Genomic DNA, 69,082 nt, shown 5'->3' with positions numbered 1-69,082 from the left:
TCCTAGGGAAAGGCACAACATAGTCTGATGTGCCCCTAGAGACCCCTGTGCAGATTGCCTATCCCTGAGGGAAAGGCGCCCCTACAGACCCTTGTCATGTGCTGTTTGACTGTGCCTGAGGGAAAGGCACATCATATTCAGTAGCCTGAACTTTAACATAGTTGTTTGGAAAGCAAGAATAACATGCGGCTAAGCTGGTGCATATTACCGGGCTTTTGTCAGCGCAGCATGAGGGTATACAGTAGGATAGAACTTAAAAAAACAGCAGTTGCTAACACTGGGCCGCGGTCCGCGGCGTCTTGTATTACTCCGCTGGCCAATCGCAACTGTAAACAAAATCAGCTGTTTAATGTTTGACTACATCAGACAATCCCTGTATCAGAATTCTAGAGCCCATAATTTTTTTGTTGTGGTAAAATTTCTTGTTTACGTAACAAGAAACGTTCACGCAGCGGACTATGTTTTCGTCGTGGAGGAATTCTGTGCCCGGAGGCTGATTGTGGGCGGAGCTTCACTGCAGAGTTAAGTTGTGTCCGACTATAGAGATCGAAACAGGGCGAGCAATGCGGAAAGGCTTTTGCACAGTGCACTTGAAAAACGAAAATAGCTACATTTAGCTGAAAGCCCAAATCCAGGCGCGCGCATAAGAAAGAACATCATTTGGGACACAGTGATTGTCTGTGATTCTGCGCGCTGTGCTCTGTCTCATAATATATATTCTGAACATGTCTAGCTCATGGCTGTGAACTGCATAATGCTACCAAACCAACTGGTCCGCCTGAATCTGTATATGTAATAAACAACGTACGAATATAATGAAAAGGATTCGACTTCTCTCCACCCATCGTGACCAAATAGTGAGAACAATAGTCCTGGCATCCTTAGTGACCAAACCCCCTGTCAATTCCCGCCCCTTCCGACCAAAGTATTTTCCGGGATATCACAATATCCTGCAGGTACTCCGTCGGGTGGCAGTGAGGAACAGCGAGAGTTCCTCGTCGAGTACCGAGGTTCTCGGCAGCCCTGATCTGTTCGTGGCCAGCAACACGATTCCGAGCCCCGATTCGGGCAGCCCCACCTCACCACGCAATCAGGCGGGCAATGCCGGCCCCAGCGGAGTCCCCGACTCTGGCACTGTCCACGTGTCGCGACGGTTGAGCTCCATCAGGCGTTCCATGATGCGCCCCAAGCAACCCATCGCTGATAACGTCGCATCGGAGACGACGAAGAGCTCAAGACCCGCGGCAGCCTCCATGGAAGCATCGGGTAACGAACCGCCCGACCATCGGCCTCCCGAGGCAGGCTCAGACCGGGGAAATGTGCCAGCCCAGGGCCCATACCTCCCCGAAGCGGTAGCTCCAGTCGACCACGCGATGGACATTGCAACCATACCGGCGCCTGGTCATCAATCGGAACCAATTGCTTCAGGCATTCCTGAGGAAAAGCTTCAAAACGAAAAGCGCCCAGGAAAAATACAAGATGTAGCCGTTGTATTGCAGATCGATGAACAGGATAAACGGCAATCGAAGAAGACACCTCGAAGAAGCGTGGCGGAGGATGGCGTTAAGCGCGATCAGAAGGTGGGCGCCTTGTCACAAGGCAGCGGCGCTTCCGTAAAGAATGTGGAAGGCGCACAGGAGCAGCGCCTGGTGGGACATAAAATAAGAACTGCAGAAGACGTCCCTGCTAAGCCTAATGCAGAGAAGGCTGCGGCCTGTTTACAGGAGGAGCCAAAGGAAGCGTTAAAACGCTTGAAGGTAAACTTGTTTGTTTGCATATGTTCGGCCGAAATGTATTTAGATGCGTTGTTAGAGACGCTTTTTTTTTTAAAGTTTTGTACGCTCAAGTTGTATAAGCACTGCGCAGTTGATTTACTGAATTTAACAGTTTTCAATCGATAAGGACTCAGCAGACATTTCTTTCGCGCGTACAAAATGACTGCGTGGGATGAAAGTAACATTTGCCGCGGGAAGGCTTTGTTATGGTACGTCCACATTTGGACATTCACCGTAAAGAGCGAGCGAAACTCGCTACCGCCAAAATTTCTCGCTCTCGACTCTGAATGGCCGAGTGAGAACGTACCATTCGTGGTGCCTGTCGAGGGTTCTGTCGCACGAGACTTCTCTTACGCTTCTTGTCACGTGAGGCACAGGAGTGCCCTCCTATTTCTTCATCGCGTGACCTCGGATGTCGCGAAAATACTAGTTCCTAAAAATACTTGCCCCGCGACGCACTACGCAGGAAGGAGTCGTACTAAGGCGGAAGCGTCGGAAGCACAGGAAGGCGGCCTCACTTCCGGCTGCTGTCAGCGCTGGGCCGCAAGACGTCGCCAGAGCGCCGGGCGCAGCTAGTGTCGACAGCGATTCTGTCTGTCACCCTGCCATTGTCCGCGTTCCTTCAATGTCCACCATCGACAAGACCACCGCGTTTCGCTCTTTACTGCGAAATCTGCTCTTAAGATCCGAAGAGCGCGCCAATGCGTTGCAAAGAGTCAAAAGGACTCCTTCTAGTGACGCTGCACCCAAGGAGCGCATCGCAGCGCTTTCACCCTGGTTTTCGCTGGACAGCGTGCGGACAGCTCCTCCCACCGGGTCCGCACCTCAGGCGGGTACCGCTACCACTATTGCGTCTGGGGGAAGGCTTAGCATTCCAGAAGCAAAGGGTGGTCCTTCTGGAGGTGGTGGTGCATTGGGTGTGACCAGGGGCAGTGCTCCGCTCGGCTCCCGACGACCGACTGTGGCCGAGCATCAGGCGAATGCTCCTGCGCCATTGCAAGACGTCAAAGGTCAAACGAAAAGAAAGATAAAGGCTGATGACGCGAAACGTAAGGTCTCCATCGTCGGGTCGGTCCAGGAACGTGAACGGCGGAAATCATCGATGCCCTCCATGCCAGGCAGTTCTGGTCTCAAGAAAGCTTCCGGAAGCCAGGCTGCTCGTGCTTCCCGCGCGCAAAGGCCTGGAGCGGATGCAAGAGAAACGCGTCCACAGTCGCCGATGGTTGTGACGACGCGCTCGAAGCACTCCGAGCGCGCAGGTGTTGCTGGGAATACTAGCCGTGAACTGAAGAAAGCAAATAAGGGCCAGCAGGACAAGAACAAGGAAGTGTCGAGAAAACCCAGCCGCGCGGAAACATGATCATCCGAGACGCGCGTGCACCGCTAACGAAGTCTGTGGCGCTCCTGAGTGGGATCAGGTTAGCATGACAATCCGGCGCGCTATCTTAATGCTGCTGACTTAGAGTTCCACAACTTTGCGTTATTATTTTGCTCCCGCGATGAGCCGCGCAGCGTTCCGAGATTAGCGCTAGGTGGGTGAAACACTGCCTTGGAGGGTAAAGTAAACTTGGCGCGAGAAGAGTGCACTGCACGCTACCATGACGGGAATTGAGTCCTTTCAAAATGCGAGTGCCTTCAAAATTTTCTTTGGGCAGAAGTTAGTGGCGTGTGAAACGCTCACCTAGATGTTCTATAGGGGTTACAGAACGCAAGGATGCACGTATTAAAGAGCATATCACTGCATTTTACTTCTTTTGAGTGTTGGCTGTAATTCATTACATTGACGTTATGTACTGCATAGGAGTGGCTCAGCTGGGGTTTGTAAAGGAACACAGGCCTCCTGGTAGGCTCGGCTTCTGAAATCCACTCTGTTGCCTTAAGGGATCATCTTGCTTTCGCATTACATGCCGTGCCCATGCCCATTTATTACAGCAAGGATAAGTGTTTTCTTACCCACTATGCCCTCTTGTGGTCCCCCCTAACGAAACCCTATGATCTTTCTTTTCAAGGCTCGCTGCGGTGTCCGCTAATTTCAAGCCTTTTCATTGGGCAGAGAATGGCAAATCGCTGTTGTAAATTGTAAGGATTAACGGCACCTCATTCACTCAGTTGCCCCCTGTCAATAAACACGGACTTCATGGATGCCGTTCGCTCACTTCAAAGCCACAATTCGTTCAGACGACAACGACTGCTTGACTGAAGCATTTCTTACCCCCTCTCCGCCGCGGTCACATTTAGGTGGACCTCTGGCGATGCTGGGATCAAGGGCAATAAACTTTTTTTCGAACTGTCACGCACCGCTGACCAAAACAACCACCGGCGCCGGAAGTCATTCTGATTTTGTCACCTACAATGTCTTTCAGACTGGAAAAGACATTTTGGCGCCAACATTGCTAACTCGGGTTTGATTTTGTGGCAACGCCCATACACCTGGAGTCTCTTAAAGGTGCACTGAAGAGGAATCTGAACTCGTCTTTTTGCCGCGGGAACTCAATCTACACGTTCCAAGCATTCTTAGAAACTTCGATTCATTGCCCTGTGTGGCCGATTTCCGTAATTAAATCGAATTAACGTCCGGCTCCCGCCTTTTTGAATTCTCCCCCATAGGGTGGGCGGAGTCGACCAACGCGCGGAGTGCCTTTCACCCAGTCCCGTGGCGGCTTGCCGCTCTGCCATCGGCGGAGTAATACGTAGTAGTCCGTAGAAGCAAATAGTCGGCACGTATTTTTATTTCTGCGGGCTTATTTTGCGGCTATATTATCTGCGAATGAAACTATTTATTCACGGAAACCTAAAAAACAACATAAAACGAAAGCAAAGCCTCCACGGAGCTGGCTGAAAGGCACTCCACGCGTTGGTCGACTCCACCCATCGTACGGGGGAGAATTTGAAAAATAAAGGCGGAAGCCGGACGTTAATTCGATTTAATTAGGGAAATCGGCCACACAGGGCAATAGGTCCAAGTTTCTGAGAATGCTCGGAACGTGTAGATCGAGTTCCCGCGGCAAAAAGGCGAGTTCAGATTCCTCTTCAGTGCACCTTTAATGCAAGAAGCCCCACCCAAGCATCAACTATCAAGGGCCTATCGATGGCAAGCGCGCTCGACCCGGTCTCTCGCGGCTGCCGCAGTCTACGGAGCCACGAATTTCAGTTCCGAAACTTAATGTGCATAAACTTTTGACGCGGAAGCTGCACTGGCATTTCAAAAGTCGTGCTTTAGATTTTAAAATCGGGAACTTCAATAAATTAGTATTGTAAATTAGATACAATAAATTAGTATTTTAACGTAACACCAGCGTCACAGCCTTAAAGAAACGCGCAGGTCTCCAGGATTTATGTCTCCGCCGTAAAATTGCACGACTATCACTTTTTCATAAACTTTATCATCACCCATCACTTCATAACGACTTTTTTTCTTTGCCTCCTTCAATTTTTGACCGCCGCGACCGTCCCTTTAAAGTTAGATGTTTCACCTGCAGAACATTTATCTATGCGCATTCATTCTTACCACGCACAATATCTGACTGGAACACTCTGCCTTCACATATCGCAACCACCACTGATCCTGATAAATATTTTAAACTTATATCTTCAATAACTACTGCTTAACTCTTCGCATACATTGTTATTTTATTTGTTCATGGCTTCCTTTTTTGCAGGGTTTGTTACTAAAAAGATTCATTGTATTAGTGTTCTGTTTGTATAATTTTAATAATGCAGTAATCTTCGTTCTTTGCCGCGCTGCCATTCTTTTGATTCTTTTGCTTACTTATATGTCATGCTAAGTGTCTTATTTGTGTTTTTGTTGTTTGTTCTATATTTGTGTTTTTTTTATTCTGTTCAATTGCCTGTGCCCCCCCCCCCCCCCCCCCCCTATGTAATACCCTCTCGAGGGCCTTTAGGGGTATTCTGTATAAATAAATAAATAAACTTTTGAGCCAAAGGTGCACTGACATTTTTAATCTCGTACATCGGACCATACAAAGAAACAATCCAAATCAACACACCTTCAGACAAGTTAACAAAGCACGCGGCGAGGTCTGATGAGACGGAGCGCTGTGGGGAGTCATTTCTGCCGTCAGGCCACAGAAGAGCATAGTAGCCGTTTTACCTTCGCACTTCTAATGTATATTTTGCAGAATTCCTCGTTTATGCATGCGCTCGCTGTTGCGACCAAAATTTCGGTGCAATTACTCGCAACACATGACCGGTGACAGCTGCTGCTGCGCAGTACACTGGAACGAAGGACAGCGTCATTGAGATTTTACCCTGGCCGTTGCATATGTACAAAAATGTAAAGGTTCTTGAGCGACAAAGATTCATTAAAATATTTGTTCTCTACTTGCTCATTTCATGGCCTTTGTGTTTTTCACATCGGCGGCATGCACTGCTTTGCTGGTTTCGGACTGACATAGCTCTAGACTTCGTGTGATGTTTTTTTTTACTGATTAAATACGCAAAAACATGGAAGCATTGGTAACAGTTATGTCGGCCGTGATTTTTAAGACATACGAATACATGCTTTTATTTAAAAAATACATATTTCACTGGTCTAGACATTGCGCAGCGTTATCTAATACACACTGGAATTGTCAATGGCAATGCAGTTATTATTCTTACATTTGATCCCTCCACAAATTCTATGAGGAGGCCGCGCTGCAACATGAGCCCCCCTCCCCGAACAAAATTCCTGGCTAGGCCGCTGCTTTATACTAGCACTCGTAAAATATGCTTTGTTACGGACTAGAAGACGAAGCGGGCAATGGCGCTGGCCGCAGCCCGTGGGCGCGCGTTGGGCCCGCAGCCATTAAATCATGCTATCACCATCGGTCATGTCGCTCTGTCTGCATCGGCTTGCCGTCATGCATCAATATTTAAACTAACACTACGACTGTTTGAATGTACGTCGTGCCACGCAAGCGCTCACTCAAGAGCATATTACGTGGTTTCGAGAGCGCCGATCCACCGTAGTCTAGGTAGCGGCACTGCCTCATCATGGCGTCGATTTGGTAAAAATGGTCAATATCATGTCCACACGACAACCGCACAATAGGAAAGAGGCTCATCAAAGGCACCCTACCTAACAGGATTCATTGCACTTCTCTTCATAGTCCTGGTGTGAAGGTGTAAGGAGATAGCGCCACCCAGCGGCGTTCGTGAGGAGAAGAAGACAAAGCACGAGGAGCGCGTGTGGAGGGGTACGCCGGGACAGGTAGAATAGGATTACGTGGCAGAGAAAAGAAGAGCGCGGTGGACGACGGACGTGGACGAGTTCTGCTGGCTCCCCGAGTTCCGGGCTTGGGCCTTAGCCGCAGACGTCCGGGCCACCAGACCTGGACATCCATCGTCGAGAGCCTCAACCACCCAGGCCCAGGCGCCACTCTTCTCCGTCCATCCGTCAGCTGCTCCACACAGGCCGCTTCTGGCGCCTACGTGACTTTTCCGGGATACCAGACCTGGGAACCGTGCTGGGAGCCCACGGACGCTGACGCTGCGGTAGCGTTGCATCGACATTGGAACGCCAAGAGACTCCCTAACTGCCCGACACCCAGCCAGTCCTCCCCGCACGTTGCTCGAACAAGAGACAAGTAGTGTGACTTTCCTCTTTGACTTTCTTTTTCCTGTATTTTTCGTAAGCATTTTGTTCTGTTCCCCCGTGTGTTTTTCCCGTGTGTTGTTGCGTTGCTCTCTTGTTCCTTTCCTTTTTTCTCGCTCATATTGAAATTGGTTTCCTTTCCGATAAAAGCCGCCTCGTTTATTGTTTGTACTTTTGTGTTTGTTTAAAATAAGACCTGCAATCTCACAGATCCTCACAGAAGGCCACAGGTATCTTGCATACGTTGGTAATCAGGGTGCTCCAGCTGATGAGGTGGGTGGCGTTGGGAAAGCGTCGGTGGCGCCTTCTGTGTGTACGTCGTTCGAGACACCTTTTTTTTTTCTTTCAGTGCTTGTTGATGGTTTGGTTTGGTTTATGGGGTTTAACGTCCCGAAGCGACTAAGGCTATGAGAGACGCCGTAGTGGAGGGCTCCGGAAATTTCGACCACCTGGGGTTCTTTAACGTGCACTGACATCGCACAGTACACGGGCCTCTAGAATTTCTCCTCCAAAGAAATTCAACCGCCACGGCCGGGATCGAACCTGCGTCTTTCGGGTCAGCAGCCGAGCACCATAGCCACTGATGCTCGGCTGCTGACCCGAAAGACGCGGGTTCGATCCCGGCCGTGGCGGTTGAATTTCTTTGGAGGAGAAATTCTAGAGACCCGTGTACTGTGCGATGTCAGTGCACGTTAAAGAACCCCAGGTGGTCGAAATTTCCGGAGCCCTCCACTACGGCGTCTCTCATAGCCTTAGTCGCTTCGGGACGTTAAACCCCATAAACCAAACCAAACCATCAACAAGCACTGAAAGAAAAAAAAAGGTGTCTCGACGACGTACACACAGAAGGCGCCACCGACGCTTTCCCAACGCCACCCACCTCATCAGCTGGAGCACCCTGATTACCAACGTATGCAAGATACCTGTGGCCTTCACACCAGGACTATGAAGAGAAGTGCAATGAATCCTGTGCTTGTTGAATCAGCCGATTTAGTGCATCGCGTCCTTCTGGTTGCCAGTTCTTTTGCACTCCGAGGGGCTACTGTGGAAGCGGAGTGGTTTTGGGGCTCGGGAAGTGATGTTTTCGAGCCAGAGGGGGTTTGAGTAACGCTCGAGGTTATAATTTTTTCTGCTCAAAACAAATTTATTTCAGCTTCACACGATACATTGAAACGCTGCGAGTGCAGGCAAAAAGCCTTCTGGAGGCTTGACGAGACCTACACCCTACTAACAAACACTTGGCAGGAGCGGCAGGGATGATCACTATAATATTAATGAACACAAAACAATAGGAAACATCGGGAGAACACGAAGGAAACAAAAAAAAACAAATGACTTGCGCAATCTGCTTCCACAATGACGAGATACGTTCCGAGTTAAGAGTGGTTGGCCAACAGCATTTTAACATTTTCGTACATGCATACCTTTCGCAAGGAAAATTTGGGCTTGTTTAATACAGGTTCACATTCGTGTTCGCCATCAAGCTAGCCGTGGTTTACGGAGGAGTTTGTTTAAAACTAGCGGCGAATGGGAGGCAAATGATTTCTTCATTGCTTAATATCGCTTTGCCGCACGTTCCTCTGCCTCTAACGAAGACCGAGGGCTGCATAGGGCGTTAGCCATAACTGCCATAGGCTCCGCGTCGGGTCCTGCTCGTAATGCGCAGAAGCTTTTATCTCTCTATATAAAAGCTCGTAGTCTCCTTGAGCGCCTGGCCTCAGTATTAAATAGACTTTCAAGCTGCTCCTTCTCGGTATTTGTGCCGCAAGTGTGAATCCGGGCAGCTGTTTCTTCACTTATGGTCGCCATTCTTCCTTCCTTATTTCTTATGCGCCGCGACCGCTATGACAACTGGCGGGCCCTGTGTGTGTCAGAGTAGGCCAGTTTCCTTCACTGTCTTCCTTCTGCCGTGCCAGTTCCCGTCCAGACGGCCGATGTTTGTGGTCAAGGAGTGGGGATGACACAGCTTTGTAAAAACGCGAACGGTTAACATATTAAACAAAACAAAAGCTCCGCTTGTTAAAGAGCTGCAAACAAGTGGCAAGTTCTACTTGACTTTTCTCCAAAGAATAAGTGTGTTGAAGTAGTCATATCTGTACCCTGGTATTTCGTATCGCAAGCATTGCATGCAAAATCAGATTAAGATGAATTGCAGAAAAAAATGATAAATTCACTTGAAAGCAACTTCATATAATGCGCAATGCCAGGAAATACTACACTCTTCTAGGCACACCTATGCTTAGTTCATAATTAAAGCTCCGACAGCATGAAGCTGCTTAATTACAGCTGGAAATTTCACGCAGAACGCGATAAGCCAGATTAAATTGCATGTGGTAACTGCAAGAGGCAGCAACCGACCGGCCAGAAAAGAATATGTAGTAACTAGGGCCCGGAAATTTAGGCATTTGCCTAAACATGCCTATAAATGCCTAAACGGGCGGTTTTTGCACTTGCCTGCCTTTTTGTCATTTTTTAGGAAATACTACCTATTTAACCGCACTTTTTGCCTATAAATGCCTAAATCTGGCACTTCGGTCCTCGGTGCCGTTTTTTAATTTTGAAACATCTATGTATGGTGAAAGGCGCGCCGATGCACGCACAAAAGGCGCAGGTCTCGCCGAATGTTTTTCTCGAATTGTAACTTGAACGTAGTGTAACGAAGTGTTTATCTCGAAGTGTAGCAAGAGGCGAGTTTGGAAAGAGACCTGACATATATTAGTGCAAACTTCTCAACAATGCCGGAAAGGACGACATAGTTGGAAAAGGCTGTACTCTCAATAGATGAATCGTTGAAGGGGACTGGATGGAAAGAGCGCTACTGCTTCTACGAAGATGCAACAATGGGGAGAAAAAATAGATGCCTAGAAACAATTTCCCAAATCGGAGACTTTCTACGCGGAGACGACACGGCCACATCATCTGAAGGCCTAAGCCTTTATCAACTCTCATGCTTTAGGTTCGCGCCACTAAGTTCATGTGATGTCAAAAGAACCCTTTTAAAGTACAAAGCTAAGCTTAGCGAAAACCGAAGGAGCTTCAAGTTCGAAAACCTGAGAATGCGCTTTACTGCTTCTGTTGAGGACTGCGTACGCTCCGTGCTTAACTTATAAATCTTGTACTTATGACTGAAGCGTATTATTCAAAGCGCCTATTTTTGCTTTATAGCGCCTATTTCAATAATTTTTAGAGCCTAGATGCCTGCCTATTTCGGGGTTCTTTAGAGCCTAAATTTCCGGGCCCGAGTAATAACTGACCTTGAGACATCATTTAACAAAATGTATTCTGTAACTCTAATGTTGTTTTCTCACATGAAACTCTTCATCAATTTCTGTGCAGATATGAACCTCGAAAACTCGAAAATTACTCGGTTGCTTTTGCGGCATGGTTTTAAGGGATGAAAAAAGGAGTCTTGATCACTGCTAACGCGTGACCTTTTCCAGCTCCTTGCAAACCAGTCAGCATAGTACTTGATAGAGAGACATTACAAACTGAAATGTATTTCTGCGAAAATTGCTGAATGCCAGAAAATAAGAGAGCATGAAATTTTTCTTAAGGTATATTCACAGAAGCGCTCATTAGTTACGAAATGATTGGATATGTCATTAAATTAAAAGCAGAATGGTAAATACGTCTCAAACGTCTCATACGTCTCAAAAATATGTCATTAAATTAAAAGCAGAATGGTAAATACGTCTCAAACTTCATCTAATATGAGTGTATGAGGGCTGGGGCATGTATGTTCAGATGATTAATCTGAAGCGAAGTGCCAGCGCAAGTACGATTATTAGACGGTTAGAAGAAATCGAACTAGCAGCAAATATTCCACAGGATTGTTAACATGCATCTGCTACTCCCTGTGTCATCATTCGAGCAGCCGACAGCCGCTACAGCTTGGTGTGGTTAGCTAAACTGTTCCAGTGATGGGCTTGGTCATATCATGGGCACCGCTGTATACATTTGCATTGCCATAAAAGAAATCGACAGGCAAAATTATGTTTCATTAACACACAGTTGGGGAATGTTTTTAAATGTTCTTAGTGATTTGGAAAGTAATTTAACTACAGTGAAGTAATAGCATATGCAGGAGGATATCCACTGCTCACACTTCTTGCTAAAGGAAAACAAAGAATAAAAACACTGAAAAAGTCTGGCTTCTTTGATTTAAAAAAATAAAACTCCGCTCAGCTTGACCTTTTTTCCGAAAGTAAAACAGAAGTCTATTGTAGCGACATCACCGAAAAGAACTGATCTCAATCGAAATGATCTTGCGGGTGCTTAAATTATTCGACGCCGATTTTCCTTTTTGAAAGCTGCGAGAGATAAGTCGGTACCGTTTTTGTAGGTTGATTGTAGTCCCGTGCGGATATGGTTTATAAAATGGAGATCAATTTAACTAAGGTTGACTGACTAGAGCTAAAATATAGGCCTTTCAAATTTTGCTCCTCTTCAAAAGGTTATATTACGAAATGGAGAGTCGCGAACGTCGAAAATGAGCGCGTTTAAATATTCGGAATCGTCATTCTTGTTTCTGATTCTGAACGGGAAAAAGTAGTCTTCGAGCACTGTTTCAGTTGGCTTTTCCACATCGCGCATTCATCCAATGGCGTGGCCCCACTTGGTGTCGTCACAGACACAACGCCGAGAGCTTCTACGTCCTAAAACACATTAGCCAGAGGAGTATTCCCTGACAGAAGCATTCTGTAGTAGGATACAACTTAAAAAAAAAGAAAACAGGAATTGGTAACACTGGACCACGGTCCGAGCCGTCCAGTATTACTCCACTGGCCAATCGCAACAGTAAACGAAATCGTCATTGTAATGTTTCGCTACATTAAACAAGTCAGGCATGAAAACTCTAGAGTTTATTATTTTTTTTCTTGTGATAAGCTTCTTGTTTAGGCAAAAAAGAAAAGTTTCAACAACGGACTACTTATTCGCAGCTTCACTGCAGACTTCAGTTGTATCCAACTGTAGCGACGCCGTTTGATCCATGTGCAACTTCAAAAAGCCAGAGCAAAAAGTTAGTAGTTTAGTTCATGGGGTTTAACGTCCCGAAGCGACTCAGGCTATGAGAGACGCCGTAGTGAAGGGCTCCGGATATTTCGACCACCTGGGGTTCTTTAACCTGCACCAACATCGTACAGTACACGGGCCTCTAAAATTTGCCTCCGTCGAATTTCGATGGAGGCGAATTCTAGAGGCCCGTGTACTGTGCGATGTCACGGAGGAGAAATTCTAGAGGCGCCTGTACTGCGCGACGTCAGTGCACGTTAAAGAACCCCAGGTGGTCGAAATTTCCGGAGCCCTCCACTACGGCGTCCCTCATAGCCTGAGTCGCTTTGGGACGTTAAAGGGATGCTGAAAGGTTTCCCAAAAAAATTGAGTGAAGAGATGCACTTTACATTTTTCCACCCTCGGAATTCGAATTTCTCATCGAAATTCGGCAGACAAAAGCGTAAACCTATTTTATTTTGGCGAAAAGTGCAGCAGCAGCCTCGGGCCAGCTCGCGCGCCTCGTTGCCGCCTGTGATTGGTTGGGCGCCTCGTGACGTGAACACTGGCGTTGGCTTGGTGAGCCCGGCTCGGTCGCCGCCGATGTAGTACATGAAGCGCGTCGCGCGGTGGTTCGGGCTGTTGGTTTGATGCTTGTATCACAATGGAACACATCGAAGATTACCAGGAGGATCTTGGCGTCATCCCCTACATGTACGAACCAATCGCAAAGAGCAAACCGCTCCAAGGAAGCAACGATGCTGGCGCAAGCGGTGCTTTTGGCTTGAACGAAAGCGAAGTGTCAGCATCTCCACGTGTTGGAAATGTCCTTTCGTAAGCATACTTTTCTAGCCAAACTTCATTCAGAGATACAATAAATTAATTTTGAAGCGAGCAAATGTTGTATAGCACTGCTCCACGAAATTTTCCTAATGCAATGTAAGCGGGATGCGATCGTCGGCACTGTTGTCATGCCGCTTGTCGGTGCTGCCGCAAATCTGCTTGTAATCCACACAGACCACTGACATGCGCAAGAAGTTATCAGGCTCTTTTTGCACGGAAATTTTATGCTGGCATCGCTTCACGGTCGCTGGGTGCCGGCTCGGTTCATAACACACGCGTAAAACAGAAGTTCGCGGCGCTTTGCGGGAGAACTCGTCGAGGTGACAAACGTGCGCCTTCCGTTCTGCGTGCCAAGATGGTATCTGGCAGTAAATTAAAATCCTTGTTTAGGCGAGTTGCTTCATACTGCAAGCCCTTGTAGGAATATCTCCATCCGTTTGCGGCCGCCTTTATCGTGCTATTCTCAGATCAAGCGACAAGTGATTTTTTTCACTAACTCGATGGCCTCGGGCTGCAACCGAGCAGGCCGAATCGCAAGGCTGGCTGTAGCACACGTGGCGCACAATTATATATTATTATTAATGTATGAAGCCATGCTGCAGTCGTCAATTTTTTACGACTGCATGTGTTATTATAAATGTATTCCTGGCAGAACACTTTACTGGTATTGGCTGCATTAGAACTTGAACAGACTTGTCAGCACTTTTACAAAAGTTCAGTGCAGGGTCCTCATCAGCATCTGCCAGTGGCATTCGACTTGTTGCACAGTCCTGATTTGTATTGCTGCTTGGTGTGCATTCTTGACTGGCTGGTGTGCAGCCTCCAGGTGTGATGTCATTTTCCATGCACTCTTGATTTGCACTATCATCTGGTGTGCAGTCTTGATCTTGCAGCAGTTCGGCAAGAACCTGAAAGGCATAAGCCATATGATGTTATTGTTGCAAACAGAACAAAAGTGTGCTTCAGTATGAGTAAAATCTTCTGGTTTATTTCATAAACCATTTTGTTGATTGGCGAGCTCCGTGCAAAGTGAGGTCATTTATTATATACCAGGTGTTTCTTTAGAAGGTCCAAAATTTATTTTAAAAAATGGGTAACTAACCTTGTATTAATTTTATCCCTGGGGTTATATTGGGGGATATGGAAGACACCAGTAATAGGCAGAAGGCTTCCATTAGCTCACTAAACTGCATATCTTAATTAAATTTTTATTTTCATATTATGTTGTATTTGCAGATTTGGAGCACCTCCTGCAAATACTATAGCCAAGTAAAAAATATCTCTTTAAAAACTTCCACCCTGGCAGGCAACTTCACGCGCTAACACAGCGCCAGCGGGCGCGTCCAACGTAGATCGCTAAAAAAAAAAGTGTACGCTTTGGGGCCGGACTGCAAGCGCCATGACTGCGCACATTGGGCGCTGACGAGGCGGCTATCAGCCAGGCCCCAGGCGAAACCAAATTGAAAACGAACCGCCGCGCGCCCGTATACCAGAAACATCTGCAAAGAGTTTTCTCGGCGCTCCGAGCACGAAGAAAAATGTGCCACGTATTACTTACTCTCTATGTTCTCGCCACTGATGGCTACGCATGAATCCTAGAATATGTGAGCTCCAACATAATTGAGTAAAGAGGCTGCATATAACGTCTTTTCACATGCTCGCATACCGAACGAAGTTCTCTGCTCACGCGCGGTGCGCAGTCTCCGATTGTGAGGCGCACTTCGCGTCGCTCCAGCTCTTGCAGTATTAGTAGCAGTTTAAGATTTTCATTCAGCCAAAAAATTTAGGGCCGAGCTCTGATATGAGTAATGCTGTACGAGATGCATGATGCATGCCTGCAAGCATAAAAGCTAAGCACTTATTTTGTAAGCTGCAGTTTGCTGCCGTCCTGACGTTCTCATTCCAGCGCCGTTCACCTCACTACTAACGAAAGTCTTGCATCCACGAAATAACGCGCCATACACTACACAGAACACCGGTTCGCGCAGTCAAATTCTCATAGAGTTAATACACGAATTCTTACCTCGAGCTTCCTCCTTTTCGCGAAAGCTGGCCTCGATGGCGGTGACGAGCTCTTGTGCGCGAAGACAGACTGTATTGCGCCGGGTTTCAGTCGAGTTGACAGGCCCAATGAACGCATTATCGACAGGCTCTGGTTATAGTCTTCATCACGAAAGTGGTCAGAGCATAGCACTGTAGTCTTTGAGGGCTTTAGATTCCTTCGCTTCACAGCAACGACCCACCTCGCGGAAAGCTTCTTATTTTGCGGGCAATAATGAAAGACCACATCGTCGCGGCCGCTGGTGTTAGTGCAGCCGAAGGCTGCGCAGAACGCCGACATGATGGTTCACCGCTTCACTCGATGCTGCACACGTTTCTGTACGTCACCACAAACATAAAAACGCACACATAAAGAAACACACGGCAGCTCGAAGCAGCTTACGATGGCACGCACGCAGAAACAAGCACGGTCGCGGAGGCTGCGAGGCGACGGAACACCAACGTTTACGTCACCACGCCACGGTTTCCGGTTTCGGCTCGCATCGTCAGTGTCATCAGCAGCGCTCGGCGGACAGCGGGGGGCGGAGCTACCGCGCACTTTTAAACGGCGATTACGTCGCTCCTAAGTGATTAATCTGCAAAAAAATTTCACCCGCATGATTTTTAAGGTTCCCACATCCATACGTGAGCATCTTAATGAATTCGAAAATCTCTTCAGCTTCCCTTTAAACCCCATGAACTATACTACTGACTTTTTTGCTCTAGCTTTTTAACGTTGTACACAAAACCAAAAAGTTCAACGTGTCGGTACTGGTTCATGAATGGTCCGGCAGAGCACATAAAACGAGGCGCGAATGCACTTGTCGAGAGTACGATCGTCACATATTTATCGTTTCCCTTGCTTTGCTGGACCCGTCATGAATAGGAAAAGAAACCGAACCGCACAGGTTGGTCTACGGACGCGTGGAAAACTTATCTCCCAACATTCGTACCCCTTCCCGTGTGTAGGGTAGGGGCGTCGCCTGCTTAACCTCCATGTCTTTTATTCTGTTTCTCTCTTTCTAGAAACATATTGACGATAGTATATAGTAGATTGTAGAAGTATAGTAGATAGATATATAGTAGAAGTATTCATGGCGATAACAGCAATAACATAACCTCCGTCTGCTTGTTCGAAAACCAATTTGTTTTTTCGAACCGTTCTAGCTGGCTAAGGTTTCGACTTTCCTGCAATGAAAGCTGCTCGAGTTGCCGATATTCACTAGGCAGGAAAGTGTGCTATATTAAATAATTATTGGCCGATTCCAGGCCCTTCTCTTTTTTTCTAAGGTTACAGAACGTGTTATATATAGACGTTTGTATAGCCTTTTGATTATCGCAACCAATGGTTAAAATCCATAATATGAATCCCAAATAAGGAGATCACCAGAATCCGTGCTATTACTCAAGTTACGTTTCTTTAATCGAAAGATCGGCACATGGCATTTTGTGACGCTTAATCCACAAGGAATACATTAAAATACTCAGTTCCGCAGGAGCTCATATCAGGACCTTAACTCTTTATCATTAACATAAATGACATATCTAGTTTTACTTTCACCTATAAAATAATATGGCGATTTCTTTCTAGAAGCTAACTTAACTTGAAGGCTTATCTATCTTTTGCCCACAGAAACTAAGTACCTGGCTGTGCCTCAAATGAATTAAGTATGAAACGCAAAAATGAGTTTCTGAGGAAAAACAACCTGTATTTTGCGATGTGAAACTCTCGTGCAGAAGTTCAGAGATTGTACTTAAGAAAAAACCAGCCAAAAAGACGGGGACAAAGGAGAGACGAGGCACACACATCGACGACGCACACACAACAGTCGTTGTGTGTGCCTCGTCTCTCCTTTGTCCCCGTCTTTTTGGCTGGTTTTTTCATAAGTATAATGTACCAACTAACCCAGATTTCAACTCTTCTTCAGAGATTGACCCGATTGGAAATCAGACGTTTTTAGGTGCCACATAAATGATAACATAGTTAAATTTATCATGTATACAACAGTAGCATATAGCAAAAGCAGATGGTATAGTGTATTGACTTCGTAACCTGCTGCCTATTTGGGTGAATAGGCGATAGCACTTTTCTCTGATTCAGTCGCATATCAGCTATTGCCTAATGGTGCGGGGCACTTCCACAAATATCGATGTTAAAAAGTTATATGTGTTCCTAAGGCCGGCAGCACTGTTGTAGTTTCAGCCCTCACGTGGACAAGCAAATTCCAAAGCCCTTACGTGCCAATACAACTTTCCGGGGGTTACAGATTCTTAATGCCTTAAACTAAGTTTTTATATAAATAATGGAAGAACCCAATAAAACAAAAAGACAGAATCACGTCAAAAAAAAATATATCTTGTAGTTCTGTTTTAACGACAGATATTTCTGGTGGTTTGTAGGATTTCTCTGTAGTACTGTTTTTTTTCTGTAGTACTTTTTTGCAGTCTCTAGTTCTGTACTACCTTTTCTGTTCTATAACTAGATAAAATTCTGTTTTCACTGCAAACATTTCTGTTGATACCTCAAGTTTTATGCGAAGCATATTACTAGAGCTACACTACAGCCCGTCGAGCGCGGCGGTGGAGCTACCATTGACCTTTAGCGTGACCACGTGACACCACGTGACAACATGACGTCACAGCAGAGGAGGGATGGGCTGCCGGCTCGCGCGGTCGGCCGCGGCGGTGGAGGCTCCACATCAGAGGCGCTGCAGCTGACCACGTGACGCTACAGCAGCGGTATAAAGCTGAGCTTGCCTCGCTCTCCGGGCAGAGAAAGAATGTATCTGTTCTCGCTTCGGCGAGCGCGGCTTCGGCCGCTTATCTGTTTTTTGAGCAGCGTCCGCTCCGGCGGACGCAGTTGTTGCTGCGACGCGCGTCTTTCCTTTCCTTTCTCTGCTTCCTCTGATCTTTTAACTCTCCTCTATCTGCACGTGGCAGCGGTGGTGGCTTGGCTCGAGCCAGTAGCAGGCCCGTGCAATTTCCTTTTCATCCTTCTCTCAGTCACAACAACAACAACAACTCCGGGCAGAGGGTATCTGTTCTCGCTTCGGCGAGCGCGGCTTCGGCCGCTTATCGGTTTTTTGAGCCGCGTCCGTTCCGGCAGTGGCAGTGATGGAGACATAGAGAACACCCTACAGTCCGCGGCTATCCTCACCCAAACGCATGCGCGGAGTATCGGACTCTCCTGCTCACCGGAGAAGTCGGAGCTCCTCATAATCCGCCCCACAACACGAAACTGTCCCACAGCCCCCATCACCGTGACACTGGAAAACCGGCCCATCCCGGAGGTAAACACTCTCCGGGTACTTGGCCTCCACATCCAGAACAACGGGAAAAACACACTCACCATACGGAAACTCAAGCAGACAACTGTGTCGATATCACACCTAATCCGCCGCGTTTCTGCACACCACCGGGGCATGAAGGAGCATGACCTATGTCGTCTCATTCATGCCTTCGTCCTCAGCCGCTTTATTTTCACGCTCCCCTACCTGAAACTCCAGGCTAGGGAAATCTCCACACTGGATGCCATGATTCGAACAGCATTTAAGACAGCATTACACCTACCCCAAAATACCTCAACCGAAAAACTCTTTCAACTAGGCCTGCACAATACGATAGGGGAGCTTATTGAGGCCCACCGACAGACACAATACATACGTCTCGCGAGAACCACCACCGGGAGACACATCCTACACACCCTCGGTATACGCCTACCAGTTACCGATCCCACACAGCTCCAGGTACCCCGCCTCATTCACCGCGATTTATTTATTAAACCTCCCCCCAAAAACATGCATCCCACCTACCACGAACCCCGCCGCAGAGCTCGCGCACGGGCACTCCACAAATACTATGGCACGGAACCGTATGCCGTTTGGGTGGATGCCGCATGCACGGGCGAGGACGCGGTTGTCGCCATCACGAACCCCTCCCTCCAACCCATTGCCACACTTCACATAACCCCTACTGCCACTTCGGAGGAGGCCGAAGAGGCCGCCATTGCCCTGGCCATCACCCGCACGGAGGCGCGATATATACTGTCAGATTCCAAAACTGCCATACTAAATTTTGCTCGCGGGAGAGTTCACGTCCCTGCATTTCGCATACTGGACTCCCTCGCCGCGCACCCGCCCCGCCATGTGGAGCTGATATGGGTGCCTGCCCACTCCGGGAATCCCGGAAACGAGGCCGCCAACGCTTTAGCCCGAGCTTCTCTCAACCGGGCACCGGCGGCCTCCGACCTGGGGTTCTCGCGGGAGCGCATGCACTCATTCAGTGAAATGACGCAGGCCTACAAAGCCGAGCGTCGGCTCTACCCCCCACCTCATCCTTCCCTCGACAATTACCATCAGACACTTTGGAGGCGGCTCCAAACACGCACTTTGCCCTCCCCTTATATACGCTCGCGATATCACCCAGTCCACACGAACCCTTCCTGTACCCTCTGCCACCACCCCAAAGCCACCCTCGACCATATTCTTTTCCTCTGCCCGGCGGATCCTCCCCCGCGGGGCCTGGAGCACCTTACCTCATGGGAGGCTTGGGAGACCCTACTGCGCTCCGAGGACCCGGCCAAGCAAGCCATCGCCACCGGCCGGGCTGCCAGCGTCATGAGCCTCCGGGACATGAACGTTTGAGTGCAGTGGGGCCGTGCGGGGGCCCAAGGACCGACGTGTCCAAAACTCCCTTGTTATAAATAAAGTTTTCATCATCATCATCCGTTCCGGCGGACGCAGTTGTTGCTGCGACTCGCGTCTTTTCTTTCCTTTTCTCTTTCCTCTGATCTTTTGACTCTCCTCTATCTGCACGAGGCAGCGGTGGGGGCTTGGCTCGAGCCAGTAGCAGGCCCGTGCAATTTCCTTTTCATCCTTCTCTCAGTCACAACAACAACAACAACAACTCCGGGCACTTACGAGGCGGCCAGGTGTTGGGATGTCGCCTAGAAGCAGGGCTGATTTGAACGAGAAGCGAAAGCTTCAGCGTGCCACAGAGACCGATGAAGAGCGGGATGAATGTCAACCAAGGAAAGCCATGTATTGCCAAGCCTAGCCATCAATATGCTTCGCATCTGACTAGGCTTAACCTTAGCTAAGCCTCAGCCATTTTTTGGTCAGAAACATTACAGAAATTTTGTTGTGACGACAAAATTTTTTCTCTTGTGCTTTCTGATTGGGAACAAGTAATTTTACAGTTTCATAATGGCTGCCTTGACTGAGATAGTGATTATCTTACGAAAGACTTGCAAGGTTAAAAAGGGACCCCGAACAAATTACGGCATGCAGACAGCCGAATGTTAAACAGTGCTGTACACTGCCTTTCCAGATATACTGAATACAGCAAGGAACGCTAAAAGAGTGCACAGCTTTAGGCACACAACGAGGGAACTATTGCAACATGGAGATGGATCATGATGTAATCAGCTGGAATGATCTCGCCTTTTTGTCCTTACGTTTTGATGCCAGCAGTTGCTTGGATTTGCTGGACCTTAATTCTTGTTGAGTTTGTATTCAAGTTTCTGTGTATGCATAAAATTTTGCTCTTTCTACGAAACCTCCAAAAATGCGATAAATGTGCGGTGTTCTGTTTTTCTTTAAAACTTAATGCTTTGGTGATGTAATAGCATATAAATTATAATTTAATTTAAGCGCGACATAGGCACTTCATGTTCCTGTAACTTTGCAGACTTTTTTGTGGTGTTTTCTTTCTAGTGTTCGAGCTCACGTTTGTGGCCTCTTCGCACGTGATTTGAAGTGTTTGCGGTTAATTTAATTGTGTCCATTTTGTTTTCTCGTCTCGTTCATAAAATGTTCGTGCTTGTGCAAACGGCGTTTTCTCAATTTATCTGCCTGAACGGTGTGAGTTGGAACGCTGACATTTTTATCAAAGTATATTTTCACAAATGATCACTAACTTTAAGATATCTCACTGAATGAAAGCCAGGATGGTAAAAACATCTCAAACTTCAGGTAATAGGGCTGAATGATGGCTGGAGCTTGTCTTGTGAGATGGCGAATCTGAAGTAAAATGCCAACACGAGGAGGATAATTAGTTTGAAGAAAGCGGCATTGTTGCAAGGGTCGTACAGAGTTGTTAACATGCATCTACTGGGCTTTGTGACAAGACTTGACTTCCTGTCGGCCGCTGAAGTTTGGTGTGCTTAACTAAGCGGTTGTAATAAAGGGCTTGATGAGAGCAATGTTAACACGGTACGCATTTGCATTGCCGTGTAGAAAATGCCATACTAATTTATGTGTCAATAACGCACAGTAAGCGGAAAATTTTACTTGATATGAAGGATAAAGTAAGTACCATCAATGCAATACAATAGAATATCATAAGATGAAGTATGTGCACTGCTGTGCTTTCTTAGCTAGAAGAAAAAAATTTGCTGGGAGCAGTCTGCCTGCGTTTTGAATAAAATAAAACTACAGCCGTCTCATGCACATGAAATGAACCGTGAAACATTGGTCTAAAGGAGTCAGATTGAAGAAATCAATTGTTCTTGACAGAAGTGATCAATCACGACTAAACCCGAACAGGGAGAGAGGAGAAGGTGAGTTTGGAAGGGTAAATGAAACTAAAAGCCGGTTTGCTATTGTGCATTGGGGAAAGAGATGAGGGGACGTAAATATAAAGAAGAAAAAATGAGCTTAGAAGAAAATGAAGTCTTTAAGCAATTGGAATGCGGCGAAGTCATAATTTATCGTGCAGGCCTGACGTCCTCAAAAAATTGAGCAGAGTCTAGCAGGCCTTCGACGCCAATGGCTGTCGCGAGCGCTGTCTGAGAATTGATCGTCGTCGGAGGGCTTAGGTATTCGAAGGCAAACGCATATGCTACACGCTGGAGCTTTGACGTTGTACCTTGCGGAGTACCGAGAACTTACTCATAGGCCTTAGTGCCATTTTCAGGCTTAACTGTGAGATTACAAAGATGCACGTAATAAAGAACATTCAGAACTAAAGTGAAGTAAACTAATGGAACAGAAAAGAGTCCAGAAGCCATGTTGTGATGATGATAACTTAATTTGAGTCTGTGTATGCTTTTACCTTAAAAAAAAACGAAGAAAAATTGAAGTTCAAAGATAGGGACATTTTTATTTGCCCTACAAACCTTTCTTTCTGATCAACCATAAGACAATTAGAGGAATTGAATTATACTGCTGTATTTACCTGTTTTTCAATGCACGAATCGATTTAACAGATATATTTTCACCTCACCTTGCCAGCAGATTTTGTCTGCTGGTCCGTCTGTCCTTACATGCATACTACTGTTGCGCCCGAAAAGTATGAGGCCGGCACGAGGAAGGAAATGATTGATTTACTGGCCGGAGTGCTAGGATGTAAGATGGTGTGCAGCCGAACGGTGCATCTCGCCGGCACGAGAGTCGAGCTCCATTCGGAGGAACTTCGGCGGCTGGTGCTGCTCCTGCTGCGTAAGGCCAATGCTACTACTACACTACGAGAAAACTGGAGAAAACAAAGAAACACAGGGAAGGGTATAGGTTTCAGTGACGTCCTAAACCTTGCCTCACAAGTGCCGATCGGTGCTTCTACCCACTTGGTGTGTCACTCCTCCTGTCCCACTGCCTCTCTTTCTCTCCCCTCTCTCGCAAACACACACACACGCGCACAGAAGTACTACGTTGCTGACGAAGTAAATTTTATCCCTAGGTAAGATGGATGAAGGCGAATGAAATGGGATCGCGTGGAGGAACACAATAGCGTTTTTAAGCATGAAATGCTTTTAGCTCCCGTTGTCGGCAGTGTGGTGACGTCACGCCGAGACCGAGAGCGAGAGCCAACATCTGGGCACTGAAACGAGAACATCCAGGCACCGTACGAGATTTAACGAGATTCAACGAGACTCTCTAAGCCCTCCTACGGGACCGGCATACAAGCGCCGGTTGCTCTCCAAACGAGTCACAAAAAAATTCAGGGCCACTTTGACTCTCTAAAGTGCGTAGAGGCGAAAGCGTTTTCCGCACCACTTTGACTGCTTCGGTGGCACTGGTGGCGTCACATTAATTGAGTACTAATTACTGAGTGATGACAAATCACTAATTAATGGTTAATTACTGATTAATGCCTGAATACTATTTAAATGCTAATTAATGACGCTTAAGCTTCGCCTTTAGGAGTGGAACGCGACAGCGTGTTGTAGCGCTGCCAGGGAGTCCACGGAACACCACCACCCGTTCGGCGCGATGCCTTGCCGTTTGAACGCAACGCTTTTTGAGGAAAGGAAATGGCGCAGTAATTCTCTGTCATCTGGGTGGACACCTGAACCGCACCGTAGAGGGAGGAAGTAGGAGTGAAAGAAGAAAGACAAAAATGGCCCGTAATGAAGAAAGTGAAAATTGTATTTGAGGAAAGGAAATTACGCAGTAACTGTCTCACATATCCCGGTGGACACCCGTCAAAATTCAGGGGGGGGGGGGGGGGTGAACTTTTTTGACCTAAAGTGTGGTCACTGATGTGTGGTTAAGATGTTGAGCTTCGCCTCTAAGAGTGGAACGCGACAGCGTCTTGCAACGCTGCCAGGGAGTCCATAGAACGCCATCTCCCATTCGGTTCTACGCCTCCCTCGTCGGTAAATTGGTTTTTGAGGAAAGGAAATGTATCTGTCTCTCATATCTCGGTGGACACCTAAACCTCGCCAGAAGGGAAGGGAGGAGGATGGCAGTGAGCGAAGACACCGTGCCTTTGTTCATTACAAACCATCGAGCTGGCATGGTGGAGTGGACAGCGTGCTGGTCTCGCACTCCGAAGACCGGGGTTCGATTCCCGAGCTCGACCAATTTCCTACTCGGTTTTATTTATTTATATGACCTGACTAGAAAAGTTAATTAGGCTAATTTGGTAATTACACAATTAACTAAGCTCAGTCCCACTTACTTGGATCATCACTCTATGATCCCTTCAATTGGTTGCATGGTTACTAGCCAAAGTACAATTGGCCCCGTTTGAAATTGGCGCACTGTGACGTCACGACCGTTTCGACTAACTGAAAAGCGTGACATTTCTGTCGACAACTGCTGCTTACAACAATGAGACATTAAAGGCTTTCGCCTTAAAATAACTGCTGCAAGTGTCTTCTCAATGTTCACCAAGATATCACTCGAGCTGTGCATTTGGTAATGCATGGAATTATAATTTCCGATTTCTAATAACGCGTGGAAAAAGCACATACATGCCACGATACACTTCGTTGTCATACGTGATCTGTTAGGGGCTTTGAGAGAAGGCCGCTTAGAGAAAGAGGGGAGCTCCAGGGCGAGAAGGGCTTTCGGCAGAAAACTGCTTTCGCGCCCTCTCCAGGCGCTACGGTACAAGACCGGCCGCTGGGCCTTCAAGCCCTTTCCCCCTCTGGCAGGCAGATGTATACCGTATTTTCCGGTGTATAAGACGCGGTTTTTTTTCAAAAATCTTGCTGGTGCGTCCTATACAAGGGTGCGTCTTATATGCGAATTTTTCATTTTTTTTTGCGAGTTCAGAAATTACTCAGGTTCATGTTCAAGCTTTTTTCACCGAAAAAATATTACTACCAATAACGCGGTTGTAACATGGTTAATACTTCATTACGGGGACCGCCGTGCGCAACTTTTTTAGGTGAACTTTATCATGAAACGGCGGGGTTGACCCCTTCCGGGATCTTAAACACGCGGCCGTTTCGGAGGCTCCAAGAAAAGGTAATGTGAAATGCCAAAAGATGGCGACAGTCGCGCTTCTCGCCATTGTCAAGACAAGCCAAGAGAAGCCGACGTTTTTTTTTAGTCACCCTTTGCAAGTACGTAGTGCGAAGAGAATGCTTCAGCCGCGTTGCCTTTTCGATAGCGCATTCGAAGATGAAGACTTTGAAGGTTTTATGTAAAAATAAATTGTTATGGACATAAAGAGAGTTCTTTCGCTTTTTTTTCTTTTGTGCTAAAACGTGGGCGGGTATGGCGTGAGTGTTGCCTTTTTCGATCACTTAGCGTTGCTTAAGAACTTCTCACACGTACGGTGCATTTTGCGATGGTCGCATAAGCATGTTTAATTAAGCCTCACTGGCCTAACTGGGTAAATTGGGGTGCGTCTTATACACGGGTGCGTCTTATATACCAATTTTTTCAATGACAGCCTGCATATATGGCGGGTGCGTCTTATACATCGGAAAATACGGTACACGCTCGCGGAGTATTCGAACGCGCTGCATATACATTCTTGTCAGGCCTGCGTCTCGTCGTGTCCGCGTACGCTTCTGCATCGTCCTGCATTTCAATGCCGCCACCGTCGCAGCTGTTTAAGCCGAGCAATGGAGCCTGATGAAGGGGAGGGAGGAAGCGCCTTGCGGAAAGCGATCGCTTTGCGAGTGATACGCCACACAAGAAGACTGCTCGTCCCTGCCCTGCCGACAACGAACACTAGATCCATTTCAAGATTTTGACTAGTACCATCTACAAGCAATGTGTTATGCACGTAAACATTTCATGCTTACTCTACTCTCGGTTACGGGAGAGGCAGAGATTTTTTTATGAATTGTGACTGTCAGCGAAATCATGCAGGGTTGGTGTGGGCCGCCCCCTTCTTCGCGCCTCACTTAGTTTTGTTCTTTTCCGCCTTTAATTCCGCGCTTTGAATTATACACCACATGCTTCTTGTGATGGATAAAGCCTCCAGTCGTGTGTGCGTGTGTCTTCCTTCTTTTTGCTGCTGCTTCCGTGTCTTGTTTGGTGAATTTTGTGTGGTGAATAACACGTTCCATTTATTTATGCAGCCACATCCCTTAGAATAAGGAGCTTCCGAAGAGGTATAAAAGCTGGACCTCAGACACTCTAGAACATGCTTTTGAGCAGTCTCTAAGCTGATCAACGCTCTTGCTTACGGAAAAAATGAAGACAGCTTTGTTCTTCTCGCTCGTCATGCTGGGCAATCTCCGTGTTAGCCAGTGAGTACAAATCTAATTTAAAGCCTTGCTTGTAAGGATGCCTTTCTGATAATAATGATAACAAAAAGGTATAGAACAAATGTTATTCTGACTGCAGAATCTCTCGATACTAAGTGCAATTTCTGTTCACCTTTTATTGAGGATATTGCTTCTAGAGGAGAGGAGGAGTGGCGCACCGCTTAACCGCTGCACCATTGCGCCAGGAGTAATATGAGGACTCCCAGGGATCTATGAATGTAAAGTAGACAATGACCATTTCCTGCATATGTGGGAATTGACCCATTATAATATCGCGTCGTACCTTTAAGACGAAGCTTAAGTGCCCCCTCCATTTTTTTAGGCCTTTAACATGTCTTCCAGCGCAGTCAGTTGTCGGCCACTCAACTAATGCACAAAACAAATCACCTAATAGAGGAACTAGTTCAAGGTGAAGAAATTTTTACTTGAGATTGCAAAAGCTTTCGACAAGGTACCGCGCGGTAACGCAGTATTAAAGCTGCATTGCCATATGAAGCACCTTAATGCAGCTGAATCGACAGATCCATACATTGCACAACATGAGGGATATGTTCACATTTAACTCACATCTCGCTTGAGCTGTTTTTCGGGGACAACGATGATCGTCAGTTTAGTTTACCATTTCACTGTGTTTTTCACTTGCGATTGAATAGTGTTTAAAGTCCTGTCAGCCGCAAACCCACACTAGGTGACTTAGAAAAATTTAATCACTGGTGGTCTTCGTGCAACTCGAAACACGAAACTTTTAGATCTCAGTCGACAAACACAACAGGAAATTTTCTGTCTTCACGCCATATTTTTTGCTGTATTTTGGTACAACAGCTTGCAGTAACAACAGAAAATCTTGTCGTAGTGACAGAACTACATAAAAATGCTACAGTATTAATGAAAAAATTGTACTTTCGACTGGACAAAACATTCTGTTGTATTTTGGGCTTATTTGGCAGTTTTTTACTGCTGCGATGGTTACTAGATTTCCATAGTTTGCACAAAGAACTATGTATAGTTGGAGATTAAACAGTAGAACACGCCTCAATTGAAACTGTAACTGAATTGAAATACCTGAGACACTTATCAGCGCCAAGATGAACCGCAAGAGTCATATAAAGCGCGCAGTCGTTAGCGGCACCAAAAGTGCTTTCGCCTGTAATACGTTTTTTAAAATATAAGACTGAACAACAGAAACTAAGTTTGTGGCATACACTTCAGTAGAGAGGCCGCGGTTGGATATGCTCATATAATTTTGGAACACCTCACAAAATCATACATCATGCCGACAAAAGTGTACAAGAAAAACTACACGAGGAATATAAGAGAAGCCAACAGCCACAGAAACCAAGGAGCACAGGGGATTTTTTTTTGTGGTGTTGATCAAGTAAGAGTATTACTGAATATGTTGTCGCTTAAAGCTAATTGATTAGAAAAGCAGAAGAAAAAACAACCACATGCCGCCGGTGGGATCCGAACCCACGACCTCCGAATTACGCGTCCGGTGTTCTACCTCTGAGCAACGGCGACGGCTGTCAAACCTTCTGCTTTCTGGGGTATTTATGTTTACAAGTAACCTAACCTTGAGAGTGTTTATCAGCGCCACCCACGTTCGTAAGCGGCGGACGTGGAACGTCCTGAGTTACCGCTGGTGTGACGTAGAACGCCATCGAACGGCGAGGGTGGAAGCTGTGTGAGAACCCTCTTATGCTTCTATGGCGTCAAGGCTGCCAGAACCGAGGCCCTCGCTGAGCAATTAAGCAAACAAGGGAAGAGGAATGAGGGGCTCGTTATAAATATGAGAGAAGCCAACAGCCACAGAAACCAAGGAGCACAGGGGATTTTTTTTAATTTATATGTTATTTTTTTGTGGTGTTGAACCAAGGAGCACAGGGGATATTTTTTTAATTTGTATTTTATTTTTTTTGTGGTGTTGATCAAGTAAGAATATTACTGTATATGTTGTCGCTTAAAGCTAATTGATTAGAAAAGCAGAAGAAAAAACAACCACATGCCGCCGGTGGGATCCGAACCCACGACCTCCGAATTACGCGTCCGGTGCTCTACCTCTGAGCTACGGCGACGGCTGTCAAACCTTCTGCTTTCTGGGGTATTTATGTTTACAAGTAACCTAACCTTGAGAGTGTTCATCAGCGCCACCCACGTTCGTAAGCGGCGGACTTGGAACGTCCTGAGTTACCGCTGGTGTGACATAGAACGCCATCGAACGGCGAGGGTGATAGCTGTGTGAGAACCCTCTTATGCTTCTATGGCGTCAAGGCTGCCAGAACCGAGGCCCTCGCTGAGCAATTAAGCAAACAAGGGAAGGGGAATGAGGGGCTCGTTATAAATATGAGAGAAGCCAACAGCCACAGAAACCAAGGAGCACAGGGGATTTTTTTTTAATTTATTTTTTATTTTGCGTAGAGTGCGTATGGTAGACGTTTATTGGCGAGTAACGTTAAGATTTGATTTATATATTTGAAACTCGACTAAAGATGCATCAATTGCACATTCTATTGAATACTGTTAGAAATAGATTAGCTTTAACACACGCATTAAAACGTGGAACTCGACAGGACCACACTCACTAGATGGAAACATCACAAAGCAATTGTGATGCTTCAGACTGGAACAATTAACTGCATATCTACACTTGTCTTTGGCGAAGAGTTGCCAAGGCTGAGGCTGTGACAGACTCCCATCAGAGAGAGTGACCACAGCAACAACTCGCCTGTTGTTAACTATTCTGATAGAGCCTGCACGGAAATATATCTCAATACATTCCTTACCTGTTTGCTGAAGCGTGTTTTGGCTGACGTCAGCTAATGTTAAAAAATTGACGCAACCGGTGTACTGAAGTACGTAGAGAATTAATTTCCCTTTCTTTTCTCCTTTTCAGAGGCTCTGAGAGTTTGTAAGTACCTTAATTTTATTCTTGTTGCTCAATAAAGCGAAATTGTGTGGCTACAATGCTGCATAAGTTGCTTTTACTGAATTAGGAGTTTATTCATTGTTCTAAGAGTATATATAAGTCCAAGATCGTTTTTGTATCTATGTGTGTGGGTGTGTGCGTATTTGTGTCTATGCATGTGTGTGTAAAGCCTCTACTGTAGCGCCCTCCGTGCGCCATTTGTGTCCAGATGGTGCCTTATGCGGAGCGTCCGATGATGGGTCCACCTTCGGGCACTCACCGGCGACAATGCCTCTCCCATATTCGAGCCTTCCTCCACTCACCTCCCCCATCCACAATTTCCACACACCACACACTCATCTCTGTCTCATACCCTGCAGAAAGCTGCACCCTCTGGAAAACCACGCAACAGCGGAACTAAATGCTCCCGCCATTCTCTCCTCTTTCAATTTCTTCCGAGAGGTCTCTTCGTTATGGCCGTCTTTGATCCTCCGTCCTATGTGCTCTTCATTCGCATTCATCGCTACTGCCGTACTTTGATTCGCCGCTTTGCTCATCGTTCGCTATGCCAGCTAGGCCGACACCGCTCACCGCGGAAGGGCACGCAAGAGCTGCGCTCTAGAAACGACTGCCGAATCCATTTCAAAGACAGAGTTCAAGGATGGATTGAAAAGACTATCAAAGTGGAAGCGAAATGTAAAATACTGCTGCAACGAGGATTTCAATCCGCGTAAGCTGTGCAGGACGAACAACAATTTTATTTTAAGAAAAGAACAGAAGGTCTTCAAGGGTGCGCTCCTACTTGTATAAGATTCCATGGGCCTGGAATTCACAGAGAGCTCTGCCCTTTGTAGCCATGTTTGGCCTGCTGGTTGAGTTACTTGCACAGCGGCCTCCCATGAGGAGGGATCCCGGACGGGTTGGGTATGGTGGAACTGCCATTGGTTGGGGCACTCCCACAGGTAGTGCATCACGGTGGCTTTGGCCGCGTAACATGTTGAGCAAAATGGGAGGGTCTAGGGTGGTAACGATGAAGGAGGTAAGGTGAGATATAGCAGCTTGTCTGCACTAGCCGCCAGACTACGCTGTATTTTGAATCTAGTGTACGATGAGGTGGTGAAAGGGTGAACCGGCTGTTTTTGAAATGAGCGCTGCTTTGCTGGTATGTCGGTAGATCTCGCGAGGTTTCCTGCTTGGGTTTGGGTGCCGAACATCCGAGGCCCGGGGGGGAATCGGGCAGCGTCAAAAGGGTCATGCTTAGTGTCTATTGTGCAGCAGAGCCTTGTGCCTCGTCATCGTCGGCTCCAAATCCAACCGTGTGTGTTCGCGTTTCCAAAGCACAATATCCACCACCTCCCTCCTCCGTCAAAAAAGGAGGCATCCTGCCGGTATAGGGAACAGGTGCAATCAGCGGGTTGTTGTAAGGCGCGAGGAGGTCGATAAGCATAATTTAACGCCCTACATTACGCAGAACTAGGGACGGCGCAACCGGTTTAAGAACACATTTCATAAGAGAAGCATGACGGTCAACATGACATGGGCCGTGGCACTTGATGTTTCGTTGTAAGCCCCTAACCTGGTAGGAGAGACCCGAGGCTACTCGAGGGAACCGGGTGAATAGGATGGACAAGGTTCGGAGGTGCGCAATGACGTTTCGTACAACACTTGCCGTGTGTTCCAACGGATCGGGCCTGGCCTCTAGGCAGCATTCTTCTGCGTATGTGGCAGCTTGCGAAAGGGTCGTCGATTCGGAGACGGCAGACTGACAGGAATGACGGTGTCCTTAACGCAGGTGGGCGATCTCCCTTAGAGGCTAAATAAATCAGAAGATTCGGTTGTGGCCTACGTGGCGGTGTTATAGCGTATGTCACAAATGGGAGAATCCGGTTCCAGTTAGAATGGTTGGAGGTGATGTAACAGACGTCAATAATGTCAGGGTAGAAAGTTTTCGCACAAAATTGCAAATTTCTGTGTTATTTCTGCTCTATTTAGAATGCCTTTTGCATATAATATGCGAAGGAGAAAAATTAGTTAAAAAAAAAAACTGCGCTTGTCACTCATAAACTGTGCTCGTCACTCTCTGTGCCCTCGTTCGTGTCTTTTTGTGCTGCTCAGATTTGTGTCCGATATTGACTTGTGAAACCCGCCTATACGGCGTTCTTAGCAATCTATGCTTTGCAAGCGCTGAGACAAGATACAGCAACTTATGCTTGTTTCTTCTGCGTTTCAGTCCACTTGAACCGGAAGCTAAACGCCCTTACCAAGGATGTATCGGAACTGTGAGTGATTACAGCTCTTACTTATCGCCTAACACCAGAAAGACACGATGCTGTGAACGTGCCATTCTGCGTAAATAGCGATGGTAACCAACATTAGGCCATCCCCTTAGAATGAGTGAGATTTCTACGGCTTTGACTGGAAAAGTGACTCGTTAAAAGGCTTTTCATGCCTCAAAGTCTCACAAGCAAGCAACTTTATTAAGGATGATATCACTGAGTTTACCTAATTATGTTCATTACGAACGCCAAGAAAAACATTCGCCAGTAAACATCGCTAGAGTCTGCCGTTAACACTAGATGGCGTCATCTATTCAGCCAGCAAAGAAGAGGCTACTAATTGCTGTGTTTTTTTTGTGCAACTTAAATTATACTAGTGGCTGCCTTTAAGGAAGGAACCTATTCTATGGGAATCATAAAGTCCAGACACTTTAATGCTTGGTCTTGGTAGACCTCTATGACGGGCGTTGTAGACCTTTAGCAAGACGTTCAACTTGGCTAGTTGGTAAAGATTCATGGTGACACACAGCGCAAAATACGAGGAACCAGAGTAAGAAAGACACAGGACAGGCGCTGACTCGCAACTAAAGGCTTTATTTGCTAAAACCTTCTGATATGAAGGAAACAGGCAGAAAGATACACCACAAACCACACAAAAAACAAAACTAAAAACTAGAAACACGTTTGAAAATGCGCATGGCCGTCAAGCGTTATGAAGAAAATCCATCTCCTTATCAATTAAGGAAACTGATGGTTGGCTGACGCAATTTTGCTTGGCATTTTAAATGTGGAAAGCCTCAACCACTTCCCTTGCATTGAAAGGCTTTCTAGACAGTATAACGTTTAAGGTGACACGTCTTCCATTTGAAGGCAGTCAAGTGGCCACCTTACTGGCACTTTTCTCAGTTTCAGCACACCATGTGTCATGTTCGGAACGTCATGAACGGTGGTAAGCTTCGATGCGCAGCCAATCAAATTACTGTTTCGCAATGGAACTGGCGTATCAGCAATGCGAGGCAGAAGCCATCCACTGTGAGCTGCCGCTTCATTCAACGTGAGCTTTCTCAAATGCGGCTCAAGTGCCCTTGGTGTAGCTAAAGTAGAAAAGAGTGGCTGGGCGCCCTGGCTGAGGCTTCAGAAAAAGAGCCAAGAGCATTTCCTGTCACTGAAGCACCAGCTTATGTGGATATTCCACTGTTCTCATTCACAGAGTATCATCCTGATAGTGTTTGGTTTTGATTGCCTGGCTGAAGTTTGAAACTTTAAGCAGCGCGAAAACAGCGAGGAAGGCGAAGATGATGATGGTGATGATGGATTTCTGTGGCGCAAGGGCATCTGCGGCCAAAGAGGGCCATGCCACAAGGTATTCTCGCTTGCTCAAGGTGAGATCAGAGACCAATTGCCCAAGCATTTCACTAAGCCGAGCACCAGGCCAGGGGAAAGCTTGCACCCATTGTATCACTGGCGGGTGACGACAGGAAACGCACTGATTTATTGGCTTCCTTTCTTTCGCAAGAAGCTGCACAAGATTTCCCAGCGTGGTGGTGACCAACACCAAACAACTAAAGTTAATGTGCGATAAGAACAAAGCGGGGCAGGCTTTAACTTTCTTTTCAGGAAGAAATTGGCGGCATTGCGATAGTGATACAGTGGTTGATGAAAGTGATTTGTGAATGAGTCTAATGTAATCCGTCTACGTTACATGAGCCGAAAACGTTATACCAAGAACTTTGTATTCGATAACTATTTGAATGACTGTGTCACCAAGTGGTATACTTTGGGGTATGCGAGCCTATTTGTTTCTGGCCGTAAACAATATTGCTTTGGATTTGCTGGTATTTAATAATTATTGGTATTAGTAATATACTGGTATTTAGTGCCAATTTGGAATTATTGGTTCTTTTTTAAGATGAAGGACCGACATATTTTCTTTACCTATATCACCACTGTAAAACGCCTTTTTACCCTGAGCTATTTCTTGCACAAGGACATTCGTTACTGAAGTGCAAAAAAACGCGAACCTTACTTGAACACGTTGAACTTTCACATTGTGTTCCACTTTATCAATACAGAAAGCGTGTAGGGTATCCCTTATATATTACGTATTTTTATTTTTCATTCCTATAGCAGACACTACGCAGCTTTCCGATCACAAACTGTTGCAGGTTTAGTTTGTTTGCTCAGCCTTGGCTTCATTTTACGTAGATGTCTTTCTCTCTTCGGCGTTATGCGGCCTTGCACGAATAACCGCTACTAGTGTCATCATTTTACAGTGCCTCAGAGCCTACTTATTTTTCTCCCAAACAGTGCAATCAAGATAAGCTCCACGATGCGTGCTCTTCAGGTTGCGGTTGCTATTATAGAGATGCGTTCGGCTGGTTCTGTGACATACTTCCAAACGGCACTCTCCCGAAAGGCTACAAAGAAAGGCCTCTCTCATGGGACATGAAACCATTGCAATGACTGGCATGAAACCAGTGTCACGGTAATGGCGATCATCGGTGTGAAAATAAAGCTAAGAACGCCTGGCGGTTTCTATTGCGGCGCTGAAGTGACCGTTTAACTGCCAATAAACTATAACTGTTTCCTGCTGATTCACTGCTGTGTCGCGTCCTATTGCTTCTGCATCACAACAGAGACGCTGCCGAACGGCAGTCATGGTGCCTTTGCCGGAAATTTACGCAATAATTATAGTATCCGATCTGGGCATGGGCATCTTAACGAGAGTCAGCCCTCGTGACGGCATGCTCACCGTAACCACACGAGGGCCTCACGCGCGGAAGCTAAGCTGAGGATCGGTGTACAAAAATTGGAAGGGACACTACAGCGCCGCCTTAAGGATATGATGCGATAACGTAGGGGGTTAATTTTCATATATGCAGAATATCATTCTATACTGTAAATTAATAGATCACCGGCAGTCCTCGTATCCCTTCTGGCGCTGTGGTGCAGCGGTTAAGCGATGCGCCACTGCCCTGCGATGGCAGGCGCTCCCAGTGGTGGGCCTTTTGCGACCCAGGTTGCTCTTCGCGAGTGACCAATAATTAACTGCCACCTGCCACGATGGACAGTTTGCTCACTATCCGGTGGGCAGGCTGTGATGACGTCACAAGGTCACGTGACCTAGGTGGCCCAGCTGGCTCCTAGGTTGCTCTCTGGGCACTCACTACCTGCCAGAGTCATGCTCAACGCCGACGCCGGATTTTCTGGACAACGAAGCCTTTAACGCTATCGATTTAATAATCGGTGAGGGCGAGAGAAGGAACAGTTAGTGACGGCCACGGAAGTTAATTAAAAGACTAGCGCATAAAACTAGGACAAAGACAGAGAAGCAGACAGGACGAGTGCTAGTGTCGCTAGGACGAGTGTCTCCTTCTCTGTCTTTGTCCTAGTTTTATGCGCTAGTCTTTTAATTAACTGTGACACACCAACTAGCCCAGCTTTCCGCCTTGATGGCAAGGGAAGGCCACATGTGCGGGGTGGGAGTGGTGTTTCGAGCGAATTCTCTACGGTCACCTGCTTCCTGTCATCGCCGGCACATAGTTCAGTGCGCATTTATTTGATTCGTACTGCAGGCTTCATTTCAAAAGTTGCGTGTTCGGATACAAAATACTCATAAACACAGTGAAGTGCTAGATATTGCTTGCGTAAATTCAGTGATTGTTCGCCTGGGCATGTGCTGTCCAGTGTTCTGGCAATCATATGTCTTTCTATATGAATAAGTTGTGTGTGATATCGTTTTGTTGCTGCTCTCTAATGTACTGGCAATCATGTTTTTATGCGTTTTACATTTACGCGTTAATTAATGAACCTAGGAGTCTCCAACACTTACCTTCAGGAAGCACATCAGGAAGCACTTGTCATAGCTCAAAAAGAACGACTTCTATATACGAACGCTGGCAGGGCCTTACTGAGACCACGAGGCTACCCTGACAGCCACAAGGAGATGCAACAGACGGAGGACGTACCGCACCACATCAGATCGACCGACACAGCCCTACCCATTCCTAAGAGCATGCACACACAATTGCACTGAGACAGGAGGGAAGCGCCGCCGCGGTGGCTCAGCGGTTATGGTGCTCGGCTGCTGACCTGAAAGACGCGGGTTCGATCCCGGCCGCGGCGGCTGGAATTTCTTTGGAGGAGAAATTCTAGAGGCCCGTGTACTGTGCGATGTCAGTGCACGTTAAAGAGCCCCAGGTGGTCGAAATTTCCGGAGCCCTCCACTACGGCGTCTCTCATAGCCTTAGTCGCTTTGGGACGTTAAACCCCATAAAAAAAAACAGGAGGGAAGCAATGGCTTAGGCGCTAGAACAAGCGCATCCCTGGCAAAAAGAATCCGTCTTTGTAGACGCAGTCAACTACCCAAGACACGGAGCCATTGTGGCAGCGACAATCGACTACTCGCACCAGGAGCTAGCCAGCGTCACCATAAGAGGTTTTACCTCTACTGAGGCAGAGGAGACTACGATTGCTCTCGCAGTTGCTGAAGGCAAGAGAAGAGGTGAATCCTTGGTAATCATCTCTGACTCCCAGACTGCCTGCCAGAATTTCCATGCGAGGCAGAATTTGCAAGAATGCTCTCCGCGTTCTAAGCCACGGTGGCTCAAGTGAAGAAAAACATTCTATCATGTGGGCTCCGGGATACGCCGGTCTGGCAAGGAACCAGGCAGCGGTTGCCATCACTCGAGGACATACTAACCAAGCGACGGCTGACGCGTTGGTACTCGAGCCAGTTACCCAGACGTACGGCGGCATACTGGAGCACCTTAGGGGACTAAATAGAATCTATCCCTCACCCGATTGCTAACTCACTAAAGAGCAGACCGTAAATTAGAGACAGCTCCTAACAAACACATATCCATGCTTATTTATTCTAAACAAGATACACCCCACTGCATACACCCCACTGCATACACCCCACTGCATAGATACACCCCACTGCCCAGGGTGCGGAGAGACAGCCACACTAGACCACACCAAGAGGAGATGACAACACAACCGTGCAGTCCCAGTCATACACAATGCCACACCGGAGCGGTGGGAGGTAGCGCTGTCCAGCTGGGAACCCGGTGATCAGCTTTCACTGGTCGAACGGGCCCAAGCTGCCGCAGCCGCCGCAGGAGCTCTGGACTAGGGACCCCAACCATGAAGACTCCAAAGTCGCTATGAGCAATGTATAAACGTTTCGTCTCTCTATCGCTCCTCGACAGAGACGAAGGGTGACAGTTTGCATCGAGAAGTGCACAAATGAGATTCACGGCAGTAATTTGTATAGTATGTCGTAATAAAAGCTGGAGCGGACACTTAATGTTCGTCTGAAGGGTATGACGTTATAGCGTATTGGGTTAATGTCCGTTTATGGGGAATTGGTCATTCTGTGCTTTACATTCATAGATCTCTGGGAGTCATCATACCACCCCCGGCGAAGTGGTGCAGCGGTCAAGCGATGCGCCACTACCCGGCGCTGCCAGGTGCTGCCGCCACTGGGGTGTGCGTGAACCAGGTTGCTCTTCCCGAGAAACCTCTCGCGACCAATGATTAATTTAACTGCCACCTGCCACTGTGGTCAGTTTGCTCGAAATCCGGCGGGCAAGTCGTGATGACACCGCAAGGTCGCGTGACCTAGGTAGCCCACTTGGCTTGCTTCCCCTGGGATTTCAGGGGTGGCTGTTCCTCTCTGCCCCGCTGTCTCAAGGCGCCACATTCAATCTACGTGCTCCGGCCGCTCCGGCTGCGGGGCTTCAAACGATGCCAACGCCTACGCCGGACAGTTTTTTTCCGGCTTGGGGATACTAACGCTCTCACAGCTCACAGCAGATTACTACACTCGGCAATGCGTCATAACTGCGCAGCGGTTGTCGGTGGTACAGTCAGGCCGGAATGAAACGCGAACAGCGCGTGTCAAGAAAACAAAATATTTTACCTGCCTACTTTCAGCTATAGTGTGCAGCTAGCCTGATTCATGCGTCTGGATAAAGGGTCTGCCGATGGGCAGAATCGTAAATAGGTTGTAAAGGAATATTTCACTGCAAAGTAGCAATGTATGACAAATGCGTGTTCGCGTTTCATTCAGGCCTGACTGTACCTGCGGAGAAGTTTTGCTTTTATGCTGAATGCTCTACTAAAACGGTTGCCGCATTTGGATCTTGTCGATGTCGGCGTTGCGCCTCTGCTTCAGCAGCAAAAATGGATCTTGGCTGCATCGGCGCAGATCCTCTCCGCAGACGTCACGTTTACGACTACCGAGTGTCGCAATCGTTCTCTAAGTTTTTTTGCAGCTGCGCTGTAATAATGCATTATCGAGCATCGTAATCACGCCTTTTTCACCCCTTTCCGACCTCTTCCATGACGTATTGTCCAGGTGACCACTCACTGAATGGCTGCTACGCTGCACGCCTTTCTTTCTAACTACTTATAACTCGTGCGCAGAAGAGCACAGCGTGTCTAAGAGGCGTTTCGTAACTGTTGCAGATCGACATCTTACAACCGCATGCCCCACCCGATTACAACAAAGGTTGCGCAACGCGCGAGTCACGGCTTGTTTACACTAGGTGTTTTATGCGAAGCATATTACTAGAGCTACACTACAGCCCGTCGAGCGCGGCGGTGGAGCTACCATTGACCTTTAGCGTGACCACGTGACACCACGTGACAACGTGACGTCACAGCAGAGGAGAGATGGGCTGCCGGCTCGCGCGGTCGGCCGCGGCGGTGGAGGCTCCACATCAGAGGCGCGGCGGCTGACCACGTGACAACATGACGTCACAGCAGAGGAGAGATGGGCTGCCCAACGTTTATAAATACTTTTTTAGTTCCATAACTCCTCCTCTGGAAGCGGGCGCTGCTTGTACCCGGGCGGTGAGAGGGCGCTGCAGTCGAGGTTTGCGCCGTCGCCGGCGCGCGCGCGGCTCCTCTCCTGCAGTTACTACTAAGCCCGTGACCGGGTTTGTCACTGCCTTTTTTTGTTCATTTGTGTTCCTGTGCGCTCTGCCAATACGTGGTCCCCATCGTGCACTCAGAACAACAAACGCTGCTGGCCGTGCAGCAGCTTTCGAGCGCGACGATGCCAACTTGCTTCGTGCCCGGCTGTACCAGCGGGTACAAGAGCAACCCGGAGAAATGCCATCCGGACGGAAGCAAGAGGAAATATAAAACTCATTGCATCAAATCAAACCGTTGAGTCCCTGAGGGTGACATTGATGTCAGTGCTGTCCATTATAGACTTCCTACACAACAAGGGCGTCAGCTATATTCTCACAGCGAAGTTAAACCAAGACCCGCTTGTTGTAATTAGACTGGCACTTTGAAAAAGAGAAATGCTCATATTTAATGTTTTTTTTTTAATCCAGAGATTTTTTGGCCTAGTGAGATCATTTGGAGGTGACGAAGAACACCCTACAGTGGCGAAGTTTAGCCAATTATTTAAGCTGCTTTCTCTTTACACACCTGTTGAAGTAGCTGTGAAAGGGAACTGCGAGACGGGAACTGATCGTGTCCTACTTAGTGCCTTCAAAAGACTCGGAGAAAAGCGTCGCGACGCCCTCATCCAGAAAAAAAGCTAGAAAGAACAGATCTGGCAGGAGCTGATGGCGATACCTTTCAGGGACCTCTCTAATGCCTCCAACGACCACAGATACAGGGTTCCATCACCAGAAGAAACAGCCCTGTACTATTTGGCAGGCTATGTGACTTTCAAAAAGAAAAATAAAGCGAAATGTGAACTCTCCAAAGCGGGCGCACTTGGCAGGCAGGATTCTCTGCCGCGTGAGGCTATGCTCATTATTGAGCGCGAGTATGTCAGCGGCAGTTTCGCGTACCCTTTAAAAAAGATGTTTGCCTGTGTAAGCGCGGTAGAGGGTACTATAAAACAGGCTACAAAGGGCGTGTTGTTCGGCGACCTGTTTTGGAACGTGCTGGATTCTCTTGTAAAAAAGGGCACGAATGGCGTTGGTTGTCCAGAGCATGCTGAGGCGTTCACAGCTCAATTAATTTACTTTTATTTAGTGACGCGCATGCGTTTCTTTGCGCGAGCAAAGTGCTTGGAAAATAGTAGCGCCTTTAGAGCTCGAAGAGAGCGAAAGAAGGCGAAGCTTGTCTTACAGGAAGTTCTCACAGTTTACAGCAAATTTGTCAACAACGACGCTTGTGAATAAAATTTTTCTATTTAAATGCCAAGGGCCTTGAGTTACTCTTGCATTTCGCCTACACCGGTATCGAACTCGCGGCTTTCGGGAAAGCAGCCGCGGACCGTAGCCACTGAAACAGCGGCGGGTTTTATTTGCACCGGTATTGCTTTAATAAAACATAAACATAATTTTGCGCTAAATGCGAGACACAAGAGCCAGTCGCGAAAAACTGCTTCGGCGGATAATCCGAATCTATTGAAGTAGAAAGGTTAGGTTCATCTCACGAGAAGCAGAATCGAAGCATGCATTCTGTCATTGCCCGTACAAAACGGCCGCTTGTGACACTTCTCAGAATACCGCTTTTATGTTCGCAAACGCGCTAAGCACACATATGTTATGAAATACCTCCAGGCAAGAGCTAGAAACAAAAAATAGCAGTCGCGCAGCGATGATTCGAATGCGAGTGCTCGTACAAAACGCTGCACGCTAGCAGACGACTCTCGCTCTCCTAGCTCAACCCGCGATTGCAGCGCCGCGGTGGCGGGGACGGCGACAGGCCGCCTGCTCCCTACGGGCGCTGCGAGGAGTTATGGAACTAAAAAAGTATCTATATAAACGTTGGGGCTGCCGGCTCGCGCGGTCGGCCGCGGCGGTGGAGGCTCCACATCAGAGGCGCTGCAGCTGACCACGTGACGCTACAGCAGCGGTATAAAGCTGAGCTTGCCTCGCTCTCCGGGCACTTACGAGGCGGCCAGGTGTTGGGATGCCGCCTAGAAGCAGGGCTGATTTGAACGAGAAGCGAAAGCTTCAGCGTGCCACAGAGAGCGATGAAGAGCGGGATGAACGTCTGGCCAAGCGGCGTGCTCAATAAGCGGCTCGGCGACAACGTTCTACAACAACTGAAGAACAAAGCGAGGAACTTTACCAAGCGTAGCCATCAATATGCTTCGCATCTGACTAGGCTTAACCTTAGCTAAGCCTCAGCCATTTTTTTCAGGATTCTCACTGCTACAGTATTCTGAAGAAATGTTGTGTGTGTGTGTTTGTGTGTTTTTGTGTGTGTGTGTGCGTACGTGTGTGTGTGTGTGTGAGAGAGCAAAGCTTCAGTGTAGACCAGATCCAAATAACACTTATATCGTCTTTGCAATGCACAAGGTTCTTTTTAAAACACAAACGCCGATAAAGTGTACTATTTAGAGCTCTGCAATGCAGCCGGGCTCGAATCGAATCATGTCAGTATTGTTCATACTGCCAAGCAGTAATCAGAGGGAACCATCGGGTCCCCACGCTCGCAGCTGAAGAGCCGTGTAAACTCGGGCGAGTTCATGACCACTAGGTTGCACATGCGCTGCAGGTCCAGCGGCGTGGTGTCCGAGCGAGCCACGTCCTTGGCGCACTCTGCCTGGCAATACTTAACGAAGAATGTTTGCTGGCGGGCGGGTGCATCGGCGAATGTTTCCGAGCGAGAGTGAGACGCACTCGCGTGAGATTTGCTAGCTTCCAGGGCAACCTGGAAGGCCACTGCTTGCAGCGCCACCTGCGGTAGTAGTTTCCAGGTGGACAGACCGGTGGTCTCTCGACCGAGACATATCGTCATATTATTCGTTAGAGCAGAGATAATACTTCCTTTCGAAGATGTCGTAACGCCATCGGTTTCTTCTCTGACGTAGCGTAATAGCGCGGCAGCTAGTTCTGTACCGAGAGTGGCATAGTTAAGCAGGCTGTGCTGTCCATGACAGAAGGAGGAGGGCTTGAACGACTCTGCTGGCAGCATCAAAGTTCCTGCGGAAAGACCAGATCTTCCTCTACTATCACTTTGGCTATTCTTCACTATGTCTTTACCTCGAGCAGAGCTCCGTTGCCATTGCGCTATGTTACAGTACAGGCTCTTAGCGCTCAGCTGCCCCAGATTCGATGTGTCTTTTCCGAGCGAGGAAATGAAGTCTCTCGCTGACGGTATGTCGAACCTGACTTTGTCTAGCTTCGCAATAGCCGTGAGAGCTTCCTGAGATTCAACGAGTTTTGAGCTGCTTGACAGCATAGTTTTAAGCGTCGAAACGATCGTCCTAGCCACAGACTCGGCTTCGTGGTTATCGTCGAAGAATCCCATGATGTAGGTCTCCAGGTCTTCCCAAATAGCGCCAAAAAGGTTTGTGACCAGTCGTAAGCACGCTTCTGAACGATCGTCTTCATTTAGGGCTTGGATAATTGGCTCGGGAAGCAAGGCGTGGGCCATTGCGTAAATGACAACCTCTTCTAGTTTGATTCGGCGAAAGAGAACAGTGAAGACCGGATTAATTCCTTCGGCCTTATCTGTTCCCTCGTCCGACCACTGGCCACTGCGCGAAGTGTATACCTCCACAATTTTTTTCCAATTGCTGCCGTTGCTGCCTTCCTCAGTGGCGCTTACCTGAACGTTCAGTGATATACCCGAGAGTTTCAAGTCGGCCAAAGCTTTTCCGAGTTCTTTGTCGGCAACCAAGAGGTTTCTAGTAGTATTTAAACATGCCTGTTGATCCACGTAGAAAAGCGCTGTTACAGCCATAAGGATTTCTTCGACGGCACTCGGCTTCAGAAATGAAGAGAATGGTCTTGAGAAGCGAATAGTCGAGGTTCTGCTAGGACTAGTCTCGAAAGATAGGAATGGCTTGATCCCGTAGTTGTAAGAAAGAAACGCGGACAAGTTGAAAATGTCTCGAGGAGTCTTCACCGAACCTGGAAGCGAGAAAGATGCAGAGGAACAGTGCGGTTGATTATATTTACACCTTGAACTGTACTCATGAAATTTTAATAATTGAGCAAAGAAAAAGAAAATACCCTCAAGATTTTGATGAAAGAGCTCAATGGCATGCGTACGAAGAAGTTAAGAAAGCACGAAAAGAGTGGGCTGTTGCGCTTTTTTTCATCATGTTGTGTTGACCGCAAGGTAGAACACTAATGTACCGTAAATTCCGGTATACTGTCCGCGGACTGTACATATTTCAGCGTTAAAATTCTATGCTGTGCACGCTGTCCACAGGCGGCTATAAAGTAATTTTAAGGCGTAAGCCGTTCTTGCCTCATGAGTGGAGTGTACGGAAGTTTGTGGACGCAAATTGTCCGCACAAACTGTTAATCATAAGTTGTATGGTAAATGAAATAAAATGCAGAAGTTGATTACGCAAGAGTTGATAAGCAATATATATCTATCAAAATAAAAAATAAAATTATTAAAGAATAGAAAAACAAATCTATATAAACCTAAATTAAAAATAAACGAAAAACGAAAATCAGAAACTAAAATAAAAAAGAAATCAAGAAATCTTCTACCTGACAATTTGGGCTCGGTACATTGCAAGGTAAGATTTTGGTCTAAATTTTCGCTGTGTTGTATATCTGTTGTTTTCTTTGATGAATCCCCCCTATGTAATGCCCGCATTGGGCCTTTAGGGTATTGAAATAGAAATAAATAAATAATATGAGGAGGTAGAATCCACGCAACTAGTAATGCAACGAATGCGATGTGGAAGCAATGAGCATCCGTATTTGCGTGCGGATTTTCTGTTCAGCTTTCTGTCATTATTTCACTGAAGGGCCGTTGTAGAACTTCCTGCTTTTTCATCTGAGTTCGAAGAAAAATGGACAAAAATGACTTTTTTTTTAAAACAAAATCAACGCTTGACGCACAGTGTAGAACGGGAGTCCGTATTACAAAGCTTAAAAAAAAGACTTCCACCCGAAGTGCCTAGCTAGTACTGAGCCTCTGATATTTTAAAATGTAGTCGCCTAGTTTACTTATTTACCCTCAGGACCAGGGGCATTACAGAGGGGAATGGTTAAAATATTCAATGAACAAGAAATGCAGTTAAACGTTATAAAAAAAGTTTCTCCTAATCACGCAATGTTAGCTAAATATTATCTAATCATACAATGGAGCGAGACGTTATAAAACCCGGTTTCACCTAACCATACAACGTTAGCTAAGGAGTTTAGAAATAGTTTGTTATCATTGATCGACACAATGTCACCAAGAAGGTGGTTCCATTCGCGAAATGTAAATTGAGCGTATGACTGAAAAAAAAAAGTTCTAGTGTTGCCACGACCCACACCACCTTTGTGAATGTGAATTACGAAGTTGACCAAGAAAAGCGCAATTTGGAACAACTCACTTAGTAGAGCTTGCTCGGTGATGTTGGTGATCTCAGTAAAGTAGCGCATATTCTCCCGGATTGTGGACGCCGGGGAGATGGGCATTGCGAGGCACGACCTGAAGACCACACCCGCTTGGACAGCCACGTCCTGGCTGGCGTTGCTCAAGGACAGCTCGGTCAACGCGTGCTGGAGCATCGTTCTAGCATCGCCATGCTGAAAATAGGCACAGCAAAAGAAACAAAATGAATCTGGCCACATTGAAAGGCCCATTATTCGTAACAGTAATTTCTATGGTTCCTTCTTTCTCCGTTCTTCTTTCTATCGGTAGTTGCGACTTCTGGCATGTTGACTCAGGCCCAAACAAGCAGTGTTATTGGCCACCTCCAGCATGGACAGTGGAGCTGACCAATCGCCACAAAGTCTGTCAAGAAATTTCAACTTGAGAACGTCCTGATTTTCCAGCATATCAACGAATTTTTCGATATTTTATACCACGAGCGCACTGCATCCTTGGCAAAGTATGTCCCAAAGCGAGCGGTGCATTTGAAATGTATTTTCACCCACGTTTATCCTTTTGTTGCTCAGCATAAATGGGCGCACTTCAAGTAACGCTGCCTGGAACCATCACTTCTCTTTCCTCAATGGCAATGAGCAAGAAAATGCTAGATTATTTAAGGATAACACTCTTCACTGCATAGTTAACTACGGACCAAGAGTTAAATGTAAATCTGCATGAACATGCCCTGTGCAAGCCCATTTCTTCTCTTTGATTTCGATCAGGATGTCATCAGCCCGTGTTGTTAACTACTGCTACTTTGAATTCACCGACGAAGCGAGAACACCGTACATTTACATAGGGCTCGAAACAAGAAAATCTCCTCGGTTTTTGAAAAGCCGAAGACGTGTCACCTGTGTCTGGCCACTGCCTCGAGCTGTGGAGCATGCAAAGGCATGGAAGTCCTCGCACGGGTCGGCGTAGTAGTTGATGGCCTCGCGGGTGTCGTCCGACGCCCTGTCGCAGCGGTAGCGGATGGTCATCCCATCCACCGACCAACCACCGAAGGCTGCCGCCTTGGCTGGATCCAGGGCTGCCATGCTGCTGACGGTCCGCAAGGGACGGAGAAGGGACACCAGGAACGAGAGCACAGCGATGAGGACGACGGCCCACACAGAGCGCCTAAAGAAAGTGCCGGTCATGTGGTCTTCGCGGACCTTCGCAGACATAGTCAATCGTTTTCTCCGTTTAGTCCACGGATACGCGTACAGCCCTGACGGGGCCAGATTTCCTGTTCTTCGTCTTCCTTGCCTAGTACTGCTCCTAAGCGCGCAAAGTACAATGATGGTTGGTTGGTTAACATCGCAAAGCGATCAGACTATGAGGGACGCCGTAGTGGAGGGCTCCGCAAATTTCGACCGCCTGGGGTTCTTTAACGTGCACTGACATCGCACAGTACACGGGCTTCTAGAATTTCGCCTCCATCGAAATTAGAAAGTACAGTGAGCCGATCTTATCTTACTCACAATACGTGATAGGTTCAGATTGCTGCGTGCTACTAGTGGAACTACCCTTTAATTGCATTACCAGAAACTACCCATCCCTCAAGGGTGGAAGGTAAAACTAAGATAAAATAAAAGTAAGATAAAACTACCCATCCGTGGCTACTCAGTAAGATTTACTGCTAAGCCCTACACCATTCGTGGCATAGTTCAGTATCCTAAGCGCCCTCTCGAACCGTTCGTATGACCTACTTGAAACATAAATGTGGTGTTCCAGGCTAAAAAAGGAACCGCTCAGGGGAGACCACTGCCAAATATGGTCCAGTCTATTCTGAGTCTAGTTTTTCCATCGTTTCTGCACCAGCGTGCATTTCATCGCCAACTGTGCAAGACATGAGGCAATATTAGCTCGTAACGTCCTGCGATGTCTAAAACATCGACAGCTTAGAAGGACTTTTGAGAACGTCCGAAGAATAATGGAAAGCGAAGTGCGAGACCGAGGAGGGCTGCTAAGATGCCCGTATGCTGGTTGCGCACAAAACTCCGGGTGTTTCTGCTGCTTTCGGCGTTGTATTGGGCTACGTTTCTAACAGTGAGACGAAACAGAGGAAGAAGAACTAGGAGGACGAGATGGGTAAGCGGAGACGGGGTCTCGTTTTTTACCATAATTTCCATCCTATTGCAAGGCGCTTGCCCTCTAATATACTAAATGGTCTACTCGCTGAACGCCTACAAAAGTTCCCCCATCATGATGTCGTCTCTACGGATGTCTCTGGGGACAGCGAGGAGGCGCGATCGGGATTTATTAGCAGACGCCCTCTTGTGGTCATTCCGCTCGTGTCTACAATTGCGCGCCGATATTTCTATTTGAGTGTTTGGCACTTGAAGTGGCTTATCCCGCCATTCCTTCCAATGTGTCGCAGGTCATTGTTCTCGCAGATTACCTCTCTAGTTTAGCATCTCTAGAAACCTCAGGGAACGCTCTTTTACCCAGACATTTCCCATTCTTGTATCCTTCTTCTATGCTTGTGCTGAAGCTACCGCAAGAGAACGTTTGTGCACAAAAGAGTTGCCTCCCAAAGATAGTCTCGACAGCAATCGAGGCTGCTTAGAAGCATTCAAGGAACGCCACAGAATGCGCGTTGAAGTTGACCTGGCCCATTCGGAAGATCTCTGGTCGCTTCATGGCCACTCTCATTCTTGGAAGAGGAATAGACACACAGTGGTCGCATGAGGGCGATGCTCGAGGAATTATGGCAGGGTGACATGAAATGCAAAATTGCAGTTGAGTGAAACTTTTCTGATCTCACACCGTCAATGGAGGAACTACGCGCAAGAACATTTTACTTTCATGGAAGCCTGTCATGCGTTAAATATCTACTCTCCGCATTACGCACCCTGCCCGAACACATCTAATCTCAATCTCGTTATACTATACTGGCTCGGGTCGGTGCGCTACATGCCCTTCATTTCAGAACAGTTAAGTTTGTCAGATTTTTAGAAAAAAAATTGTTCAAGCCCTTGGGCTTTATTGCTGTTTTGCCGCCAAGAGCCTTCAACAAACGCCACCTGTACTCGATTAACGGAAACCCTTATCAAAATACGGTTTCGAGATCTAATTTATGAAGTTTAGTTTTTGCATGTTGATCTTACTGAAGCAGCGCGAACAGACGAAGGCTAGTGGATAAATAATAAAACCGCCCGCTTTGCAGTTATTTCTCTATCTGTCCCGGTCTGTTTTCACCGCCCCACTCAGCTAAGTTACAAAAACAAATACCGGCAACGTCGTTCCACTTTCCGTTGCTAAGATGCTACAAATATCGAGCATATAATGTAGCTATCTTCAACGTGTTGGAAACATACGACAAACAATAAACGTTACGGACATACTCATGAGCAGTAGCAGTTTCCCTCTCCGGCCAAAGCTCTATACGTGCCTGTGGTGGATGTTTCGAGGCCTTCCTATCTTACGTCATATTGGGGTCGCTTCTGGTTCACGTACCATTCCTGGAATGCATGGTTGATTTAGTAGGCCGCAGCTGCGAAGCATTTATTTCATGACAAAAGCCTTTCAGCTGCATCGTCAATAATTCTCATTATATAAACCCCTCAAGCAATTATTATTCAACGACTCAGAGAGCCGGCGGATAATAAAAGAGCTTCTACTGCGCAACCATACTTTAAAAAATTCGCTGTGGCTTAGGTTGGTTAAGCCCGGTAATTGCGAAAGCAATGTCCGTACCTACGCCATGGTACAGCTGGTAGTGTAGCTGGTGGTGGTGCTTGTGGTTAGACTTGTGGTGATGCATCGGTTATACAATCCAATCCAAACCAATCCAATCCCATCCAATCCAATCCATTCCAATGCAATCCAATCCAATCCAATCCACTCCACTCCTATCCAATCCAATCCAATCTAATCTAATCTAATCTAATCTGATCCAGTCCAGTGCAGTCCAATCCAATCCAATCTAATCTAATCCAATCTAGTCTGATCCAGTCTAATCCAATCTAATGCAATCAAGGTCAAATGAAGGTCAATGGTGGTCACCGCCGCGGCACGGCAAAGGCGTGAAAGTGCAAGTAGTATTGCTTTCGCAATAAAATGCCAGACTGAGCACAATGTTCTGAATAAAACTGATTGTTAGTGGTTACGAATATGTGTAAAAATAGTCATATAGCGCTTCAATGATATTTTGGAACTGATGTCGTGGCTAAAGAGGGGATTGAAAAAGGCTACATGTTTTTTTATTCGTGTATGAGTGCCACAGCCACAAGGGCTGATGGAGCAGAGTTCTTGTACTAATGTACTCCGCTAAACATGAAATGTAGAACGCTTATGTCCTGTGTCTTAATTTTTTTTCGCTGAAAACTGTGCTTACGCTTTTTCTTACCTTGCATTTTTTCAACAGCTGATAGCGTGATCTACCATGCTTCTCTCTGTAAGTTTTTCCAATTTAAGAGACTGCTAACTGTGGCTAAATGTGAGGCTAAGTAAATGGCCTGAAACTGAATTGAGGGAACCACAGCGAGCTATAGAATTGTAAATGGCAGCAGTAACATTAATATATAGCAAGGGAGCAGAGTGGGTTAAGGAGTTATTAGCATACTTCACCGTGTCGTATCTGACATCTGCCTATGAAATGTGTTTGTTCGAATGGTGGAAGTTATTAAAGTAAAGCGCACCGACCCGAGCCAGTATAGTATAACGAGCTTGAGATTAGATGTGTTCGGGCAGGGTGCGTAATGCGGAGAGTAGATAATGGTTAGTCCCTTATGGTAATGTGGATTCCAATGGAAACCAGCGGGAAAGAGTCAGGTGAGCGGGTGAGATTAAAATGAGGATCAAATGTGGCCGCAGGTGGCGTAAAGAAAGGGTTGGTTCGAAGACAAGAGAAGAGGTCTTGTCCTGCAGCGGAAGTAGTTAGGCTATTGTTGTTGTTGATGGTGATCATGGCAATGATGACTGTACAATGTGTGCTTGCGATGGCATGAGGAAGGCGAAGAGTTGAGCCCAGTATGAACGGTTAAGAATGCAGCAATGGGCTGGGCTCTGAGCTTCACATTCAACACCAGCGATGTACCGCCAGCTATAACAGCGCATAGCGTTTTCGTACCAGTGCAGCCAGACTCTGTTGACTCTCAGGCACCGAGAAAGTCTCAAAGCAATGCCTATGAAAAATTTACCAATTTTACACTCTGCTTTCCAAGCTCCCGCTCCATTGGTTTCGCAGCTGAGTTAGACAGATACTCTGCTTTTTTTTCTTCAAAATTGGCTGTGGTTTGACGAATGGTTCCCCCGAGTAGAACTGCGGAAGCAACGGCACGGCAATCGCAGCGGCGGCGGCACCTCTGTGTCACCAGCGTAGCGGTGGAGTCGGCGGTGGCCCCAGCGGCCGCAGCCGTGTGACGTCACTTCTCCTGGAGAATGCACTGCAGGCGCAGCAGCGACGGCTCTGACGTCACTCGCTCCTCGCGCATGCGCAGTTGGGGCTACCCGGGGCTCCGCGAAATCGCTCGCACCTAGCGTAGTGTTGCTTCCGCAACAACAACAACAAAAAAAGATTAGTAGGGTACCCGACAATTACGCTACTCTGACCTCCATGTCTCTCCTTTCTTTCGACAAGATCCCCACAACCCCAACAGTCCCTTGCCTGGTCAGTATCATTTTGTTTTTCTGGTTTCTCGCTTAGCTTTGGATTTCTCAGAGCTGCCACTAGGGGCCCTCATTTTCATGTCGCTGTTTGTAGTGAAAGTGTCGCCGCCAACAGTCTTATGCTTCTCCTACCCATCATTTCATTGTAACTGTGATATGAAGTGTCCCGTTAAGAAAGCCATGACCGGAAGGCTGTCACATCAGTGTACTAGTTTACCAGCGTTTAGTACGCTAAATTATCAGCTCTCTGTAATCGTCTTCACTTATCATCTGTCTTGCCGTCATTTCAGCCATTTCAGAGATCTAATGTGTCCTTTATTTGCCGAGGATATCAGAAGCGACACGAAAAAACTGTTTATCACTTAACGGGACAATCTCTATACTTTACATGCAGTGAAAACACTGAACATTTGGTGGCAAATCTTCAGTACAGATACTTGCGCACTCTCTGACGGCATCCCGCAAATTGCTCAGAAGCGGCTACACTAAAGTAAGACCGAACATTAAAAAAAAGTGAAACAGTTGTCAATAGGCCACGGTTCGCTGGATGTTGCGCCACCCCGCTAAGCAACCACAACAGTGGATCAAAAAATCCTCATTTTAATGTGTGACTGTACCAGACAAAGCATAGTGATCAAAACTGTTGTACTTAACTTCTTCATGTGACAAACTCGTTTTATTTGCGTACCGAGAAAAACTTTTCAGATGAGCTCTTTTCTGCTAGCAGAGGAACTTAGCGTGGCGGTCTGTAACGTGGGGGACGCTTCCCTGTTGTCTAAGTATATCCGCTTGTAGCACACACCATATCACGCTGAAAAGCAGACAGATGAGAGAACCGGCCAAAACCTGGTCAACACGACTCGGGGAAGAATGTAGCTGAGAGCATAGAATTGCTAGGAATGCGTTCCGAACGCGCACTGATATACCCTCGTCAGACCCCGCGTACATTGTTATGCATATTTCTGTTTTACGGAAATCCCCCCCCCCCCCCACACACACACTAAAAAAGAAAGCTCATCACACCTGCAGCCTAAATGCAGTTGTAATTCGGAGAATACTCACTGTGCTCCAAACGTAGTAAGCTTTTCAACAAATGTGAAACAATACGGGCGCTCTGAGCAACCTCCCAAGCTGATTGATTTGTTTAAACTAGGTTTCTGCTTCAAGTTGCCAAACAGCTCCCAATGCTCTCATGGTTTACCATAAAATATCTTGTAATTTCGATTTAAATACGCATTTTCTAGTGAACGTATTTATCTAAATATACGCCATAAAACGTTGCTGCATATTTATGCATGCCCACAGGCGCGTAGCAGAGAGCACGGGGAAAACTTCTAAGGGAAGAACTGTTGGACTTACGGCTGCCAAATTTTGTGTGTACATTCACGGGACCACAGAGGCTTGAGATACGTATTTATGTTAGCGCTGACAGGTCAAACTTTTGCTCAGAGGACATTTGGACGACAGAACACTTGATTTGTAACCTGTGTAAAGGTGTCACGTAAAGGGCACGTCCTTAATAGGAGCGGAAAACTTCTTTTCGAACGCTGGTGGAATTACCTGCACACGCCACCCACGGTCTTCTTGCAAACGCCGCAGATGAGTCGGGCTTCCTCAACTACCTCGCGCAGCCACCACCGTGGCCTATGTACCACCGTATGCCCTACTACAACCCCTACTACCATCCGATTCCACATCCGCCGCTGCACTATCCACTTCCGTGTCCTCCTCAACCTCCGCACCCTTTTCCTCCCTTTCTGCCTCACGCCTACCTTCCTCCTGAAATCGGTCGTGCCACCAGAATCAAAGGTACGTCCTCCATATTCCTTGGGCAGGAACGCTGACCTGATGAATTTAAACCTGGTTCTGGAATTACGTGAAATGTGTCTTCTTTCGGCTCCTAGATATGACGCCGCCTCCGCAACGCGACGTCGACACGGCGCTAAAAGGCCACGCTCTCAATTAAAGCGTGAACCTCGGTTGTCTTCGTCCGTTACGCTAGTCCATTTGAAAAGTTTGGCAAGCAATGCACCACGTCGCTGGCTTTTTATGACAGCCTCTGACGTCACTCCGTGAGGGAAATAAAAAAGGCGGATACACAAAAGCTTAGGAGAACACTTAAGCTCCGCCTTAAGGGTATTACGTGGCATCGTGAATGAATTTAAGTCTGTACGTATATGCGTAATTAGTAATTCTCTACTCCACATTCAAAGATCGCTGGGGGTCTTCGTACCACCTCTGGCACAGAGGTGTAGCAGAGGTAAGCGATGCGCCAGTACACCGGTAGGTAGCTCTTTCAGACACAGCCACCGCTGGGGCTTGGCTCTTACAAAAATTTTTTTCGACAGTCTATGGACTGTCCATAGACTGCTGTCTATAAATTTTACAGACTCTCTGTAGACAAATCCTAGGGATCAGTCTATAGGCAAGAAAAATGCTACAGACAGTCTATAGACGACCTATAGATTTATGGCCATACACTTTTAGTAGACTTTTGTCTATAGACAGTCTACAGACTATGAATAGAGAAAAAGAAATATCTACAGGACGGCAATAGAGTCTATAACAAGTCTATAGACTGTCTATGGACCATTTTTGTAAGGGGTGAGACCCATGTTGCCCTCCCCGAGCTACCCCGCGCGACCAACCAACTGCCATCTTTGACGGTGGGAAGGTTGCGATGACGTCATAAGGTCACGTGGCCTAAGTGCTAGGTGGGCCGCCAGATTTTTCGGTTACAACGTCACCGCCGATGGCAATGAAGACGACACAGACGGTGAAGCCGAATTTCCTTCAGAAGGGATCCTTGCACCTATGGCGTTAAAATGCTATCACGTTAAAAGCTGCGACCAACGGAAATAAAGGGACAGCGAGCAGACAGGGAGATGAAATAAAATAGGGGAGCGATAGGGAGAAAGGACAAGGTTAGGGACATATAGTAAATGGCACTACTATCAGTAAAGCAACTGTGACATTTTTGCTGTGCCAACTGACCCTATTTTGAACAAAAATATTTGGGTTCTCAACAATGGTCACGTGACAGCTATTTTCTCCCTGTTCACTGACACCTTGCTGTTCTTTTTCAGCACCGCCGTCGGAAAATGGGTGGGTATTCAAACATTGCCTTCACCTCTGGCTTAGCTTCTGATCTTGACGGCTGTGCATCTTAAAACATTAGAAAAATTCCGCGAACAGCGAGAGTGGTGCCATCTTGGCAATATGGCGTCGCAGCCCTATGAAGGCACAATACAATTTGGCCACTCGTGTGGGACGTCTAAGTCTTAGCCGCCATTTTGATGGAAAGATAGCACAAAAAACAAAACAAAAACGGACGAGGTACTTGAAGAGGCACACGAATAGAGCTTAGACTTCAGTCAACCGGATGAACAGACTTTCGTAAAAGATACTCAACGATAGACCATACTCGCACTGTCGACCAGGTGATAGAGAAGCGCTCACAATATAACTGACCCCTACATCTAGCTCTCATGGATTATGAGAAAGCATTTGTCTCAATAGAAACCGGAGCACTCAAAAGAAGCATTACGAAGTAAGAATGTAGAAGAACACAATTTCAACTTGTTTACCTGCACTCATCGTGAGCTGCGTTGCTTATACATAGACTGTGTTACAAAATGTTTTTTTTCCTTTAAACTGCACTAAGTGGTGTTTTTTGTTTTCTCTAATTTGTATTGTTTGATCTATTTTGCTTTTTATTGTACTGCTAAAAGATACTTAACTTATGTAATGATGTTTGGATAATCATGTAAATTGCCCATATGTACAAACTAGAGGTAAGATTTTTCTTGGTGTTAATAATGTTAAGAAGAACAGAAAGCTGGGCGAGTTGGTTGGTATCCATTTTTTAACAGCGCGAAAAGACGACGACGTTTACACACACAACAACACAGCGCTCGTGTTGTTGTGTGTGTAAACGTCGTCGTCTTTTCGCGCTGTTAAAAAATGGTTAATAATGTGTTTTGCTCTCAATTGTTTTCTTTTGTTTTTTGTTATTTTTTTCGTCGCCTGTCACTGCTGCCCGGTATAGGGGGCTGCGGCTCAGTCAAGCTGTCTATGACAGCTTTTTCTGCAGCTCCTCTGTCACTTTTTGAGGCAGAAATAAAAATGATTGATGATTGATTGATATTCGGGAAAGCTTTGCGCAGATTAACACAAGACGGAAGAGAAGAACCTGAAGTAAAAGTACTAAAGGGTAAATATAACGGCTGCACAGGCATCAGTCCTACACAAAGACAGAAATAAAATTCCAACAAGTAAGGGTGTCAGGCTGGGAGACATGAAGGTTATACGTCTGCAATGGTCACTGTGTCAAATATCGAGTTGATAAGTCCTGCAATTTTGTTAATTTTGCGCAAAACGTGCCTTTCTCGCCCATCCAGAACACCGTCGATGACTACTATCGTGATTTGTGCCACGTCCGCGCTTATCGGGCTCAACGTGTTCGGCTGGATAATCTTCGTTATCGTGATATTGGCTGGTAAGAAAAACTTCAGCAGCTGATAGAGCAACTATCTACGCGCAGCGCAAAGATGACTTAACCTCCAGTAGAAAGCAGTTAGCTTTCAAAATTAGCCTGATCTGGTTTCGCGACTTGCCTTGGAACCTCCTTGTCTCGCACCAACCTAGAATTGTTGGTAAGCCGCTAAAAAGCATATATAGGGACTCCCTGACCTTATTATCTGCGCCAGGACAAATGAACTCCGTAGAGCTTGTTCCGTTGTGGGTGACCTCAGTTAACTGATTTCTGTGTTCCCGGTAGCCCATATGTACAAGCGTCCTATAATTCAATGTGCAGCGTGCTTGTATTTGATATTTGGTAATTAAAGTATCTAGCATCGACTTTATTGAGGACGGTTGAGGTGATATAACCGTCCTTGCATTCTGTCGTTTGTCAGTGATGGCGGAACATTTACTATAGTGAGAAGGGAGTGAAATAACAGAATAGTGAAATAAACGAACTATCGCAGTAATCTGAACGAGATGCCTTCGTCGCAATGGTGCAGGGGAATACCAGCATCGTTGAAGTGGGGCTTAATTTTTGACAACGTTTTCAAAGAAACTCAGATAAAAAGATTGCACTCAGATAAAACGTTTCACTCCTCCCAGTCGCTGCCTCAGAGGAGCTACTTGTGTTCCTGCATATCGCGGGCGAAATACTCCTGTCGTGCTCTTCGCTGTTGGTGCTGAACCTGCTCGTTTTACGAGATCCAACAGGAATGTATGCTAGGTGGAAGCGTAATGCGACCTCCGAGATCAGTGTATAGAAAGGAATCGGCCTTTTTCACAATACGTGGCGCCATCTGGGGAGTGCGAAAATTCATCTCTACTGATTGAAAACAAACGCACCTGCGAAACGCAGGCGTGATCTGTTCTATACGCATAGAGTTTCTTACTACAGTCTAGCCCGGTTATAACGAAGTCGGCGGGAATCGGAAATCACTTCGCTATATCCGCTATTTCGTAATATGCGGACTGCGAAAAAATGCAAACATCGGCATACCGATTTATTGCCGCTGAAAGAAGTCGTCCAGCGTCCCCTGAACACGTTTCGAGAGTGCGGACTTCAGGATTGCGGCTTCAGCCACGCTTCCAACATGCACAATGCTGCCGCGCTTTGTCCCTGCCTTGCGCACCGCGGCACCGACATAAAACAAAGCGCGCGCTGCCACACCTCCTGCAGACTGCAGTCCAGCCGTGGCGCCCACTGCCTGTGAGAAATAGAGAACCGCGATTGGCCAAGACGGCCGCTCTCTGCGACGTCATCGAAAAAAAAAAAATCGTCTGTTCTTTTTACATTTTTCCCCTGCGCGGCGTGCTCTACCGCTCTACGCCGTGACGCCGTACAAGGACGGCGCAACACGAGACCGGCGTGCCATGCGATGCAGTGAAGCAACCTTTCGCTCCGCAGGAGAGCAGACGACGCCACGAAAGGACGCCGTGAGCCGAATTTTGCTCTTATTTTCGCGGAAAAAATCGCCTCAAGGACGAAAAAATGTGTTGATTGGCAGATTATTTTTCGGTTGGTATTAAATTTCTTCGTTATATCCGCTGACGCGCTCTTATTTACTTCGTTATAACCGGACCCAAAATGTATTGAAAATCAAAAATGGGAATGGGAAATTGAAATCCCTTCGTTATAACCGCTATTTCGCTATAAGTGGCTTCGTTATAAACAGGCTAGACTGTATTACCTAGAGGGAAAGCTGGCAAGCCGTCTATGGGAGTTTGCATGGAGGCCCCTTAGACCACTTCAGCCACCATGGGCGCTCAAAGCATCATGGGGCGGTGAGCTACCGACTGCAGAACTACAACTTTTGGCCGAAAAATAATTGAAAAATAAAGCTGTTCGATAACTACGAATGTCCTAACATTCAATATCCTGTCCGCAAATCGCAACAAACGAGCAGAAAAGCATGTAAATGCAGTTTGCCCAAAATAAGAGATGGCTAGCTTTCCTATTGGCCAAGTAATGAACTCTACAAAAACTAATATTTCGTAATTAACAGGCGCATTTTTAAAAGTAATTATGTTTTTTCAAAAATTTTGTTGCTTAGATACTTTAAGAGGTTTATTAATGGCATTTCAGAAAAGTGAAACCTTTTATTGGCGTCGTGTGTCGTTGCGTTTTCACTACTATGCCTTTTGTACACTGCGTTCGCGCGAATGTCGTCTGCGCACACACGAACAGCGTTTTCAGAATGAAACGTCTTAGTAGTGCCACTCCGTGTTCCCGAAAAAATACGACTGTCCCGCAACAAGTAGCTCGCCGCCCCATGATGCTTTGAGCGTCCATGGTGGCTGAAGTGCAGCGCCGCCAGCTTTCCCTCTAGGTAACAGTAAGAAACTCGATAGTTCTACGAGACCCAACTGCGCCTGCTAAGTGGCAAGTGTGCGCTTGGTAGCTGCCGCCATCTGTCGCATGCGCCTCTCACTAACATGAACTGCGGTAGGAGCTCACGGCTTTGTTTTCAACCAGTGAAGGAGGAGAAGAGGCGCGTATGCGCACAGAGGCCGCGTGAAAAAGGTGGATCCCCGCTGGGTATGTGCCATTAACCCTGAGGACATCATCATCATCATCATCAAAAGGTGGATTAGGCTCCCTCCACCACGCACGCTATAAGGGTCCTTGCTTTCTCTCTCCCCCTTTATTCCCTTGCTTACTAGAACGCGACACTTAATACGCCTTTCCTTCGTTCCCGACATTCTCCTCCTTTCCACGTGCAGGGAAGACGCGTCTTCGCCGCGGAAGTACGACCGAAAAGGAAGAGGTGCAGCTGTTGATTCCGGCGCGGCCGCAGCGAGAGAACCTGCTTGCAGCGCCACCGCGCGGTGACGGAGCGGATAATGTGTGGGAGCGGGACACCTACACTGATGACGCCGGTGGAACGACTGGAGTCTGGTTTTCCCTGGGCGCCCTCACCATCATTACTTTCGTTTTCCTGCTTGTGATCATGGCCTTCACTCGTAGCAAGCGTACAGAAAGCGCGAAGTAAAAGATTAAATGACGCTCTTAGATTTTTTTTCGAGTTTGTATCTCGCTAGAGAGTGCAGACTATATATCTGAGCTCCGCGCTCATGGGGCTGTGATAGCATATCAAATCAAAGTAATTTATTCTCCAGAAAAATCTGATTGGTAACCATGGGCTAAAAGCTGTGCACACAGCTTTACAAAGGCTCAGGGAACCATTACATGGCAGTAGCGAACGTGAAGAGAGAAAAAAAGCGAGCAAGTTGACATTTTAACACATGAAAGGTACACTAAACAACATAAGAGATTCACATTGCAAGAAAAAGAGATAGAAACAACACTTTGACATTACATATTACACTATAATACATACAAAAATTAAGTCAATCAGTACAATGTCACGAAACATAGGAACACGTAAGGCAAAATAGAAAAATGGAAGTTACAATTATACATACAGGTTAGCAGTTTTCATTTATATATGCACAAAATAAGTCCTCAGTTTCTTAGAACTAAAATCGGCTGTGTGTTTATATTTGTTTAGTATGTAAGGTAGATTATGAGCCAATAATTGTAGCTTATAGTTTGTCCTGAAATGCGGTATTTCAAATGCCTCAGTGTTCCGAGTTTTAATATTTATACTTCTGCAGCCCAAAGACCCGAGATATCAGTCTCCCACTACTTCAAATGTATCTTCTGGCGGGCTAGTTGGTCTGAATCGTTCATATTTAAAACTGCGCGAACAAAACAAGGACCGAGCAAGAACCGAGCGCTTGTGCGTGTTACTGTGTTCTTGCTCGGTCCTTGTTTTGTTCGCGCAGTTTTAAATATGAACGATCCCACTACTTGTATGTCATTAATACGGTGGGACAAAAGGGCGATGGGGTGTGATCCACGGAAGCTTCGGTGCTCCGAATAGATTGCTGGCGTTTACGTGGTCCGACGGTGAGTTTAAAACAACGCGGACGAACGCAGTTCTCAGTATGAAACTTGCTGCGAGGAATTCGACGCAGGCAACAAATTCGAAACCAAGTACTGCTTGTTTCTTACCCAGAGACAATATGAATAATTCTTAGGGACCCTTGCGAGGTTCTTGTTCACAAAGTGGGAGTGATCAAGAAGTCCACATGGATTCCGAGGCAGAAATTCCATCTTATTTGCCTTGTTCAATGCCTGCAGTTCTTTGTTTCTTGCCTCGCCGCGGTGGCTCAGTGGTTACGGCGCTCAGCTGCTGGCCCGAAAGACGCGGGTTCGATCCCGGCTGCGGCGGCTTAATTTAGATGGGGGCGAAATTCTAGAGGACCGTGTATTGCACGATGTCAGTGCACGTTAAAGAGAACCCCAGGTGGTCGAAATTTCCGGAGCCCTTCACTGCGGCGCCCCTCATAGCCTGAGTCGCTTTGGGACGTTAAACTCCAATAAACCAAACCAAACCAATCTTTGTTTCTTGCTTTGTTAAAGCATACACTGTGAAGTTACTGTACATCGACATTTATTTAAGAGGCAAAAACGACACAGCTGCACAAACAAGACATTCCTGCTCGTCGTTTGCGCATTAAAACTATAATATTTTAAAGAACGAAGAGCGGTGTAGTCCATTAAGACGCGGAGGGAGCCGGTCACCAAGGTCAGCCTGTACTGGCGCCTTCATCGAGGTCAGTCACCTTGACGGTTTCTTCGTCCCTGGGCAAAGAAAATCGCCGCAAATGTTATGTCCGGCAGTTGAAATAAACTTTGTAGTGTAGTATCCACAACACTTGCGTAATTAGTTTGTTTCGTTTGTGTTCGACACCAGGGCCCATATTCCAGAAGTGTCCACTAAGTTTACGTGTTCACTCCAGTCATGGCCGTTTGGTTGGAGACCCAAATGCGGAGGTGACAACTGCGTGTGATAGTCGCTGTGAACAGTACTGCGACGGTCAGTTTTCGTAGGAGTTTGTCGGCAGAAAAATCGCTTATTCTAAAGGAAATGACCCACTGTCGCCTATTTCTGTCCCGCCATACTTGCGTGTGAATAACGTCCGAAAACAAATATTTCATTGCGGCCTTTATTGAACAAATTTCTAATAAAAACAGCTCATGCATCAATATGCTATCTTGCGGCTTCACATGAAATATTATCGCTGTAAGTGGCGTACGTAACTTGCTATAATTAGCGCCATCTAAGAGAGCACGTTGCTGAGAGAGTCGGTGGTAAATAAGGAAGGGAAATGCGCAAAAAAAGGCCACGACGCCCATCCTTGTGCTTTCTTCGTCAGTGTCTTTTTTTTGCGCATTTCCCTTGCTTAAGTAGCGCCATCTGTCTTAGCGCATGCAAGTTCTGCCTTAGCGCAATTTTCACCTTCGTCGGCCAGTGACTGAGTGGGAAAAGAGGTTCCCCTTAGAAACACCGTGGTCATTTACACAGTGGTCATTGAGGCTGCCCCTTGAAACATTCGCTGGCCATTGGCTGAATGGTCTCTGACGCTACCTAAAAAAATATTCGATGGCTATTGATTCAGCGGGCATTAGGGCTTTAAGCTTCAAATGCGAAGGAGTCTGCAAGTTCCAGAAACTCACTCGGTGAAGCGGAGGGTGGTGTCGCTCTCCGCGCTTTCCAGCTCGGCCAACGGCCACATGGTTTCTGGCCCTTCTTCGTCGCCTTCAGTCACACATCGTCCCATTTTGTTAGCGCTAGGGCCAGCATTGTCTTCGCGCTTGGCTGCATGCCGAAAGCGCTTCGTTAGCCGTCGGAAGAGTCAGTGGAAAGCCTCCATAGTATTTATTTGAACGCTTTCCCACGCGGCACGGATTTCGGAAGATGGCTACTGCTACCTAATTTCCTCAACACAGAAAGCACCAACTTTTAGAGCGACCCGTGGTGAGATTCACGCCATAGTTGCGCCGAAACTATCAAGGTCATGTGAGCAGCATGAGCGCCATATACGTCATCAGATATGAATTATACCACGTGACTGACTTCATCGACCACGCTCAGGGCTCGTGGGGTGAGATACACTATGTCCCTCTTTTTGCCAGAACAATTACCGTCATTCAAGAAAAAGGCGTACGCGAAAACCGGAAACAACTACGCAAATAAGAGGATGTTACGTGCGCTAAATTTAATTTTTATTCCAGAACATCGAATATATTGTGTGTACGAGGCTATGCGCAAACGGAGACTCTTGCATTCGACAAGTTGAACGCATGTAATCGAGTGGATACTGGAACAAAATAAACCGTAATTTACTTTCGCACGCAACCAGCAGTGATTTCCGAGGAGATTTTTTGCCTGGAATTTTTATACGAAATACAAGTGCACATCCAGTACCTCTTCGTCGTTTCAGCAGATTTTTGGCAACTGACTAGCGATGCTTAAAAGCACAGAACTGACGATGAGATGAAAGTTTAGCACCTTGTTTGACCGGCAGTCTGCACCACATAGGCTTTGCAACACTTTGCATAGACTTTCTAAATAAAGTCTATGCGGAGGATGGACTTAAATTTGCAAAGCTACACTGAACGCTATGATGACATGGGCGGCAAGGATTTGCTTTGACGCTCTGGTACTCGTTTAGATGCACAAAAAAAAAAGAAATCACCAAAGCTTTCGCAATTCCACCCTGGAAACCTTTTACTGACATTAAAAGTGCGGGTGACTGCTGCCTCTTGCCACCCGCGCCATTTATTCCAAGAAGGTGTACCGTTTACATTCAGGACCACAATCCGAAGAACTGATTTCAAAAAAAAAAAAACTAAGGCTTTGGGCACAACGACAAAATTTGCTTAGGACGTACACACCACTTGAAAACTATAAGTGATTACTTCCAAACACAAAGGTAAAAGAATGAGCTATAAGTGCCACTTAGCTAAAGCCTTCTTGTCAGCATGGACGTGTTAGCCTGTTCCTGTTAGCACGACAAGAATCAACTCGCCCAGCGTTCCTTCACATGCCTGCGACTCAGTTACTGCGCGCAGTGTGGCCGCATGATCCGTACATTACCGCGCATAAAAACGAATTCACGCACGGATTTCGGATGCATTCGTAATCTTGGCTCCCTCTTCGGCGGGGGCGGAGGTGAACTTGGCGTGCTGCCTCCTGGCGGCCTGTTCGAGCAACGCCGCGCCCACCACGGTGACGACAACCACGAGCGCCATCATGCACCACAGCGTGTTCTGGAAGCTGGCTGGTTGGCCGCTCTCGTCGCGGTTTCGCTTGGCACGGTCCAGCAGCAGATTGAAGGCCTGCAGGGACGCACCATCATTATCATCATCATCATCATCATCATCATCATCATCAGACCAATTACTTTTCCAAAAGGACCATGCCGTTTCTCTCCGATTTCAAGTTAACCGATTCCTGCTTCGTGAATAAATACGAAAATTAAATTACTCCGTGAATAAATTTAATTTTCGTATTTATTTAACTTTAAAAAATGACCGTCACCTGCCATGGTTGGCAGTTTTCGCTGATTAATGCGCTAAGCCCGTAAGGTTAGCTCATTTTTTTTTTTTACTAACAATCCTTCCATTGTTCATGTTCGTGTGAGGCTTACCGCAGTACTTAGAATAATTGCACAATCGAAGTCCCACGTTTGTGCCTGCCATTTCTTTCCTTCCGTGTCTATTAACCACTGGAATATGCCTCCAGTTCTGGCGATACAAGACTACAGATATGCGGCACACATAATAAATACAGCCTATTAAATGATAACAGTCCACAGGAGAGAGAGAGTGGGTCCTGCGGACGAAAAATCGACACCCTTCTGTCCTGTCGTGTTCGTTCCTTTAACTCGCGGTGTTTTTGTCACTGGGAAATGTAGCCAAAACATAGAATGAGCCGTCATTCTGATAGTCAGAGTTAGGTACACTAAAGAAAAATCAGGTATAAAGGAGTAAGGTTGTTCCTTCAAGAAAGGGTGTGTTCTATAGGACATTTCACTTCCTTTTTACTCCCATATAGGCATATTAATGTTTAAAGCGTACGTAGCCAGGAATTTTTTTCGGAAGGGGGGGGGGGGGGGGGGGGAGACTTGATTCTGGGGGAAAATGGGGGGGGGGGTGGAAGTAGCACCTCGGTATTGCCTATTCAGGACATTGTCTCACCTGCACGGCCATGCTGGGAGGGCCGTCGATCTGCGATGGCGTAACAGTGGCCGTCGCCTTCGGCGCCGGTACGCCCAGTGGGCTCATGAACGTCTTGGGCCCCGCTGCCTCCGCTGGCACAGAAGGTCCGGGCTGCGAACTGGCCATGGCCTGCTGCAATGCGGAGGTTGTTAAGACAGTTGACCTGCGGCCGAATATCAGAGAAGTTTAATGAAGCTCGTCATGGCAGCTCCGTTCGGAAGTCGTCATGCTGTAACATAACGGCCGCATGCACCGTGTCATGACTATTCACTGGCATCTTCAACCTACCGCGGTGGCTCAGTGGCTGGCGTGCGCCTGCTGATTCGAAGGTGGTGGGTTCGACACCGGAAGCGACGGCCGCATTTCGATGGAGGCGAGGTGTAAAAACTCCCATGCGCTGTGCGGTGTCAGCGCATGTTAAAATAACTCGTGCTCCTCCACTACGACGTCCTTTATGTCATAGCCTTCGTGTCGCTTTGTGACGTTACACATCGCTATTTGACCATTTTCTGGCGTCGTAAATTGAGATAAGTTAGGTAAATACTCCATGCGAACGAACTAATTTTTCTTGCACTTGTCCAGAAGGAAAGACGATCTAGGAGCGTTGTCAAAGCTGGCACACAATGCGGGTTTCCGAAGTTGGTTCGTACTGCAGATTAAATAAAAAAATAAATAAAAAACCAAGGTGTTACACAAGTCCTCAGAACTGAATGCGCAGTCGGGAGGGGTAATAAGGCAGCAATTGCTCGTTGACATCCACTCAAGCTCGGCAATACGGCTCCAGAGGAAAGCTGTACAGCTTCCACAGGGAGTTAGTTGTTCAAGAAGAATTCTTGAACCTAACACATCTCCTCCGATTCAAATCCCTTCTGCCCTTTGTCAATTACTCAAGCGCCGCCTCACTCTCGTAGTAGCTCGGATCTGCAACCCTACATGACGGAGGTAATGAAATAAAATAAAGTGGAATGAAAACACACGTTTGTTTTCATGCCAGCAAGAAGCAAAGCCCTCTGGGAAAGCTGCCTTGCATTAGCTTGCTGGAGGTGTCTGGGGAACCGAAAATAATAAAAACACTCGACTTTTTGCCTCAGAAGGTTCGCATGCAGTAACTCTCAAATGTCGGCTGTGTCAAACAACCGAAGCAAACATGCAGATAACGCTCCTTACCATACGAAGGAGAAAAATTGATTCAGAGATGTCGGCTTACCTGCGTACGCCTCTTGACTACGGAACTGCAACTTCTTCCTCTTTCTCCGCGGAACCCAGAAGCGTAACGCCCCCGAGCCGTTTCTCAGACAGTGAAGAAAGGACATCGTAAACGAAAACAACGAATGGGTGAGAGTAATAAACTTTACTTTCCATACATGCACCCTGGCCAATTTCCCGCCGTGGGTATGTGCATTTAAGCCGGAGGACACCATTATCATCATCATCATATAAGCAGGTGTGAGCGTTCGCTCTAGACAGGCGGCATCATTAGTCCAGGATGCCGTGGGCACTGAGCGATCGTCGCGCCCTCATAGAGAAACATAAGTATGTTTCTCTATGGCGCCCTGTCCAAAGCGTTGCCCTGTCCCCCAGCATGAGCACGGCGCTCCTGCTGCTCTCTGGAAGGTTGTTGCGCGGGTGGTACCTCGGTGTCGTTGCAATCCCACACCATGTGGAATAGGTTGTTGGGCGCCTTGCAGTGCTTGCAGTTGAACTCATAGCACATGGGGTACATCCTATTGATTATGTAGGATTTGGTCTACAGCAAAAAGATGAAATTTCAGCACTGGTTACAGTCATTGAACTGCCGCTGACTATTGCTCCTCGCAGGTGGCTTGCAGCATCTCCTATCGACGTGCTCTGCGACGGGTTCAGTGACTTTGTCCTAAGACATGTTTGAGATGGTTGGGAATAATCCCCGCAGGCCCGCCGCTGTGCTCGGCACGCCGAAGAGACACCGGAAATTGGGCCCTGTTGTGCTCAACTTTAAGCCTGTCGTTTTCTGTTTTTTTTTTGGTCGAAGATGGCCGTACTCCGACGCGGCAAAGAACGGTGACTGGATTCAGATGACGCCGGGTCCTGTCTGGGTGGTCCATGATGACAGGCCTAGGAGCAGTCGTCACTGGGCTCGGAAAAACAGTAGAGACAGGTGTGCTGGCTGCCTCCAGGCGAGATTTACTGCCGCCGTCCCTAACAGTCACTTGCTTTGCAGCCGCATAGGACTGAGCGCAACCGATCAATGCGAAATCTATACGGGAGGTTGTGGTTAAGTAGCATTCGAGTGTGTCCATCCCCTGTTCATGAAAAGGGACTCGTTTCGATGTTCACACAGTGACGATGGTGGTGACATTGGCTGCCGTGAATGTGTCAAGGAAACGCTTCGTTTAAAACTCCCATTTCTTTCTGTGCATTTCTGCGAAAACCGCATTGTGCTACAGCGTCGACTTTTCAGAATTTTGAATTTTATTTTTTTTCTGCGAGTTTTGCATCACCATCTACTTTGAAACCGCACCTGTGCAGTTACTGGCCGGGGACATACCATACGCATGAGTACAGGGTTACACAAGGAAATACTCTCATTTTCTTCTAAAAAACGATAATTTTGTCCACTAAATTCCTAATTACATCTTATGTGACAATCTTTTCGCGCTGCTCCGATGTATTGAGCTAACAAAGTATTGAGCGAATAAATTTCTAACAAACTTCCTGTGAAGAGTTCAACGCAATCATGTCTCCAGGCATCAAAGACAAAAACTGCAATGAACGATTAAGTCATGCGGTGCGACAGATGTTTCAAAGCGCATATAATTTGTCTCTTCACGAGTCAGTAGAGAACAAGAAATCACTATGAACTATGAAACATACTCCCATAGTCTTTTATGTGGTCGTGCCTGCAGTTCATTTCCTTTGTAAGAAATTTGGAAGGTATTATACGCTGACATTTATTTACGAGGTGAGATGAGAAAACGACAAAGCAGCACAAATAAAATGATGCTGCTCGTCGTTTGCCCTATAACGCTCTATGCGACATTGATGGAATAACTAATGGTGTGGCCCAACAGGCCATGGGCGAGCACATTCGCCAATGTTAGGCTATAGTCGTGGCTGCATCCTCGTCTATCGCCTCCGCGGTGTCTTCGTCCCTGCGCAAAGAAAAGAGCCGGAAATGTTATGCCTGCCTGCCAAAACAAGCTTTCTGAGGTCCTGTGGCTCTACAAAGTTTGGCTACATCGCGCCAAAATACATGGGCTTTCGGAAAGCAGGCAGGCAAAGCAAATTTTTCAGTGCATGTAATCAGTCAAAAAAGCCAAATTTTGTCGAACCACAGCGCCAGGGGTAATCGCGTTTTCGAAGTTATAAATACTGATAAGGCTATTACTAACGACCGGCTACAAATCCCAAATTGAAACTAGGTGCCTAACTATAGTAGTTAGAGATTTATTAAAAATTTTTGAGGACACTTTGGCAACTAAAGTGTTGAGAGGCGAAAGCCGACGACACTATGCCGTGATGACTTCGGGTGGGTGTGACGTCACACCATTCCCGTGGCTATATTGATACCCAAATTATAAATCTTTGGGGGATCTTAAGTGTTAATTACGCTTAATTACTCATTTTCCCATCTAATTTGGCACAAATACGGCGTTTTTGCGACCATTCTGTGACAATTTTCACCATGCCGTGACGACTTCCGGTGGATGTGATGTCACACCATTCCCGTGGCTATATCGATGTCCGCGCTATTTCGACGCAATTTTGATATTTCTGCCTATAATTAATTAACCTATAGTCATCAAACCTGGCTTCTATGTTCATTTCTTCCTGCTCTATCTGAAACAATGATTGTTTTTTTCTATCTTCTTTAGTTGCCGAGTTAAACGCGTGTGACACGCTTTGTGCGCGGACGACAGTATGAACCATTAAAGGCTTTCACCTTAATACATGGGCTTTCGGAAAGCATGCAGGCAAAGCAAACTTTCCAGCGCATGTAACTATCAAAAAGGACAAATTTTGCCAAGCTACAGCGCAAGACGTAATTGCGTTTTCGAAGTTATAAAAACTGATAGCGCTATTACTAGCGACCGGCTACAAATCTCTAATTGAAACTAGGCGTCTAACTATAATAGTTAAAAGTTAATTATTAAAAATTGGCTACGAACCAACTAAACATGGCTACGGACCAACTAACCCAAACCAAAGTACTTCTGCTAAAAATTAGTTAACCAGCTTACTACTCAAAACAATTCACCGGTTTTTTGGTGTCCGCCAACACTGTTAATACTGTGCTGAAAAAGCCATATGTTTACCTCAAAAAACCTATCGTTATAGATTTTTGGAAGTCGTTTCTGAAACACCTGGTACATATATCGGTGGCTGTTAATTGATCTTATACTAGGGATTTTTGTGCACCAGGAGTGTTAGCCATCATACGCGAAGGGGTCTGCACGCTCCAGACACTCACTCGGAGGAGGAGAGGGCGGTGTCGCTCTCTGCACTTTCCGGAGCGGCCGGCGACATCTTCGTTCGGGACCCTCGTCGCCTTGACAACCGGCGTCTCGTTTTCTTAGTTTTGACGCCATCACCGCCTTTGCCCTTGGCTGCGTGGTGCAAGGGCTTGGTTAGCCGTCAAGAGAGTCACTGGATAGCCTCCAGAGTACCGCAACCTTTTGCCAATAATCCCAGATATCGGAAGCCATGACTATACCACCGCATCATTCTCTAAACGGAATGCGCTGACAGTCAGAGCGACGCCTCCTAACTGGACAGGTACTGAGATTCGCGCCGTCGTCGCCCCGAAACGTCTGAAATCACTTGACCAGCACCGGCGCTGAAACGTCATAAGATATGAATTGTACACGTGACTGCTTCGTGGACACCGTTAGTTACGCGCAGTGTCAGGGACACGGTGCATCTGGCATAGTGCCAGAAAACCGGAGGCACTTGTGCAGACAAGTGTCATTGCGTGCGTCAACTTTCAGCAATGTTTTATTGCTGAAAGTCAAATTTGCGCCTGTGCCCATGACAAAAAATTCCTGGTGTATCCAACAAGCATGTCTCATGTAATCGCCCGTCTACGTGAACCAACTAAGAAACCGTATTTCACCTTCGCCTAAATCCATCAGCGAGTCGGTAGAGCACTTTTTTTTGTATTTTTGCGTGAAATACGCCTTCTACGATCCACATCCAGTTTTATCTTGTCGTTTCGGCAAATTTTTGGCAACAGACAACGGAGGCTTACAAGCGCAGAATAATCGACAATGAGGAGGAAGTTAAGCTCCTACTATGTTCGCCGTATGCTCAGCATAGACTTTGCCACGCCTAAGCGAAATCTCACGAAGCGGAGCGTTTAAGAAGATCCCGCTCACGCGTAACAAATAATATACGCAGGGTGGGCAGAGTCACGTAATGATGAGCTTCTCACCCTCACAAGTACGTTGGGGGCGGAGGAGATAATGATTGGCAGGTGGAAGTTGGAGAGAGAGAAATGTCCCCTAAACACCACCTGCCATGGTTGGCAGGTGCATGCTTCACACAGACGCCGACGCCGACGCTGTACAGTTATTTCTGTCATGGCCTTCATAATTGTCTCGCATTAAAAGTTTAGTGGCGATAAATTGGATGTATGCAGCGAACATGCAACAGCATTTTTGTTCAATCGCAAATCTATTCGAGTTCAGATTCTATTCCAACTCTCATTATGATATAGAAGTTATTTTCCTCTAGAGGTTCTGTCACGGCTTGACGTACAGGCCGACGGCGAGAACGGGTGAAGACAGGGAGCACAGAAAAACAGGGAGGTCCACCAGCAGCAACGTCGTCGTCGGCGCGCGGCAAAACACTCCTCGTCTTTTTCTTCCACTCGCGACACTACCTCCCCCTATAAAGAAGCATCGTCCCGATGCTAACACGAAAACAAAGACACAGGGCGGAAAGCCGCACACGCGCACAAAAACTCCTGCTGGCCAGTGTAGAAGGAGGTGGGAAAATCAGTTCGGGGCAGACGATCATCGCGCGTAATACGGCTTAAGCCGCACTACGTGCACAATGTCAGGGCGGGGTGAACGACGTGATGACGGTCGTGTTCCTTCCGGCAGCACCTCGTAGTTAAGTTCACCGATGCGGCGAAGAACTGTATACGGGCCAAAGTACCGCTTTATGAGTTTGTCGGAGAGACCTCGACGGCGTACTGGCGTCCACACCCAGACCTTGTCTCGAGGGTAAAAATGTACGTCGCGTCGACGGAGATTGTACCGACGAGCGTCGGCATGCTGTTGGTGTTGGATGCGGAGTCTAGCGAGTTGCCGAGCTTCTTCCGCGCGCTCGCATACTATTCGGGCACCATCGTCTACGTCGACAGGCGGCTCGTGCGGTAGCATAGCGTCAAGCATCGTGGTGACCTGTCTGCCGTGGACCAGCTGGAAAGCGGTCATACCGGTCGTCTCCTGGACAGCGGTATTATAAGCGAATGTAATGTAGGGCAGTACCGAGTCCCAACTGCGATGGGCGACATCCACGTACATGGCGATCATGTCGGCCATGGTCTTGTTCAGCCGCTCCGTCAGCCCATTCGTTTGCGGATGGTACGCAGTAGTTCGGCGGTGGCTGGTGCAGCTGAGACGGAGGATCTCCTGTGTGAGCTTGGCCAGAAACGCGGCACCCCGGTCAGTGATCAAAACGGCAGGGGCACCGTGACGGAGCACAATGCACTCGATAAAAAATTTGGCTGCGTCAGTTCCTTTTAGATCTCCCCGTTTTGTCATCTCCGGTTGTTTGTGAACTCCGACACTACGCAAAAACGTGTCACACTCAGACAGCGGCGATCCCGCTACCACTACCGGCGCAGTGGCGCATCGGTTAAGCGATGTGCCACTGCACCGGCAGGTGGCTGCTTCAAACACAGCCACAGATGGTGTTTCTGAGTCCCAGGCTGCTCTTCCCGAGCCGAATAGCACCAGTAAGTCTCGTTTTTGCACAGCTAAATTCTTCGGGAAGCTGACGTAGGCCTGCGTCATCTCTTTGATTCGTTGTGTTTTGACTTCTTTCCATTCTGGCATAGTCAACTAACTACGGCAAACAAATGCTGTCCTATAACATGCCGACCATTTTAAACAATTTGTGAAAAACTGTTATCAGTGAAGAGTAACAACATATCGTTTCTTTCTTTACTTTACTAACTCAGCCTGCTGTTATGCCTCCCCTCTTGACGGGAG

General features: G+C 47.0%; 2 protein-coding genes across 2 annotated transcripts in view; one reads left to right on the top strand and one right to left on the bottom strand.

The window, feature by feature from the left end:
- Nucleotides 1-3,135, top strand: part of LOC149348521 (uncharacterized) — a 12,802-nt gene extending 9,667 nt beyond the window's left edge. Inside the window, exons 12-13 of the mRNA XM_089541783.1 lie at nt 957-1,757; nt 2,242-3,135. Of these exons, the coding sequence (XP_089397909.1) occupies nt 957-1,757; nt 2,242-3,135 (1,695 nt within the window). The remainder of the gene's footprint in view (nt 1-956; nt 1,758-2,241) is intronic.
- A 37,612-nt stretch (nt 3,136-40,747) lies between these two features.
- On the bottom strand, nt 40,748-44,859 carry LOC149348520 (uncharacterized). The gene is made up of 3 exons (XM_089541782.1): nt 44,545-44,859; nt 43,653-43,848; nt 40,748-42,219 (listed from the first exon to the last, which is right to left on the bottom strand). The coding sequence occupies exons 1-3, from the start codon at nt 44,857-44,859 to the stop codon at nt 40,748-40,750; spliced, it is 1,983 nt and encodes a 660-aa protein (XP_089397908.1).
- Between the last annotated feature and the right edge of the window lie 24,223 nt (nt 44,860-69,082).

The sequence above is a fragment of the Amblyomma mixtum genome, chromosome 4 (assembly GCF_055824585.1).
Source record: "Amblyomma mixtum isolate Tamu chromosome 4, ASM5582458v1, whole genome shotgun sequence".
In the NCBI taxonomy this organism is placed as follows: Eukaryota; Metazoa; Arthropoda; class Arachnida; order Ixodida; family Ixodidae; genus Amblyomma; species Amblyomma mixtum.
This window is presented reverse-complemented; position numbering and strand designations above follow the sequence as displayed.

Coding starts and splice junctions, on each gene's coding strand:
- LOC149348520 (XM_089541782.1), bottom strand. CDS start 44,859: ATGTCTGCGAAGGTCCGCGAAGACCACATGACCGGCACTTTCTTTAGG. Junction 43,849..44,544: donor GAGGCAGTGGCCAGACACAG/GTGACACGTCTT, acceptor GCCTATTTTCAG/CATGGCGATGCTAGAACGAT. Junction 42,220..43,652: donor CACCGAGCAAGCTCTACTAA/GTGAGTTGTTCC, acceptor TCTCGCTTCCAG/GTTCGGTGAAGACTCCTCGA.